Source organism: Pleurodeles waltl, chromosome 10 (assembly GCF_031143425.1).
Source record: "Pleurodeles waltl isolate 20211129_DDA chromosome 10, aPleWal1.hap1.20221129, whole genome shotgun sequence".
Lineage (NCBI taxonomy): Eukaryota > Metazoa > Chordata > Amphibia > Caudata > Salamandridae > Pleurodeles > Pleurodeles waltl.
In genome coordinates, this window is record NC_090449.1 from 1,070,647,515 (window position 1) to 1,070,719,603 (window position 72,089).

At 46.6% G+C, this 72,089-nt stretch overlaps 1 protein-coding gene across 1 annotated transcript; it reads right to left on the reverse strand.

Annotated features, from left to right (window-relative positions):
• Positions 1 to 8,738: 8,738 nt before the first annotated feature.
• LOC138260857 (uncharacterized) lies at positions 8,739 to 40,688 on the reverse strand. Its single transcript, XM_069209278.1, has 7 exons — positions 38,890 to 40,688; positions 36,380 to 36,479; positions 31,424 to 31,572; positions 29,975 to 30,087; positions 25,389 to 25,475; positions 18,449 to 18,571; positions 8,739 to 9,689 (listed from the first exon to the last, which is right to left on the reverse strand). Exons 1-7 carry the CDS (start codon positions 40,604 to 40,606, stop codon positions 9,504 to 9,506), a joined length of 2,475 nt encoding a protein of 824 aa, XP_069065379.1. The 5' UTR covers positions 40,607 to 40,688; the 3' UTR covers positions 8,739 to 9,503.
• Positions 40,689 to 72,089: the final 31,401 nt, after the last annotated feature.

Below are 72,089 nucleotides of genomic sequence, written 5' to 3' on the forward strand. Positions count from 1 at the left end.
TGTCTAACCTTTACCTGGTAAAGGTTAGGTGCAAAGTTACTTAGTGTGTGGGCACCCTGGCACTAGCCAAGGTGCCTCCACATTGTTATGGGCAAATTCCCCGGACTTTGTGAGTGCGGGGACACCATTACACGCGTGCACTACACATAGGTCAATACCTATGTGTAGCTTCACAATGGTAACTCCGAATATGGCCATGTAACATGTCTATGATCATGGAATTGCCCCCTCCATGCCATCCTGGCATTGTTGGCACAATCCCATGATCCCACGGGTCTGTAGCTCAGACCTGGGTACTGCCAAACTACCTTTCCTGGGGTTTCACTGCAGCTGCTGCTGCTGCCAACCCCTCAGACAGGTTTCTGCCCTCCTGGGGTCCAGCCAGGCTTGGCCCAGGATGGCAGAACAAAGGACTTCCTCAGAGAGAGGGGGTTACACCCTCTCCCTTTGGAAAAAGGTGTTAAGGCAGGGGAGGAGTAGCCTCCCCCAGCCTCTGGAAATGCTTTCATGGGCACAGATGGTGCCCATTTCTGCATAAGCCAGTCTACACCGGTTCAGGGACCCCTCAGCCCTGCTCTGGCGCGAAACTGGACAAAGGAAAGGGGAGTGACCACTCCCCTGACCTGCACCTCCCCTGGGAGGTGCCCAGAGCTCCTCCAGTGTGCTCCAGACCTCTGCCATCTTGGAAACAGAGGTGCTGCTGGCACACTGGACTGCTCTGAGTGGCCAGGGCCAGCATGTGACGTCAGAGACTCCTTCTGATAGGCTCCTTCAGGTGTTGCTAGCCTATCCTCTCTCCTAAGTAGCCAAACCCTCTTTTCTGGCTATTTAGGATCTCTGCTTTGGGGAATTCCTTAGATAACGAATGCAAGAGCTCATCAGAGTTCCTCTGCATCTCTCTCTTCACCTTCTGCCAAGGAATCGACTGCTGACCGCGCTGGAAGCCTGCAAAACTGCAACAAAGTAGCGAAGACGACTACTGCAAATCTGTAACGCTGATCCTGCCGCCTTCTCGACTGTTTTCCTGGCGGTGCATGCTGTGGGGTTAGTCTGCCTCCTCTCTGCACTAGAAGCTCCGAAGAAATCTCCCGTGGGTCGACGGAATCTTCCCCCTGCTACCGCAGGCACCAAAGAACTGCATCACCGGTCCCCTGGGTCTCCTCTCAGCACGACGAGCGAGGTCCCTTGAATCCAGCAACTCAGTCCAAGTGACTCCCACAGTCCAGTGACTCTTCAGTCCAAGTTTGGTGGAGGTAAGTCCTTGCCTCCCCACGCCAGACTGCATTGCTGGGAACCGTGACTTTTGCAGCTACTCCGGCCTCTGTGCACTTCCGGCGGAAATCCTTTGTGCACAGCCAAGCCTGGGTCCACGGCACTCTAACCTGCATTGCACGACTTTCTAAGTTGTCCTCCGGCGGCGTGGGACTCCTTTGTGCAACTTCGGGTGAGCACTGTTTCACTCCTCTTTGTAGTGCCTGTTCTGGCACTTCTGCGGGTGCTGCCTGCTTCTGCGAGGGCTCCTTGTCTTGCTGGGTGCCCCCTCTGTCCCCTGACGCAATTGGCGACATCCTGGTCCCTCCTGGGCCACAGCAGCATCCAAAAACAATAACCGCACGACTTGCAGCTAGCAAGGCTTGTTGGCAGTCTTTCTTCAGGAAAACAATTCTGCACGACTCTCCACGGCGTGGGGGATCCATCCTCCAAAGGGGAAGTCTCTAGCCCTTGTTGTTCCTGCAGAATCCTCAGCTTCTTTGCACCCACAGCTGGCATTTCCTGGGCATCTGCCCATCTCCGACTTGCTTGTGACTTTTGGACTTGGTCCCCTTGTTCCACAGGTACCCTCGACTGGAAATCCATCGTTGTTGCATTGCTGGTTTGTGTCTTTCCTGCAGAATTCCCCTATCACGACTTCTGTGCTCTTTGGGGAACTTTAGTGCACTTTGCACTCACTTTTCAGGGTCTTGGGGTGGGCTATTTTTCTAACCCTCACTGTTTGCTTACAGTCCCAGCGACCCTCTACAAGGTCACATAGGTTTGGGGTCCATTCGTGGTTCGCATTCCACTTTTGGAGTATATGGTTTGTGTTGCCCCTATCCCTATGTGTCCCCATTGCATCCTATTGTAACTATACATTGTTTGCACTGTTTTCTAACACTATACTGCATATTTTTGGTATTGTGTACATATATCTTGTGTATATTTGCTATCCTCATACTGAGGGTACTCACTGAGATACTTTTGGCATATTGTCATAAAAATAAAGTACCTTTATTTTTAGTATATCTGTGTATTGTGTTTTCTTATGATATTGTGCATATGACACTTGTGGTACTGTAGGAGCTTCACTCGTCTACTAGTTCAGCCTAAGCTGCTCTGCTAAGCTACCATTATCTATCAGCCTAAGCTGCTAGACACCCTATACACTAATAAGGGATACCTGGGCCTGGTGCAAGGTGTAAGTACCCCTTGGTACTCACTACAAGCCAGTCCAGCCTCCTACATTGGTTGTGCAGTGGTGGAATAAGTGCTTTGTAACTACTTACCACTTTTGTCATTGTACTTTTCATAAGAGAAAAATATACAAAACAAGTTCAGTGTATGTACACCTAACCAAAAAGTTTTGCTTTTCTTCTCTCACTTCTTTTCTAAGTGCTGAAAAGTACCTCTAAACTTTCTAAAAAGTTCTTAAAAAGTTAAAAAAGTTTTTTTCCCTGTTCTTTAAAAAGTTCTACAAACTTTTTCTCACTTTTTCTATCACTTAAACACTTTCTAAAATGTCTGGCACAGGCCAAACTGTTGATCTGTCCAAACTTGCTTATGGTCACCTTAGCTGGAAAGGAGCAAGGAGTCTCTGCATAGAAAGAGGTTTAAGTGTGGGGAAGAATCCCCCCAGAGAACTGTTGGTTAACATGCTTGTAGAACAGGATAAGGCAAGAGGTGCCCCTTCTGTTGAAAAAGTAGCTAATGGTTCACAATCTGACCCAGGGACACCCCTAGAAAAAGATTGAGAAAAGAAACTTCCTAGCCTGCCCATTTCCAGACAACCTAGCATAGTTGGTACTGATGTAGAGTCACACCATACTGATAGTGTTGTCTTACATCATAGCAAGAGTATTCCTTCACATCATAGTAGAAGTGATGTTTCTGTTAACCAAGCTGTTAGGATGCCTTCTGTTAGGGACTGGTCCCCTTCTGTTCATTCTCACCATACTTCTGTTTCAAGGCATGTCCCATCCACCCACCCTGATGACAGAATGTTAGAAAGGGAACTCAATAGATTGAGAGTGGAACAAACCAGACTGAAGCTCAAGAAGCAACAGCTGGATTTGGATAGACAGTCCTTAGAAGTGGAAAGAGAAAGACAGAAATTGGGTTTAGAAACCCATGGTGGCAGCAGCAGTATTACCCATAGTCATCCTGCAAAAGAGCATGATTCCAGGAATCTGCACAAGATAGTTCCCCCTTATAAGGAGGGGGATGACATCAACAAGTGGTTTGCTGCACTTGGGAGGGCCTGTGTTGTACAGGATGTCCCTCAAAGGCAGTGGGCTGCTATCCTATGGCTATCATTTAGTGGAAAGGGTAGGGATAGGCTCCTTACTGTAAAAGAAAGTCATGCCAATGATTTCAAAGTTCTTAAGAATGCACTCCTAGATGGTTATGGCTTAACCACTGAACAGTACAGGATGAAGTTCAGAGAAACCAAAAAGGAGTCTTCACAAGACTGGGTAGACTTTGTTGACCATTCAGTGAAGGCCTTGGAGGGGTGGTTACATGGCAGTAAAGTTACTGATTATGAAAGCCTGTATAACTTAATCTTGAGAGAGCATATTCTTAATAATTGTGTGTCTGATTTGTTGCACCAGTATCTAGTGGACTCAGATCTGACCTCTCCCCAAGAATTGGGAAAGAAGGCAGGCAAATGGGTCAGAACAAGAGTGAACAGAAAAGTTCATACAGGTGGTGACAAGGATGGCAAGAAGAAAGATGGTGAAAAATCTCAAGATAAGCATGGGGATAAGGGTAAAACCAAATATCCCATTTCAAATCTTAAACACTCTTCAGGGGGTGGGGATAAAACAAATTCTTCCTCTTCTTCTCAACCTACACAATTTAAAAAGCCTTGGTGCTTTGTGTGTAAAAACAGAGGCCATAGGCCAGGGGATAAGTCCTGTCCAGGTAGATCCCCTGAGCCTACCACCACTAATACATCAAGCTCTAGTGCCCCTAGCAGTAGTGGTACTAGTGGTGGGACTGCTGGCAACAGTCAAGCAAAGGGTGTAGTTGGGTTCACTTATGGGTCCATCATAGAAACTGGGGCAGTCAGTCCCAAGACAGTTTCTGTCACACCTAGTGGCATTGGCCTTGCCACACTGGCTGCTTGTCCCCTTACAATGGATAAGTACAGGCAGACAGTTTCAATAAATGGTGTTGAGGCCTTGGTCTACAGGGACACAGGTGCCAGTATCACTTTGGTGACTGAAAACCTAGTGGCTCCTGAACAACACATCATTGGACAACAGTATAAAATTATTGATGTCCATAACTCCACTAAGTTTCTTCCCTTAGCTATAATTCAGTTTAGTTGGGGTGGAGTTACTGGCCCTAAGCAGGTGGTGGTATCACCTAGCTTACCTGTAGACTGTCTCTTAGGTAATGACCTAGAGGCCTGAGGTTGGGCTGATGTAGAGTTTTATGCCCATGCAGCCATGCTGGGCATCCCAGAGGAATTGTTCCCTCTCATTTCTAATGAATTGAAAAAGCAAAGGAGAGAAGGCCTGAAAACTCAGGATCCCTTTCCATCAACAGGTAAAAAGGGTATCACAGTATCCCCTAACCACCCTGCCAATCAGGATATCATTCCTGTGGTGGGAGAAACCTCTCCTGGGGTGGCACCTGTTCCAAGGGAATCATCAGCTGGCAAAGCTGTACTCCCTGAGGTGGAAGTATCTCTCTGTGGGATAACTAACATTGGTGAGAAAAAGAGCACCATTTTAGTTAACATGGAGCATCCCTCCAACCCTCCCAGAGAAACTTTAGTGCAGAAACCCTGCACTGCCTCACAACACTTAGGACAGCATCCCTGCCCTAGTGTGGAGCTCATAGGACAGCATCCCTGCCCTGCTCTACCTAAAGAGAAACAGCATCCCTGTTCTCTCTTCCAGCCATATGGACAAACGTTTTGCCCAGCTATGGCTTTACTGAGACAGCATCCCTGTCTGGCATTTCCATCATTACAAATAGGTTCAATGGATAATTCCCACTGCTCTAAACTAAAACTTACTGATAGAAACTATGAAAATACATCTTCACATTGTTGCTTAGCTAAAAAACTTCAAACAGGGTGGTTTACATCCCCACAGGGAAGTAACCATATAGTGGATGATAAAGGGAGTAACCAGTCTATTGCAGAGCTACTCTCTACTTATCACCACTTAGACACTAAAGTCTCAACTGGCCAAGGTTAGCCTTATTGTCCTTTGTTTGGGGGGGGGGGGGTTGTATGAGAAAGTAGCCTCTTTCTAGCCTTGTTACCCCCACTTTTGGCCTGTCTTTGAGTGTATGTCAGGGTGTTTTCACTGTCTCACTGGGATCCTGCCAGCCAGGACCCAGTGCTCATAGTGAAAACCCTATGTTTTCAGTGTGTTTATGTGTCACTGGGACCCTGCTAGTCAGGACCCTAGTGCTCATAAGTTTGTGACCTATAGGTATGTGTTCCCTGTGTGATGCCTAACTGTCTCACTGAGGCTCTGCTATCCAGAACCTCAGTGGTTATGCTCTCTCATTTCTTTCCAAATTGTCACTAACAGGCTAGTGACCAATTTCACCAATTTACATTGGCATACTGGAACACCCTTATAATTCCCTAGTATATGGTACTGAGGTACCCAGGGTATTGGGGTTCCAGGAGATCCCTATGGGCTGCAGCATTTCTTTTACCACGCATAGGGAGCTCTGACAATTCTTACACAGGCCTGCCACTGCAGCCTGAGTGAAATAACGTCCACGTTATTTCACAGCCATTTTACACTGCACTTAAGTAACTTATAAGTCACCTATATGTCTAACCTTTACCTGGTAAAGGTTAGGTGCAAAGTTACTTAGTGTGTGGGCACCCTGGCACTAGCCAAGGTGCCCCCACATTGTTCAGGGCAGAGATGTAGTCTTTTTGGCCCTGAGACTTCAGGAAACAGGAGGCAAGCTCAATCCAAGTCCTTGGAGAGCACTTCTCAGCAGAGCCAGAGGCCAGCAAGGCAGCAGGGCAACAGCAAGGCAGCAGTTCTTTACAGCAAAGCAGTCCAGGTGAGTCCTTAGGGCAGCCAGGCAGCTTCTCTTGGTAGGTTGCAGGTTCTGATGCAGGGTGTCTGTCCCAAGAAGTGTTTGAGTGGGAAGGGTCAGTGACCCAGTTTATATACCCAAAAGTGCCTTTTTAAGTGGGGGAGACTTCAAAGAGTGGTTTTGAAGTGCACAAGGCCCCCTTTCAGTACAACTCTGTCTGCCAGGGTCCCAGTAGGGGGTTTGTCAGTCCATTGGGTGAGGGCAGGCCACTAGCCTTTGAAATGTAAGTGTCAGGCCCTCCACCCTTTTAACCCAGGAAGACCCATTCAGTATGCAGATGTGTGCAGGTGTGACTGAGCCTTCTGTGTTTGTGGTTGTCTGGGTGAAATGCACAAGGGAGCTGTCGCCCAGCCCAGCCATTGATTGGAGACATGCTGCAAGGCACAGATGGTTTTTAAGTGTGGAGAAATGCTCACTTTCTAAAAGTGAGTATTTCTAAAATAGTAATATAGATCCAACATCACCAATAAGCATGATTTTCTATTACCATTCTGTCCATACTAAATATGACCTGGTTACCCCTTTCAGATCAGAATCTACCACTCACAAAGTAGATGAAGGCAGACCTAATGCTAGACTGTTAAAGGAGCAGGCCTCACTAGGACATATAAAACACACATGTACATGTCCTGCCTTTTACCTACCCTGCCCTATGGGTTACCTAGGGCCCACCTTAGGGTTGACTTATATGTAGAAAACGTGGAGTTTAAGGCTTGGCAAGTACTCTTAAATGCCAAGTCGAAGTGGCAGTGAAACAGCACGCACAGGCCTTGCAGTGGCAGGACTGAGACATGGTTAAGGGGCTACTAGGGTGGGTGGCACAATCAGTGTTGCAGGCCCACTAGTAGTAAATGCAAATTTTTGGTCAAGAAGGGGGAAGTATATACCTAGGCTCCCACGGTAAACAGTGATTCTGTTCACAGTCGTGTTTTTAAGTTGCTGTGCATTTTATTTCTTTGCAACAACATTGAGTATGACCTTTTTTTGTAAATACGCTTAAAATGAATTCTCAATCATTAATTTCTAGGTGCTCTTAAAATAACAACACAGTGAAAGTGAATATTGTGATACATAAAGTGCCAGTGTTATGTGCAATGTATACAATAATGTGGTTAAAAACAACAAACAGTGAACTTCCATAAGATTCCTGCAATCCAGGAGCCTTATATTCACTACATTATTTCTACAGTAATCCACATTGATCATTTTTGTTGGCGTTTGGACCCTTATTAAGACATAAATCAGAAATGGGTCATGATCAGGACTGGGGATTTCTCTGAATTAGTAGCACCCATTTCACCCAAGGTCATCTAATGTAATACTCCCAGTATATTTCTTATTGGAGGTTATCAGCAGTATTTTTCCTTTTCATAGATCCAAGATTTGAAAAATGATCTTCTTAAGGATGCCAATGTCTCAACCCTGAAAGTGCGGGGGATGCTTTAGTAGCATCAATCTATTTGTCTTAGATTTTGCTGTTGTGGACAAAGTTTGACCCTGAGACTAACTGACTAATGGGAATTTGGGAAATAGTTTTAGTAGTTTTGATTTAACAACACTGCACTGGGAGAAGAAAGTTTCATTGCCCATTTTCTTGCTGGCCGAAAGGTCAATATTTCTTGTGCGTCTTGATAAGAGACATGCCTAACTTTAATGCTTAAAGACTGCGTTTTCTCAGCTTTGATGCTGAATCCTGATGTCTTGCTGATCGACGGATGTCCTGAGGACGAAGACTGACTCTGCTTGCTGATCCACATTGAGGATAGGTATTATGAATTAGACCGTTGAGTATTATGCATATTTGCTTTTCCTTTCTAGGTACCAACTGCACTGTTTTGATAGAGCCATAGTTAGATGTATTTCCAGATTTGTGTTACTAAATTATTTTGCATGAAGCCCAACATGCTGATGCTAATCTGAGGTTAGTTAAGGACCCTCACTAATTAAATTGTGCTAAGAGGGAATAATGCTTGATAAATTTCTCTGCTGAATGCTAATGTACGTAATTACTTTGATGCAGTTGACTTTGATATTAATTTGCAATGTAACCTTGGAATGTGTTGTAGCTCAAGCTTTGATTAGATTAAGTTTCTTCTGCCGCTTTGGACAGCCAGTATTGTTTCTGTATGTGTTTCATCTGATATTGAGATTAATCTACATGCCCTTAGCATTGTTAATATAGGGAAATAAATACTCTTAACTTCTACTAAATGGTGTGGTTATTCATGACTGAAAGGTCATGGTGTGTGACAGTTACTGACGCCATTGATTATTGATGTTATTGATTGTTGGTGATTATTGATATTGTGTATTGGTTATTAATTATGTACTGGAGCTATGGTAAGAACATCTTAATTGCGAGTCAAAAGGTTAATCGACCTATTCGTGTCCCCTTGTAAGTTTACTTTTTAAGGTCAGACGCACAACACACACAAACACATTTCCTGACTATACTAACCTTAAGACATCAGTGCACACATAAGCCAAACACACACAAACTTTCAAATTAAGGCTTTTGTCCAAAGTTGACTGTGATTCCAGAGATCTTGGTGGGATCTGCATTCTCAGTCTTACTACCTTCTTTCCACTAAGAGTATGAATGTTCTATATCCAAAAAATAAGTCCCCTGTAACTGGTCCTTGAGTTCTACCTTTGTCTTAGTGCCTTCCTGTTAAGCATCCTTCACAGGAAATGCTGAAGATCCCAGAAGATGAGTGGAGTGCTTGATGGGCACTCCATGTGCTTTATAACCTATGTGCTCAGAATGTTTTCATTGAAGCTGGGTGGCTGGGAGGTCACTTCCTCTTTGGTTGTCAGAGTCAACGATCAGAGTGGAGTTCCCATTTCCAGAGTCTGGGTAATGATTTGTTTAACATATTGGTCTTTATTGGCTACAGAGATGTTAAGCATTAATGGGATGATAAGGCGTGTACAAATAAATCTGATGCCACTGATGGATATTCCTGCCTGATACCTCAAGCTGTGCCATGAAAACGTTTGCTTTGTAATGCCAGTTTTCCTGTGGTCTTCACTAAAGAAATCTTCTGTTCTGAGACTTTAATTGCAGTGGGGAGGAGGATGGAATGTGCTTGCTGGGAACTGTCCGTGGATGACCACATCTTAAATCTTAGCTGTTGAGTATCTGAGTTTGTGCCACAAGCCCTTCAGTCTTCACTGCTGGTGAAACCTTCGTTGGAGTACTCAACTAGCAGGTTGCTGGGGAATGTTCGGCATGTGGCAGAGCTGGAATGTTGCTGGCAAACTCTCTGTCCAGTAAGATCCCTTGTAGAAGTGGTTGTCACTGAGAAGGTCGTCTTCCTTCTCTGTATCTCCCCTAATACTTGCTGCACCTGCCCATGAAATGAGAAATAAAACAAGGCTGATGGTCATTACTTAAAGATGGAAACCATGTCAAAGGTCCAGCAGGTCATGGCAAGAGAGATAAAGGCAAGAGAGAAAAAGGTAACAGAGCTACCCAAGTCCACATAGGAAGTCAGGAGATGATAGGGATCCATGGAAAAGCTATAGAGAAGGTAGCAAAGAAAGACGAAGCATTTAGGAACAGAAACTCAAGAAACTTCAGCATTGCTGAAGAATGTTCAGGAACATTTCTATACTTCTCTAATATTTGTGGCACAACAACTTTAGTCTGTTTTGTTGCTCCCCACGTCTGCGAATTCCTTTTAAATCTTCAAACATTGTTCAAGAAGAGACATAGGCACTCATTTTGTCATTGGCGGTAAAAGCCACCTACCGCCACGGTGACGGCCACCAAAATACCGATACCACCGCTACCATCCGTCCAACATATTATGATCACTTCTGGACTTCCGGCACAAGAAGGGCGGAAATCTGGCAGAGATCATACTGGCGGACGGTGGTAAGCTGGCGCTGCTACCACCAGCTCCGCCACGCCAGTTGAACGCTGCCAGCCGTATCATGACCTGTGGTATGGCCTGGTGTTCTGCTGGCGGGCGCTGCTGGCGGTAGCAGCGCCCCTTCCCGTTCCCTGCCGGAAGACTGCCTAGAACAAGGTAAGCCGGGCTTCTGACAGGGGAGGGGGGTGTTGCGTGTGTGTCTGGTTGTGTGTATGAATGTGTGAATGTGTGTGTGAATGCGTCTGTGTGTGTTGTGAGTGTATGTGTGAGAGTGAATGTGTGTAACAATGGTGAATTGAGTGTGTGTCTGCTTGTCAGTGTGATTGTGTTTAAGAATGTGTACGAGCATGTCTGGAAGTATGCATGTATGAATGCATGTTTGCCAGTGTGAGTGAATGGGTGTATGCATGGTGCATGTCTGCGGGTGTGTCTGTATTGGAGTTGGGGGGCGTTGAGAGGATCGGAAGGGGTTGGGGGGAATTTGGATGGTGGGAGGGGCAGAGGTGTCAGGGGGGTTGGGTGGGGAGCCGCCTACCAGTGACAAGTAAGAAATTCCTTGTCAACGGTAGGGTCTACCTCCATGGTTTTCGTGGCATTGCTAACGCCACGAAAACCATGGTGGTGGATAGGCTCAAAGTGGCGCCGGTGGTACTATGCTGGCTGCCGGGCTGGGGTTTGACATCTCCGGCCCGGCGGCTGATACTGCCATGGCGGTATGAGTGGAGAAGTGGCAGGTTGGCTATATATATATATATATATATATTTATATATATATATATATACGCACACACCTTTCCACCCAAAAACCCTACCTACCCTAAAAATGACCTTACCACCCCAAAACCCATACCCAACCTAAACACCCCTTACCACCCCAAAACACATGCTCACCCTGAAACCTAAAAATGCCCTTACCACCCCAAATCCCATACCACGTGGGCCAAAGGTTGGCCATGCTCTTGACAGCCTCCCTGTAGTCGTCTCTTCCAAGCTGTCTTGCCATATGAACTATAAAGGTCATTAGAATTATCTGTTTTAGCTTGAGGAATCTGGGCAATGAGAACGGGGGTAATGATGGCTGAGGTAGTGTCTTAGCCCGGGGTTGCAGCGTTCACCCCATAAACTGCTAAACTCTCGTCTACTGCATCCCAACGATCTTAAAGCAGTTGAAGATTTGCATTCATGATCTGACCTTGTCACACACTAAATTGGACAACGAATAAACGGGCTCGGGAGCAGTCTGATGATTTGGATATAGTTCCCTTCCACTGGAGGCTTCATCTTAAGTAGCTACCTTCGGCACTTTGCAGCTGGGCCCAGGTCTGGTGTTGAGGTATTAAAGGGCAGTGAACGAGAATGCCAGACAGGAACTTGGCTATCCCAGGGTAAAGGGTCAGAAACGGGTCAGGGGTCAGAGACAATGGAGCAAGTGTTAGGCTATACTAAACAGGGTGGCCCTATATAAAGTATATTAGGTGGAGAGGAAAGGCACAGCTCATCCAGTTCAATTTCCTTTGTAATGACCCCCGCAATCCTTTGAAGGAAGCCATCAATGCATTGGCACATTCTTTATTGAATTAGTCTCCACTGACTGTAGAGCCCCTTCTTGCACTGCCCCATAATTTGTATGAAATACACTACTAACTCCTCTGGCAATATAAAGGCGCTAGCAAATTAAGCTGTTCGATCACATTTTATTTAAGCAACTCCAAAAGAAGTAACAAATGTCTTCTACACATAAAGTACTGTACCTGCGTGAAGATGGGACCAAAGGAGTGGGCCCAGCCTGGCTTCATCTGGCGGATGACAGGCAAAAACAGGCCTGCCCTTGATCCGGGCTTTGCTCAGGCACTTCCCACACAGCAGGATCTCAAAGTGCACTTAATAACGCTGGTGAAGTCTCTCCACCCCTCCTGCCAAGATTCTGGGACCTATAGCCACCAAGTCAACAAGGCACAGCAGGTTTCTCCAGGTGTTGGTCTCCCCCAATTAATAAATACACAATAACAGCCCACAAAACATTTGGCAGGTTGAGGGGACAAATGACTACATTACATCCTTGACCCTCATGTGATGCAGAAGGTGAACCTTTAGCAGATTCAGTCCGGACATTTACATTGCAAATCAGACAGATTCTTATGAATGGTAGGCAGTCTAAATTACTCTTACGCCTTCATTGTTTTCAAACTGTGGATGGCAGTATATTAGTAGATCGTGAGAGCCTTCCACTTCATCTCCTTATGTATTATTAGTATATATTTCATTACAATTTCACTCTAAACTGTATAATAAAACCCTTAAACCTAAAAATGACCTTACCACCCAAAACCCATATCCACCCTAAAATCTAAAAAGATCCTTACCACCCAAAAACCCATACCTACCCTAAAACCTTAAAATGCCCTTAGCACCCCAAGACTGATACCTGCCCTAAAATCTAAAAAGGTCCTTACCACCCCAAAACCCATACCCACCCTAAAACCTAAAAATGCCCTTACCACCCCAAAACCCATACCCACCATAAAACCTAAAAATGCCCTTACCACCCAAAAACCCCATACCCATCCTAATACCTAAAAATGCCATACCACCCAAAACCCATACCCCCCTAAATCTAAAAATGCCCTTACTGCCCCAAACCCACACCGACCCTAAAAAGGCCCTTACCACCCCAAAACCCATACCCACCCTAAATCCTAAAATACCGTTACCACCCCAAACCCCATACCCACCATAAAACCTAAAAATGCCTTTTCCACCAATAACCATTACCCACCCTAAACACCATATATATATATATATATATATATATATATAGGTTGATATACATCACACAGCCCACTTAATACTTACCTTTAACACCTTTACCACGCATACACCTTTACTGTTCATGCCTTTACAATAAAATTAATTGTAAAGGCATGCGTGGCAAAGGTATATTCTTTGTAAAGGCATGCATGGTAAATGCATATGCGTGCTAAACGCATATGCATGGTAAAGGCATGCATGGTAAATGGTCCCTAAGGGCTGCAGCACAAATTGTGCCATCCTAAAGTACCCCTCACCAAGCACATGCCAGGCTGCGTGTCTTGGTGCAGACAAAAGTGAAAACACGACATGTCACATATCCCTGTGTGACGTCCCCTACCACTGCATGTAATATTTATAAGACACCCCTAGAGCAGGCCTGACGGCCCTAAGGCAGGTGCTTAATATTACACGTGAGACCATGCCTGCATGAGCAGATATGCCCCTGTGCGGGTCGGTTCCATTACTGCCAGTGCAAGTGAGCAGAGAAGTCATTTTAAATCATGTACTGGACACCTGTGAAAACAAGTTCCCGAGCTCCATGATGGCTTCACTGAAAACAGGGATGTTTGGTATCAAACATCTCGTATTGATAAACTCACACTGATTCCAGTGATGGATTTATCAATACATGCACCCAGACGGCACCTTAGGGTGTCCCCTGAAAACCTACTGGCCTCTAGCGTGCTTGCTGACTGGTTTCTGGCAGCCTTCCATCCGAGATACTGTCCTGACTCCTAGGGTGAGAGCCTTCTGCCCTGTGGAGGCCCAGAACAAAAGCCTGTCCAGGAAGAGGGTGTAGCAGCCCCTCCCACAGGATGGCCTGCTGATCAGCCTTCCCAAGGCAGCAAGTCTCAAAGGGCTGCCACCTTTGAAATGTGAATCTGTTCTTCCTCCCATAGGATAACATTGCAGAACTCATAAATTGCACTAAGTGCCTGCTTATTAAAGTGAAAAGAATTCCTATTTAAAAACAAATTTACCTGAATAATTTTTCTCTGATGCCTAAACATATTTAAAGATACTTGTTATTTCTAAAAATTGGTGTGGATCTCCTTCTTGAGTCGTGCATCTCATTTATTGACTATTGTGTGTATTTGTAGATGTCTTGCGCTCCTCTGTGTTAAGCCTGAGGTTGCTCAATCAGGCTACCTCCTAATAGAGCACGTTGGGATTGCATAGAAAGCCCCTGTCCACTCGTGAGGGATCCCCTGGACTCTTTACACAGTATTCCTAGTTACTGGCATATCACATAAAGAGCCAGTTTCCTACAGCCTTGCAGTGTCTAGCGATCACAATGATCTCATTATTTCACTAGCTAGGCCCTTAGTATGGCACAGTGCATCAGTGGTGTATATATGAAGGCTAATCTGGAGGCACGCGTACATAGGAAGTATACTTTGCCAGTTAGTTACAGGCCATTTGGAGCTGTTGAATGGTTGTCTCTTCAATGATTCTTGTCCTTTCACAACTGCAGAGTGCCTTGTCTTCCTGAGTGGCAAGTGGAAGGCTCTCACAATATACTAACCTCCCCCCTCCCCCAAGGCTGTTAACTAAGTTTTGTAAAATGAAAATATAAGCAATATTCATACTACTGCTTCTACCAATAAAGGTCCCCACATTGTTAGAAGACCCCCAACAAGTGCTCCAGTACATTACACAGCCTGTGAGCCAAAAGATGCATAAATAAACTAGTGCCCCTTCGGTCTCTGTGCTGGCCCAGCATCTTGCCCCTAATGTACCTTAAAGTGATTACATTCCTTAAAGACATAAGTATTTCCTAATTTTGTGCTAAAGTTAGCAGCTATCCACCGTTTTGCTTCTGCTGCCCTCTTTACATACATTTTATTGGTCTCGTCAAAAATTTCAAAAAAATTAGAATAGTTCAAATTATCCTTAACACTAATAGCATCATGATAAAAATTAATTAAAACCCTTCTAAAATTATGAGGCCAAACAAGACGAAAGGCCTGAAAGCACCCCATGTCAACCTGTAATGGTTCAATAAGATAATTTAAAGTGATCTTAAACCAGGCCTTTAACCTTGCCCACCTGACAAACATGTCACGGGAAAAGAATGACAGAAAGCCATTGCAAAAAACATCATTAGTTACCCAAGTTTCATGGAGAAACACAATGTCATAGAGTCCAATGTTGTTCACCCAGTTCTCCAGCTTCAGTTTAGGTGTGACACCTGCTATGTTTCAACTAATTAGTTTAATATCTTGGATCAAGACAGAACAAGCTGAGGTTACAGGAGTCCTCACATGGCCGGAAAGCTCTGGGATGGGATCAGGAGGGTGAGAATCTCACAGTAGGGAAAGCATGAGGGCAGCACGATTATCACCATTCACCAGTTCAGATGGCGTAGGGTGGCTTCAACGCGGGTAGACCACTGCCCATCAAGTCAGTCAGTAGGATCAAGATCCTATAGATCAGAAAAGTGACTGGAAATCATTAGGTTAAAGAAGTCCGGCAAAGTAGGGGAACCTGAGGTGTTTTGGACAAAAGTACAGAGGGCTATTGCTAAATGCAGATAGAAATAACTCTGAGTAAAAAGTATCACCTGCCCAAGACGAGCCAGACCATTCTGTGCAAACCGCAAAAGACTCAGTGCAATCAAAGTGTATCTGAAATTAACAATGATACAATCGCCCTGGACATTTTTGGGCTGCGAGACTGTCCAGCCTACTTGACCCTCAAGTAGAATGCCATCAAAATGATGACTTTCACTATATACATACTCATAAATCCAGTGAATAACTTTTTTCAGTTGCTCCATGGTCTCAGAAACCCACGGACCTAGGTGGGAGGAACTTAATCTACCAACAGGAGCCACCCCATATGATGTTGTGTTGCCTAAGTACAAAAGAGTGACCGCTCTGGTGCATACAGCTGTTATGCTTCAAGATGACTGGCACTTGGGCTGTAGGTTGGCCATGCTCTTGACAGCACCCCTCTAGCAATCTCTTCCATACTGTCTTGCCATATGAACTACACAGGTCCTTGTATTTATTTGGCCCCACTTGAGGAATCTGGGAAATGAGAAAGGGGGTAACGATGGTTGAGGTAGTGTCCTCATGAGGGGTTGCAGCGTCTGCCCCATAAACTGCGAAACCCTTGTCTTTGGTGTCCAAACGATCAAAGTGGTTGAAGGTTTGCATTCACAAGCTGACAGAACTTGTCACAAACTAAATTGGACCGATATGGTCCAAATTCATCCGAATAAACGGACTCGGGAGCAGTCTTCCAATTTGGATATAGTCCCTTTCAGTGGAGGCCTCAACTTAAGTAGCCACCTACGGCACTTTACAGCTGGGCCCAGGTCTGGTGACGAGGGATTAGAGGGCAATGAACATAAATTCAAGACAGGAACTTGGCTATCCCGGGGTAATAGATCATAAACAGGCCCGTGGTCAGAGACCATGGAGTAAGTGTTAGGCTGTACTAAACAGGGTGGTGCTATGTCAAGTATGTTGAGTGGAGAGGATAGGCACAGCTCAGCCAGTTCAATTTCCTTCTTGATGACCCCCATAGCCCTCTGAAAGCAGTCACCAATGGGTTGACACATTTTACATAGGTTTAGTCTCCACTGACTGTAGGGCCCCTTCTTGCACTGCCCCATAATTTGTATGAGATACACTACTAACTCCTCTGGCAATATAACGGATTCGCAAATTAAACAGTTAGATCACATTTTATTAAAGAAACTCCAAGAGAAATAGCAAATGTCTTCTACACATGAAGTACTGTACCTGCGGGAAGATGAGACCAAAGGAGTGGGCCCAGCCTTGCTTCACCTGGCCGATGACAGGCAAAGACAGGCCTGCCCTTGACCCGGGCTTTCCCCAGGTGCTTCCCGCACAGCGGGATCTCAAAGTGCACTTAACACTGGTGAACACAGCAACACCCATTGCACACCCCCTCCACGCAAAGGGCTGCGTGTGAAGGGGCCGTATTTACAAGGTGGCGTTAAGCTTAACGCCACCTTGTAAATACGGTGCAGTGCATAGCGCCACCGGAGCGTCACGTAAAGTGCTGCTCCAGTGGCGCTAGGGGCTCTTCGATATGCCCCTAAGTATGCCGCCAAATTTATAGCCATGGCTTACGCTTTGGTTAAGCGGAGGGTTGCCATGGCCTGGAAGTCACCCACCAGGATCCCCACGGTGGCAAAGGTGGCTCAACGATCTCCTTATGCGGGGGACGGCGGAGACGGATGTGTGGGATAAATTACACGCGCCAGGTCTTAGAGGCCCTTCCCCAGACACATGGGGGGATTACCCGACAGCACTGACATCTAAAAGAGATTATACACCACCCTAAATGAAAAGCAGACAACAACCAGAATTTTCATAAAAGGTTGGTTAAAAAGGCATGACCTGGGGCTCACCACTACCAGCCTACGTTGAGCATCAGCAGACATTGGCACGAAGGATACCCTATGGATAGTGCGCACTGAAGAGATAACACATACAACAGGCACCCATATTATGAGAGCTTGGTACCCTGCACGGTGGGATCTGGCGGGCGACAGCATCCGGAATCGCGAGGAAAGGATGATCTTCCAGTAGGCAGCAGTGACTCAAAAGCGGCTTTATAATTTAGTTTCCTGGTTGAGGGAGAGTAGTAATGGTTCTCTGTTCTCGTTCTGTTTTTTTATATGGGCCTCGGCCATTCTGTGTCCCCCAACTGCAAATGATCACATGAACGTAACCTTATGTCTACATGTTTATTCTTGAGGATGGGGGGGTCACATACCTCAATCATTGCCAACATGAGAGGGAAGTTTGTAATCTGCTGTGTATATACCTGAACTGTCAGTTGTTATGCCTGGATGCTGCTGCAAACTGTACACGATTGCTTTGACCGTATTGAAACTTAATAAAGAGATACTGAAACATTTTTTATGTAGCTCTTGCTACAGAAAAGGTTGGAGACCCTGCTTTAGTTACATTAAAAAATTGCCTGCCTCATGTCCTCTGAAGAGTGGGTCGCCAATGTTTGTTCTAAAAAGTGGGTTGTGGTTCTAAAAAGTTTGGGAAGCACTGATCTAGGAAGATTTGTGTCTTTTTTTTTATCTAAGAGACACATCTAAATAGACCTATGATTGGGGATGAAATCCTAGAATGCCAACCAGTTTGTTACATTTCAAATGCTTAGCATCATCCTGGAACTAGTACTCTAGTACTCAGCTCTTTGGCATCAGGCAGAATGAGGGTGCCTCGGGCCGCAGTAAGGTCTGCCAGGCTCCGCCTAGGCTGTGCAGGTGTCAGGCATGGGAAAGGGACTGAATATAGCAGCATGAACGGAATGCCTTGAATGAGTGTTGACACTACTATGGTTTTGAGAAGATTCTCTCTACCTGTTTCCGCCTGCCCCGGTCTCACTTTCCTTTGCAGAGAATGGTATGTGGAGATGGTTACCTGAGATGACTGAACTGTCCCTCTCTCAGAGATCCAAATGTTCCCGGTCTGGATCTCAGTGTAGTCCACGATGGTAGCAGAGACGCCGTCCAGGGAAGGTCCATCACACAGAATGGCATCTGCCTAAAAAAATAGTGACAGAGGGTGTAATTAACTGAAAGCCAACAGGGCACATTCAGTGAACTGGATGGAGTGAGTGTTGATCTAGTCTGTGTCCAGCACCGCAGAGGCGCATAACTACCAGATACCAGTGAGAGACAAGGGAGGGAAAGGCATTTAAGGAAGAACACTAGAAATGTATGTAACAGAAAGTGCCCAGGGAGATGGGGTTGCGATACAGTGGAGATTAAATGTCCTTTTAGCAAATACAGAATAGAAAGTTGGCTGTGGGGAGATAAGTGCCAGCAGGTGGAATGTTGCATATTTTGGATGCATTTTGTAAAAGTCTGGATTAATTGTAAACGAGTGGAAGTATGTTGGGATAGAGATATCTCCTGGTGTAGGCATATGTGCCCCTGCCCTAAATGCCTGATAGAGTTTGTATCTGGTATCATGACCTTTATTTTTGCCATTGATATGCTAATCTAGCATGTGCGTAGAGGCCTTGCTCAATCCCCGACAATGTGATGTCCAGGACCTCTATCGTGACCTGAACAGGTGGACCAGCCATTCCCGTATAGTGGACAGAGGACTACTGCCACTGTCCTGGGTTTAGCACATAAGGCGCGTTGCCACCATACCATGTTTTGTGAACAGAGTTAAACACAAGACTTTTTTTTAACTGTAAGTGAGAGTTGGCCCTTCTCATGTAAAGTTCCACTGTTATTTCAAGGCCAAAACCTTGTACTGACATTGTGTGGGTATATTGAGTGGGTGGGCTTCTTTACTATGTGTGGAACATATGTGTAGAATTAGTACTCCTATGTATGAGACTGAGAATTTAAAGAAGTGTGATCCACTTTGGATGCACCTGGTTTAACATGACAAAAGATGGAGGATGATGACCGCTCCCCACACAATGGAAGTGTATTGCCTGCATCCCTGTAGCTGGAGGGTGGAGCTCTCGATACTGAAGTCACAAGACTGGAGACAGGGATACCTTTAGAAATTCCATGAATACTTTGTTAGCAAGGGACCGCTGATTAGTTCTTCTTGAGACTGCCATTTGGTACATGTTTGAGTGAGGATTGGGACTGCAGTTCCTGTTGTTCAAGGTGAGGAAGTTTCTAGGTCAGGTCTGCCCTTTTGTTTATCCCCGATATCCTTCAGAGAGGTTGATGATAGGCAGGTGAAAAAACCTCACACTTCACTGTGCTCATGTTCTGTGTGTCCCAGTGTGGAGACAACACTAGCGCTGCCTGCTGTGGCAAGCACCACCTTACAATCCTGTCCCTCTTGATTGGAAAATATGTCAAAGGCCGAGGGGCGTCACTACAAATACCCTTCATGGACCCCTCCTGTGCTTTTGACTTGGTGAACAGGGAGAAGCCATGGAATATTATGAGTAAAATGGGCATCAACGACTCCCTGTTGGATTTTATCAAAGTCTGCAGTGGGGGATGATCGTGAAGGTCGGCTATGGGCAGGACGGGGAATGTATTTCTCAAATCAGATCAATTTGAGGTCTTAGGCAAGGATGTATTTTAACCCATTTGTTATTCCTATTTTATATAAATGGTTTGGACAATGAATTAATACAAAGGTTGAAAGATATGCCCAAGATAGGGATTCACCCTGCACATGTTCTTTTATATGTGGATGATGCTGCTCTTATTGCATGCCTGGCAAGGGACCTTCAAATTGTATTGAGTTTTTGTTCTAACTTTATGAATAATAATGTGCTAGATGGGTCATCTTTCATCAAAGTTAATCATTTTAATTACTTAAGCATTTTATTTTATTCCACTCTAAAAAAGGGGGATCTTGTAAATCACAGAGCACAAAAATTTTCAGGGGCACTTGAAGCCATTTTTACATTTACGGAAAATTTAGGTCTTAAGCATATAAAGGAAATGATTGAACTCTATAAAAGTAAATGTCTTTCATTCGCCTCCTATGGGGTGGGAGTATAGGGCTATATAAATTCCAGGAAAATACACATTCTGATGGATACAAATACCTGTGGATCCTCACCTTATGAATTCTCCCAATGCGCCAGCATTCAACGGAAACTTTCTTCCCAGCTCTTCACGTCGACGAGGACGTCACAATTGCACGGCTCCGCACGCGACTCCGTCTGACGCCACCGTGGCAATAAGAAGTCCTCACCGGCGTGCTGACTTCAGTTCCCTTTTTTCCGTACCTTTGACACTAACAGTTTTATCCTAGCGCTCGAGAAGCTACTGTTTCAAAGGTGTCTTATTGTACCTGTTACAATATCTCCTAAAAAGTCAGGGTTTAAACCTTGTTGTGAGTGCGGGGGTCGTATGTCTGTCACGGACTCTCATGATGACTGTTTATGGTGTCTCAGTGCGTGTCCTGCCAAAGGATGAATCCAAAGGCGCTGAAAGAAAGAGAAGCTAAGCTCTTTTTAGCTAAAGCGAAGAAAGGACACAGAATTCACCGAAGGTCCAAGACAAGGGACTCGTCATCCCCTAGTTTATTGAGGTCACACAAAAAGCAGCACCAGCACGACTCTCAACGTCGTTCTTCTAGAGATCGGTCTCGATCTCAGTCTCCATCTACTGCGTCGTACAGCGTGGGAAGTTAGTCATACTGTAACTCCCCGGCCTCAAAGTCCTCAGGCTTCTCCGGTGCCATCACTCATCAAGGTGGTCGAGTCCCCGGCGAGTCCTCCAGCTCACTTTTCGCCTGGGGTTCAGGAGTCAGTGGCACAGGTTCCAGATCCGACCCAAGCGCCGCATGAAGAACAAAGGTTTCCTGCCTTCTGGTCCCACGGATCCTTTAGCGTTCTCCTTGGGCTCTCCAGCTCCATACAAGTCGGCTCCGTTTGTGCCTTTCTATCAGGCTGAGGGTGCCGATCGGCGCCGATGACATCGCCTCATATAACGACGGCGCCACTGGCGTCACCTCATATGCCAATGGCGCCGATGGAGTCAACTCCGGCACCCGATGGGTCCCAGTCAGGATGGAATGCATCTCCTTCTTCTCCCTTACCGTGCTCATCTGTTTTGAAGACGGCGTCGTTGACGTCCGCTAACTCTCTGGCGACGCCAAGGTTGGAGGCCAGGTTGAGGTCAAGGAGGAGAGCGTTGAGGCTCTTGGAAGAGCAAGAGTACCAGAGACAACTATTGGAGGAAGGAGAGACTGCTGAGCCCTTGGGTGAGTTTCAGGGCCTGGACTCAGCAAGTTGGCTGCACACCTCCCGAGTGGGAACTTTCATCCCCGAGGGGAATTTACAGAAGAGGCGGCTTCCTATCATTCTGTCATTAAGAAGGGTGCAGACTATTTGGAGCTTCCATTGCCATCTGCTGAAGTTAAAAGAAATATTTTGACGGAAGTTTTACAGTAGGCCCTGCTCCCTTTCAATTATGCACTTACGGAGCCTATTTTAGAGGTTTGGAGAAAGCCTGTTACCATCGCTAGCTGTGTCCAGAACTGTAGCAAGGAGGTACTGGGTTGCTCCTGGGGATTCAGGATTTTTGTCCCAGCATCCGACTCCTGAGAGCTTGGTGGTCCAGGCTTCTTGTTCGGCTCGTTCTGCACCTGGTTCCTTTCCTGTTACTCCATCGGACAGGGAGTCCAAGAGGATGGAGCAAGCGGCTAAAAAGACTTTCTTATCTTGCAGTATGGCCCTAAAGTCGGTCAATGCTACCTGTGTGTTGGGTAGATATGTGCATGCCCTGATGGACACGGCTAGAGCTGTAGTGCCTAACTTGCTGCAGGATATGCAGGGGCAGTTCGATGAGCTCCTGTTGGACACCTAAGCTGTGGCCAAACAGATCATCCATGTTTGGTTGTTTGGTCTGGTCTGGATACTGCCGACTCAGTGGCAAGGGCAATGGGTACTACAGTGGCCACCAGGAGACATGCGTGGCTAAGGTCTTCTGGGTGTTCAACAGATTTCCAGACAACATTATCTGGACCTCCATTTTGACTGTGAAAGGTGTTTGGGGCCAAAGCGGACTCTGCCTTAGAGCGCTTCAACGATAGCAGGGCCACGGCGAAGACTTTGGGACCTGCAAGCTTCTACATCTACTCCCTTCAGATCCTTTCGGAGGTTTAGGGGGTTTGGTCGTGGAGCGGCTTATCGTTGAAGACCTCAATCCAAACTCAACATCCTGCCAACCTTCCATTTAGATCTTTTAGAGGGGAGGGTTAGGACAAGAGGAGCCACCCAGCAGCATCCTGCCTCATCCTCTTCCTCTGGGGGAGCACAACAGGGAAAGCAGCCCTAGTTTTCCCTCCATTTTAAGTCATGCTTCTCTCGTAGGTGGAAGGTTATTTCATTTCCTCCACGAGTGGGAGTTAGTCACATCAGACTCCTGGGTACTAAATATTGTGGGAAAGGGTATGCCCTTCCTTTTCATAAGTTTCCCTCTCCCATCCCTCCCCGTTCTTCGTTTTGTTCAGAAGATCATCTCCTATTGTTGCAGCAGGAGGTTCAAATCCTTTTATCAAAAGGCGCAGTGGAGATGGTTCCAGAGCAGGAAAGGGGTCAGGGTTGCTATTCGAGATATCTCCTGATTTCCAAGAAAGATGGTCGGTTGAGGCCTATCCTGGATCTGGGGATTTTTAAATGGTTCCTCAAGCAGGAGAAATTAAAAATGCTGACTCTAGCGCAGGTGCTTCTGGCGTTGAACAAAGAGGATTGGATGGTGTCGGTCTGCTTATTTTCATATCCCCATTCTCAAGTCACACAGGAAGTATCTCCGGTTTGTGGTGGGGTTGCAACACTACCAGTTTGCGGTCCTATCTTTCGGTCTTACTTCCGCACCTCGCAGCTTTACAAAGGTGACGGCGGTGGTTGCAGCAAATCTCAGAAGGAAGGGAATATTGGTATCCATCAGAAGAACAAGTTACTTACCTTCCGTAACGCTTTTTCTAGTGGATTCAGTAGCTACCTGTGGATTCCCCACAGTCGCACCAGCCTCCCCATTGCCTGTCTTATTATTATTATAAATGTATATACGTTTTTGATTATTTTTTTTAATGAATAAATGTTGTTTATATTGTATTTGGATTGCAATATATATGTGTATATATATATATATATATATATATATATATATGTGTGCTTTCGTGAGTTCGTTTTTCACCTGTTTGCCTCAAAGGCACAAAAAAGGGGTGAAACTGACGTCAGCACGCCGGCGAGCACTTCTTATTGCCACAGTGACGTCAGACGAAGTCGCGTGCAGAACCGTGCAATTTCGACATCCTCGTCAAAGTGAAGAGCTGGGAAGAAAGTTTCCGTCGAATGCTGGTGCATTGAGAGAATTCATAAGGTGAGGATTCACAGGTAGCTACTGTATCCACCAGAAAAAGCGTTACCGAAGGTAAGTAACTTGTTCTTTTAGAAAATACAATTTTATGGTGAGTATTTTCTATTCCTCAGAGTACAGCAAGTTGTTTTGCACATTAAGAACTAGGACTATCCTATATTGAGGACCTATTCACAATCCCACCTTTACTTTTTTGGTTAAAGATTCAGGACATTCCCGAAGCAACGTTCTCCCACCTGATGCTTGTGGATTGTGTCAAAGATCCATTGGTTCGCATATTTTAAACACATTTCTAGATTGGGCTCAAAATATTTTCTGTTCACTTGAAATTATTGACAATTCTAAAATTCTTATTAAAGATCTGTTTATTTTTAATCACAAATGTGACTTATGGGTAGCAGGAGTCCAAGATATGATTATAGTGATTAAACACTAAACAGTCTTAACAACATACTTACAACCATATTTAAATTGGATAGCTAATATTGAATATAGATTTTACCTCATTCATTTTAGATTATTCACTGTGCACTTTTTAGTAGCTTTCTTCCAGCAAGGATCATGGTTTCCGTCTTTACCCTGCTGCTCTTGTGACAATCCATTGTCCCAGTCCACAGCACGTTATGTTATTTTGTAAGCTCTATAGTTCTCCCAGGGCACAATTCTTGATCCCAATACTGCATACGGAATACATTAGGTCTTATAAGTCATGGCTGAAATTTTTATAGTGCTTAGGAACCTATCCAACTAGAATAGGTGCTATATAGAGGTAACATTATTGTGGTGTGAATATGACCATTTTATAAAATGTAATGGACAAATTATTATAATGTGCATGGTTTTAGGAGTATTGTATTTTAAAAAAACTGCTTATCTTATTGTATATTATAATAGATGATTTGTAGTTTTGAGGCAATAGTGAAATAAAGAATTTTGACTGAGTTACTAACCAGTGGTAAGGTGCCTGCGCTTTCTCTTTAGTTGAATTGGCGTATTCTAATTGGCAAATGTAACTTGTCTATAAATACCCAGTATATGGTGTAGAACGTGCACCCATGGCGTGGATGTTAAATGCAACTAGTGGACTGCAGCACCTATTGTGCCATCCAGCGCAGCGACAGGGAATACATAACTAAATTTAACTATAACTGGTCCCCGGGCCTTTTTAAGGTATTGATGTCTAAAGCAATGCAAAGCTGTCAAGTAATGCCATGTTCCACAAGTTCTTCACCAAGTCCTGTGAAAAGAAGTAGGCAGCTGGCTCAAGGAAGGGGAAATTCAAATGGAAGACCTGGATCACCAGAATTAGCCGTATGAGAACTGGACCCAAGCTGTCTTCTTTAAGACCAATCATGTTACACAAAGGCAGATGAGGTTTAAAGTGTCAGAAAACCACTTTGCACAAAGTAACAATGTCAGAGACAGTCACTTATATACCACATTTTGCCCCTGGCACATGAACCTGAATTATTTTCTAAACACATAATTCAGTCATGTGTTCATATATGGTCTTAAGGCTGTATGGCTTGTGCATTTACCTGGTCTTCCAGCTGGGTGCAGAGTGGGCTGCGGTGAGTCGTGTCCATTTGTCTCTGACGAGCCTCCATAGCTACAATGGGACCCACCTGAGAGAGGAGAGAGGGGGACATTCGGGTCACTAGCAAGTGTGAGATTGTTTGGCGTTATCTTCACGTGGAACAAGTGATAGAACCTCCCCTCTTCACCTTTTTACTTCTATCCCTCGCTATCCACACATTCCATCTGAAACACCAGTGCTCCTCTCATCTCAACATCCAGTAGGAGGCTGGCTCTCTGTAGTGCATGAAAATGACGTGCACTGTGGAGGGATTCCAAGCAATCCCACCTTGGTATCCAGAGGTAAAAATAGACCACCTAATGTTCTATTTTTGTGGTAGTGTGGTCGAGCAATTAGCCTAATCCAGGAGATGTGCTAAGCATTTTTTGAACTCCAACCATCAATAAATGAATACACACAGTTGGAAGAATAACTCAAGACCAATTTACAAAAATACTTCAGATTTTTATGCAATTTTTAAGACCAAGATCATCAATATATGGTAAGTTTGTCTTACGATTTTTCAAAGTTTCGAAAATGTTCAGTTTTTGTGCGTAATTACCCATCTTAAGAATTAATGGGATAAACTTTAAAATGCATATAAAATCAGGCAATTCTCTCACAAGTGTTACCTTTTATTTTTAGGTCGAGATCGTTGAGATGTCCCTTGGTCCAGCTGGAGAAGTTAGGGCGGCTCCTGGTTCAGGTGGGAGAACAGTGGCTGAAGTTCTTGGAGCTGGTGCCCAAAGGGTAAGAGAGCCACTTGGAAACACAATGCACAGAGGCACTTAAAGGCCGGATGCAGTGCAGATTGGTCAGTCAGGCGTTGTGCATCTTGGCGCCCTCACGGTCAGGGGCAGATGTCTTTGAGGGTGGATTGTAGATCAGCAGAGCCACTCAGGGGGTGGATCTCTGGTGTCCTGAAGTCCCTCGACTGGTGCTTGCTCCTGTGCTTTTGGGAGTCCGGAGTGGACTCTTCTTCTGGCTGTCCGATGTTTGAGGTCCCATACCCCGGGCAGCTCTTCCGCCCTGGAAAGCCCTATGCCCACTAAACTTGGCACAGTGGCAGGCCTTGTCTTCTGGACCTGGTGTGGGGATTTTGGCTTGGCTGCTGGGGCTGGTTCATTGGCCAGCAGCTGGTCATTTGCTATGGCTTCCCTGTATACTTACTATGTCTATGAATTGGCAAAGACACAGAAGGGGCATATTTGCTCATGCACATGTATGCCATCACATGCATTATAGTGCACCCTGCTAGGGGCTGCAAGGCCTGCCCGAGGGATGACTTACCTATACTGAATGCAGCTTTAGTGAGCATGGCACCCTTGGTGAGAGCTATGTCAGGTTTGCAACTTTGGATACACCTTGTCTTGCACTTGTAATGGCAGTCTGCATGAGGCTGGTGTGGAGCCTTTCAGAGGGGCACACTTGATGCTGTAGCTCTGGGGGGGGGGGCTCTTCAGTACCCATGCCCTAGGTACCAAGGGTACAATTATTTGGGACTTACAAGGGTGGCTGAAGTGCCAATACATAGTGCAGTTTTTGGAAAGAAATCTGGCCCTTGCAACCTGTTTCATAGGGGCCCAAGGCACTTACAGTTTGAAGCCACATCATGTTCCAGACAAAAAGGGGGTCTGTGGGGGGGGGGGGGGGACAATACTGTACCCAGAAGCCAGCTCCCTACACATTCCACCAACCTCTTCCATCAACTAGATGCCTTTACCACACTCACCGCTCCCACTTGAACACAGCCATCATTCCATATGGTCTCAGCAGCCGAGGATGAACAGATGGGCAACAAACTATAATATACATCACTGACCACCTCCCTCCCTTACAGACATTGTAAAGCTGTGGTGAAACGGTAAAAAATAGGCACCAGTTCAAAGCGAATGGTCATACCACATGGTAATATGTTCAACTCAATTGAACTGAAAGACCACAAAAGAAACCAGTCCCAGACTTTAGTCAGATGAAAAAGAAACATACCTGGGCACAGGTACCAAGCCCCACCCTAATGATATGGCAACACATCAAGACACATGCCCCACGCCCCATCCACCATCCAGATGAAATGGAAACATATCCAAACTAAGGTATCAAACCACCTTTTAACTGTAGGAAATCTGCACAGTCACCCCAGATTTTCCACCTTTTGCTGGCTCCTATATTTTTGCTGGCTTTAGAACTTTGCACACTTTACCCTGCAAACCAATAGTGAAGTTCATGTGCTCCCAATTTGAACATAGTCACGTTGGTTAATATTTAACTTGCCTATAAGTCCCTAGTAAATGGTACAAAAGAGCAGTTCCCAACCTTTGGTCCTTGGACCCCCAGCGGTCCATGACACATTCCCAGGGGGTCTGCAGGCATATCAAGGCCTGGGCGGGAAGGAAGGCACTTCTCCAGTGGGGACCTCTTAACAGAAACAAAAGCACATGAGTGTTTTATATTTGTTACTTTATTTGTGGAGCAGTTTTACAAGCACTGCAAAGTTCCTTGTATAGCCAGCAAAAATAAAAGCGCCAAGATAACTCTGGTAATTAATGCACCCACTGGAGAGAGATAAGAATTTTGTTTAGTGGCAGTTTTACCTCTTCTAAGGTAGTGCAGATGGTACTTTGCCTGCTGCATAAATGTGTACCATGCATATCACAGAACAGTATTTTATGTGCATTGCACAGTGAGCTACTGCTTTTGTCACAGAGAACCTTTTGTTACTGTGCAGTTCATAAGTTACAATCATAATCTAGCACAGTGACCTATAAACTGCCATCAAAAAGCTGCCTGCAGACTGGATGGTACAATTTAGAAGGTTTTGTTTTTCCCAGTGTTTGATTATCCTGATAAAAAAGGTTTGTTTGCCTAGAAATAAATTCTCATGATTAAAGTCAAAGCTGACCACTGTGTAATGTTCTGAATCTTGAGTTTGTGCTTCCCCAGAGCAAGCGCTCTTGGAGAATGGTTAATAGTATGGATGGTGTGAATCCTACACCTTGTAGTCCCCTTTCCCTTATGTAACATTTCCTATACACTGATTTACACATATACGATTCATCGTCGCATGTCTCGTGTGTGTGAAGTTAAGTGCACCAACACCCTACACTGATCTGAGAGGTGCTATAAGAGGCACTTAAGGTTTTATTTCCTTTCCCTATCATATATTTATGTGAAAAAGCTTTCACAGATCTTATGTACCGAAAAGATAAATGCAGAAATCGCATGAGCAATGCAAAATCTGACTCGAGGATTCAACATTCTGAAATAAAACCAAACATAGAAAAGTTAGTCTCCGAGATGCAGCACCAACCTTCTCATTGAAGTTTTTCAAGTTGTGCATTTTTTTCAACACAAAATAATTATATCTTTAGTAATTTGAGTATTTGTTTGGTGTGTACTTGTTAGTGTACTTAGCGTGAGGATTGGTCTGAGAGGCTTGGACTTGCGCTCAGACACTGCCCTGGGGTCTGTGCAGTTTCTCCAGCCCGGCTGGAGAAACCTAAGTGCGCTAGTGTGTTTGGCCGCACTCTCTCCCCTTTCCCTCTCCCCCATCCCATGGTCCAGACCCCCCACCCCTCCCTTCACATGCTGCTGGCTGAGTATGAAGCTTAAAGATAAAATGATAAAGAAATATAGTTTCATTTTTCAGCTCCTGGCTTAGGCAGGGGAGCGATGCTCCTTCTTGATTGTGAAGGAGCTGCCCCTGTCAAGAGCTCAATGCATCCCATGTTCCACAAGGTATCTGCAAACCAGTATTTTTATTCACTTATATATGAAGAACACATAATTCAAAACGCACAAAGCCTTTCTGAAGTCCCTCAGAGATGCTGGTCTTCAAAGTTGAACTGCTCCTTAACATTCATCTCTCCATCCGATTAAGCACCTGCCCCAATTATCCAACCATACATGCACACCAGTGCTTAATTTGTAAAAAAATAAGTGCCGGGCCTCTTCAGAATCCTGCTAGTGGTGCCATCGAAGGCCGGGGTGCTGAATACCAAGTCTGCGTAGTCCTGTTTCCACCACATGACGCTTTAATTAATCACCAGAAACCACTTGACTTTTTAGCTCACTCTTGCAGGTTCTTTTTCATACAAGTTTCTCCTTGTGTCATTGATTTTCTGTTGTTGCCATCCCCAAAAATTAGTGTCAGTGAGCTCCACCTGCAATCACCAGCTCAAATTAGGTACTGTGCACCCCCATCGAGCAATCAGTTTATCCTGGTGTTCACCCATACTCATGCATTTATTAATCTTTAGCCAACTGTTCCTCTGTTCTGTTTATTCATCCATAGATATAGGCACCACCCCCAGACTTGCATCCATTATTGAGTCCAGCCCCAGTGTATGAATCTAATGAGACACACACACACACTCCCTCCCCATACCCATTCCGCCACCTGAAATTGGATGATGGCTGTTTGTGCATGTGAATGCTTCCCTTTAGTAATACTTAGCTCACCAGTAGGATACTCCCAGATTTACACTCTCAGAACTCTTGGTGCCTGAGGTCTTGGAGCAGAGCAGGCATCTTTGTGCGGTTACTCACCAGGTCTATCAGGTATGTGGTGATGGCACAATCTGGGACCCTGATGGTGACTCTCTTATCAGTGCCAAGATACTGTGCCGATTCCTTCAACCCAAGACAGTTCAGCCACTCCCCTGCAAGTGAGAGAGGCAACACGATGAGCAATACTTGTATGTAATATGTATGTGCAAAGCATGCTGGCAGAGAAAGATGAGGTGGTCTGCAGGTGACCCCATAGCTGGACGTCTATCAGAGGCCCTACCCTTTCGTCTCTCGCCTTCAGGGATGAGTGTGTAGGATGGGAGGTTTGCATTAGGGCCCAAAGATGGGGTTCATCAGAGAACCTCCCTTTCCTTCACCTCTGTTGATGACGGTGCTGGCCGAGGAAGGAGGTCTGCATGAAGTCCCACAGCTGGGGGGCAGGAAGAAGCCCTACCCTCCCTTCTTTCATCTCTGGGGAGGATGATGCTGGCAGAGGAAGGAAGTCTGCATGAGTTCCCACAGCTGGGGATCTGTAAGAAGCCCTACCCTTGCCTCTATGGTTGACCGTGCTGGCGTTGTCTGCTTGAGGTCCTACAGCAGGGGGTCTGTAAGAGGCCCTTCCCTTCCTTCCCTCACCTCTGTTGATGATGATGCTGGCAGAGGAAGGACAGGTGGTCTGTATGAGTTCCCACAGCAGGAGGTCTTTTAGAGACCCTACCCTTCCTTTCCACACTTCTGGGGTTGAACATGGTGGCAGAAGGAAAGGTGGTCTGCATGAGGTCCCACAGCAGGAGGTATTTTAGAAGCCCTACCCTTCCTTTCCTCACCTCTGGGGTTGAACATGGTGGCAGAAGGACAGGTGGTCTTCATGAGGTCCCACAGCTGGGGTCCATCAGAGGACCTACCCTTCCTTTTTTCACCTCTGTTGATGATGATGCCAGCAGAGGGAGGACAGGTGGTCTGCATGAGGTCTCACAGCTGGAGGTCTTTTAGAGGCCCTACCCTTCCTTTCCACACTTCTGGGGTTGAACATGGTGGCAGGAGGACAGGTAATCTGCCTGAGGTCCCACAGCAGGGGGTCCATCAGAGGCCCTACCCTTCCTTCCCTCACCTCTGTTGATTATGCCAGCAGAGGAAGGACAGGTGGTCTGCATGAGGTCCCACAGCTGGGGGTCTCAGGAGGCCCTACCCTTCCTTCCCTCACCTCTGGGGATGGCTGTGTTGGCAGAGGAGGAACAGGTGGTCCTGAGGTCCCACAGCTGGGGGTCTGTAAGAGGCCCTACTCTTCCTTTCCTCACCTCTGGGGATGATGATGCTGGCAGAGGAAGGACAGGTGGTCTGCATGAGGTCCCACAGCAGGGGGTCTGTAAGAGACCCTTCCCTTCCTTCCCTCACCTCTGTTGATGACGATGCTGGCAGAGGAAGGACAGGTGGTCCTGAGGTCCCACAGCTGGGGTCTGTAAGAGGCCCTACTCTTCCTTCACTCACCACTGAGGATGATGATGCTGGCAGAAGAAGGACAGGTGGTCTGCATGATGTCCCACAGCTGGGGGTCTATCAGAGGCTTTGCAGGCTCCAGCTGCCTCATGCTTGAGATCCACAGTGCCATCTGGCTTGTTTGGGGCTGTGACTTGGATCTAGAAATACAAAGTGAAACTTGGTCAGATAGAGTACCTTTAAAGTCCCACAGTCTCTGTGCTCTAGAACTGCAAGTGGCAGAAGGCAGGCACGGCTGCATACCCTCTATACTGGCTCAGCAATTATAACGTTATTTGCTGTGACGGACAAATACCCAGTTTAAACCCCCTAAACCCCTTCCTCACCCCTCAGAACAAGTTACAATTGGAACAAAGATGGCATTATCTCTGATCTGAGGAGACTTTAAGGCACAAAGAAGGCCTCGCCCATCCTTGCACGCAGGGGGGAAGAGGCTATTATACATGTCCTTCTGAAAGTGCTATAGACATATGGAGAACAGTGCCCACTATTTCCTTACAGCTGCCACTCCCTCCCTTTTAGGGCACCAACCAATATGTGCCCATTTTAGAGACTTCTATGCACTAGAGCAACATTGCCCGTATCTGCTTTATAGCATCCCATGGGGCTACTGGAGAGAACTGCACAGGTAGAAGGGTACCACTGCCCACTGGTATGTTACATGAACCTTGGCATGTGCATACAAAGGAAGATTATTCAGTGCAAAGGTGACTTCTGTGGCTTACTGCAGAGAGGGGGCCTTCACATACATGTGAGGGTGAGACCTGTACAGGTACAAAAAGACTACTGCTTGCCTGTGTCGTACTTCACATAGGAGGCCTCACTGACTGAATATAAACATGACAGCCATCTTGGAATGAGAATACCGGGTTGTAATCTGCCTCACTGGTCGTGGCAGCCCTGGGGATCAACTGACCTAAAAAACGTCTGAAATGCAAGCTACAGAAAATAAGTCAGCCCTTTCCTGTAGCAACAGTTCATCAGACGCTTTTGTCAGCGGTCACTCTTTAGTCTAGAGCTACTAGGTCACTCACTGTCCATCTTTCAAACAGACTCTCATGCTTTCCAGTGGAGGTGGAAAGACACACAGAAACATCCAATAGCAAATCAGTGACACCAAAATAATTCTATTGACTTAATACATTTTCAGCCAAAGATCTTGAACTTTGGACATTTGGCTATTGAATGAGAATATTAGATGCGCATAGCTGCTAAGGTTTCACATTGCTATGTGTGACACTTTCATAATGTCAGTGTAATTATGAGTGATATTTCAATGACTATGATTGACACTTTCTCACAAGTGAAATCAAGCGATGAAGATGAGGGAACCATAGAGATATTGTGATATATCGAGAATCCTATACCTCCCTTTGTACACCAGCGCCACCTTGTGGCCTTTGATAAACATTACTTGGAGCTTACCCAGTAAAGTGAGAAACTGGAACAAGAAGGTTTTACCACACTTTAGGACAAATTTTTTTGTGTGACAATCTCAGTCATTGCAGTAATGAAGGAAAATGACCTGGTATGCGTTATTCTAAAGCGAGATGTGTGACACTTGGCAGGGCCGGGTGTGGCCCATGAGCTAGGCTTGTTCTTCTGCTGCAGACAAGTTAACCTCAGGGCACATGTAAGGAAATGCCTCCTTGGCATGGTTACCCCCTGACTTTTTGCCTTTGCTGATCCCAAGTTATGATTTGAAAGTGTGCTGAGGCCTGCAAACCAGGCCTCAGCACCAGTGTTCTTTCCCTAACCTGTACTTTTGTTTCCACAATTGGCACACCCTGGTATCCAAGTAAGTCCCTTGTAACTGGTACCAAGGGCCCTGATGCCAGGGAAGGTCTCTAAGGGCTGCAGCATATCTTATGCCACCCTGGGGACCCCTTACTCCGCACAGACACACTGCTTGCCAGCTTGTGTGTGCTAGTGGGGATAAAAAGACTAAGTCGACATGGCACTCCCCTCAGGGTGCCATGCCAACCTCACACTGCCTACATAAGTCACCCCTCTAGCAGGCCTCACAGCCCTAAGGCAGGGTGCACTATACCATAGGTGAGGGCATAAGTGCATGAGCACTATGCCCCTACAGTGTCTAAGCAAAACCTTAGACATTGTAAGTGCAGGGTAGCCATAAGAGTATATGGTCTGGGAGTCTGTCATGCACGAACTTCACAGCACCATAATGGCTGCACTGAAAACTGGGAAGTTTGGTATCAAACTTCTCAGCACAATAAATGCACACTGATGCCAGTGTACATTTTATTGTAACATACACCCCAGAGGGCACCTTAGAGGTGCCCCCTGAAACCTTAACCGACTACCAGTGTAGGCTGACTAGTTTTAGCAGCCTGCCACAAACCAGACATGTTGCTGGCCACATGGGGAGAGTGCCTTTGTCACTCTGTAGCTAGTAACAAAGCCTGTACTGGGTGGAGGTGCTTCTCACCTCCCCCTGCAGGAACTGTAACACCTGGCGGTGAGCCTCAAAGGCTCACCCCCTTTGTTACAGCGCCCCAGGGCACTCCAGCTAGTGGAGTTGCCCGCCCCCTCCGGCCACGGCCCCACTTTTGGCGGCAAGGCCGGAGGAGATAATGAGAAAAACAAGGAGGAGTCACTGGCCAGTCAGGACAGCCCCTATGGTGTCCTGAGCTGAGGTGACTCTGACTTTTAGAAATCGTCCATCTTGCAGATCGAGGATTCCCCCAATAGGGATAGGAATGTGCCCCCCCTCCCCTCAGGGAGGAGGCAGAAAGAGGGTGTAGCCACCCTCAGGGCTAGTAGGCTTTGGCTACTAACCCCCCAGACCTAAACACACCCCTAAATCGAGTATTTAGGGGCTCCCAGAACACAGCAAGATAGATTCCTGCAACCTAAGACGAAGAAGGACTGCTGAGCTTAAAACCTTCAGAGAAGACGGAGACACCAACTGCTTTGGCCCCAGCCCTACCGGCCTGTCTCCCCACTTCTAAAGACACTGCTCCAGCGACGCGTTCCACAGGGACCAGCGACCTCTGAAGCCTCAGAGGACTGCCCTGCATCTAAAAGGACCAAGAACTCCCGAGGACAGCGGCTCTGCTCCACAAAGACTGCAACTTTGCAACAAAGAAGCAACTTTGAAACAACACACGTTTCCCGCCGGAAGCGTGAGACTTTGCACTCTGCACCCGACGCCCCCGGCTCGACTTGTGGAGAACAAACACCACAGGGAGGACTCCCCGCCGACTACGGGACCGTGAGTAGCCAGAGTTGACCCCCCTGAGCCCCCACAGCGCCGCCTGCAGAGGGAATCCCGAGGCTCCCCCTGACCGCGACTGCCTGCTTCAAAGACCCGACACCTGGTAAAGACTCTGCATCCGCAGCCCCCAGGACCTGAAGGATCCGACCTCCAGTGCAGGAACGACCCCCAGGTGGCCCTCTCCCTTGCCCAGGTGGTGGCTACCCCGAGGAGCCCCCCGCCTGCGTACATCACCCCTGGTCTGCCCTCCGAAGACGCGGGTAGTTACCTGCTGGCAGACTGGAACCGGTGCACCCCCTTCTCCATTGAAGCCTATGTGTTTTGGGCACCACTTTGACCTCTGCACCTGACCGGCCCTGAGCTGCTGGTGTGGTAACTTTGGGGTTGCCCTGAACCCCCAATGGTGGGCTACCTTGGACCCAACTTTGAACCCCGTAGGTGGTTTACTTACCTGCAAAACTAACAAACACTTACCTCCCCCAGGAACTGTTGAAAATTGCACAGTGTCTAGTTTTAAAATAGCTATATGTCATTTATGTGAAAACTGTACATGCTATTTTGCTAATTCAAAGTTCCTAAAGTTCCTAAGTGAAATACCTTTCATTTAAAGTATTACTTGTAAATCTTGAACCTGTGGTTCTTAAAATAAACTAAGAAAATATAATTTTCTATACATAAACCTATTGGCCTGGAATTGTCTCTTAGTGTGTGTTCCTCATTTATTGCCTGTGTGTGTACAACAAATGCTTAATGCTTAACACTAACCTCTGATAAGCCTACTGCTCGACCACACTACCACAAAATAGAGCATTAGAATTATCTCTTTTTGCCACTATCTTACCTCTAAGGGGAACCCTTGGACTCTGTGCATACTATTCCTTACTTTGAAATAGTGCATACAGAGCCAACTTCCTACGGCACATGACAAATATTCCATCCCTTGTGGAATTCCTTGGTGGAAATTGTCCCACTTATAAAGTCTGTTATTCACCTAACCTTCTTTTGTCATAGGCACTGTCATGAAGCAGCGCATTAAGAATCAAAAGACATTTTGAACCCCAGATCGTAGAAAAATTACTAGGGACCTTTGAAGACTGTGAAAAAGAAAGCCCTGCTAAAGGAAGCATTACAGGTCAGGTTACCACTTCACAGGGTGGAACGCCGTAGAGATTTCTCCTAAAAGGCAGAAAAATGCAGAAGCCTGTAGACATAACAAATTGACTATAGGGGTGCTAAGTATATCCTCATATAGCTGGAATAATTTTTAACCATGTGAGGGAGGGGTGAGAAATAAAATGTAATATTGACAAAACCACCCGTTCACAGACTTTTAATCTATGTCCCTGTTTTCCTTTCAAGATTGGTATGTTCCATGTATTTAAAATGAAGTTGAAATAACACTACCTTCAACCAGTTGGCACCTAAAACAAATTCTGCCTTAAGAGCTCATTTGGAGCCCATCACTGACCATTCCACCAACAGCCATGGCAAGGAGGGACCCACTGACGAAGCATGCCACATATCATGGGAGAGGGTCATCACCCTTTTAGTGAAATCCATAGGTAGTGGTTCTTAACCTTTGGACTTCTGAGGACCCCCCCCCCCACCAATTACTACTGGAAGCCAGAGACCCTCACGTTTTTTTTTGCACATCAATCGAAAATCCTGCTTATGAATCCCCTTTCTAAAGGTGCAGCCATTAAACCTACCTGTACAATCTCTGTACTGCATCAGGCCGACAACAGGATGCTGCTAGCACATACCCAGCATCTGAGGGGATACCGCAGACCCCTCCAGTCTTCAGCATCTCTTTAAAAGAAAAGAACATTTCTGTAAATATGGAAAACCTTTGGTGATCCACCAGTTTGTATTACAACTGCCAGCCTCACCAATCTCCGAGAAAAGCAAGCATGCACCAGATATTGATTCATGTAGCACACTAATCACCCAAGAGGGAATCCAGGTGCTTGGACAGGAGTGTAGGTGTGTGGTCCCCAAGGTGCTTATATAAAAAGCCAGGTCTTCATCTTCTTGCGGAACTCAAGAAGTGAGGTGGAGGCTCTGTTTTGTTGATGGAGGTCGTTTCATTTCTTGGGTGCAATGTAGGAGAATAAGCAACCTCCAGTTTTGCTTTTGCGGACTTGAAAAATGTGTGCAAGTGAGAGTGAGGCAGAGTGTAAATCACATCTTGAAAAAGAGGAGTATTGCTGAGTGTGCTGGAAACAGGAACAGTTTACAGTCAGATGTTGTAAACTGTGTCCAACAAAAAGAGGAAAGAGCCATGAGGGGTGCTGTCATGATATTGCAAGGATGGAAGCCAATGACAGTCATCCTTTCTGCTATATTTGACAGTATCCTCCCCACCCAAAACAAATGGCCACTGGGAAAATTGTGATAGTATAAGTACTAGTGATACCTAGTGATAGTACTAGGTGACTTAATTGGTCACAACCAGATCACATTTAAAAAGTGACAGGGGATTAAGAAGTGTTGTATGAGAGCTGAAAATAAGGGGTCTTTAAAGTAGCTGCGACCTGAGAAGTGTAATTAAGAGAGGTTAGAATCACACTGGCCTCCTCCTCCTAGCCCTCCTGCCTCATCCTTCTGGCCTGTCCCCTGGTTCTCCTTCCTCCATGTCCTCCTCATTATCATCCTTCTGGCCTGTCCCCTGGTTCTCCTTTCTCCATTTCCTCCTCATTATCATCCTCTTGGCCTCCCTCTCCCTTCTTCTCCTCATTCTGATATTCTGGTCTCGCTCCCCCTTCTCCTCTTGGCTTTCATCCTGGTGCTTTTCATGGCGCTACCTCTAGTCCTGTTATGGTCCTCCTTGTCGGTTCACCTTGGTCTTGGTTTTTCTGGCCCTGAACCACTTTCTTTATCCTCATAATCCTGGTCTTTTTTAACCTTCTGGTAATCGTCCACAGGATTTGGGTTGTCATTGTCCTGGTTACAAATGCTCTAGATCCTCCTGTGTTGGTCCTGTTTGCTCTCCTGGTCTTCTTGGTATTAGTCATCCTCATCCCTGTGGTCCTGGTCATAGGTCTCCTGGTCTCAATCTTCTTGGTCATGGTTCTCCATGGTTCTCCAGTTCCTTGGCTTGTTCAGAATCCTCTAATTCCTAGTCCCACTCCTCTTCCTCCTTCTGGTCCTTCTAGTACTAATCGTCTGATGATACTACTGATGGTGCTTGTCGCAGGGCCTTGCTCTCCCTGATCCTGGTCTTCATTGTCCTTGTGGTCCTTGTCCATCTAGTCCTTTTGGTCTTACTGGTTTTGGTACTCTTAGCTGTGATCCTTTTGATCATCCTGTTTGTGGTACTCCTCTCCCGTTTTCTACCCGTAAGCCTCTTGGTCCTACTCCTGGTTCTGAACTTGTCATCCCATGCCTAGATCATGATCCTTCTGTTCCTGACTATCCAACGCCTAGTCCTCCTGGTCTTCTTGGTGCATGAGGTTCATCTGGTAGTGGATGAGGAACAACTAGTTTAAGCTGAACATTGATAAAACAGAAATTGTGGTGGTGATTAGCAGAGCTACTGGCCAAGTGAAATAGGCACTGTTTGGCTGTGGGTGGACGCTGCTGGGAGTTTAGACATAAAGACCGATGCTGGACTGAATCTCTCATCGCAGTTATCAACCTTAATGTCTTCCTACATATTCTATCTGATAGGCCTAAGGAAACATCTAACACTCGTCAAAAGTCCATCGAGGATAGAGAAATAAACAGTTCGCACAGCCCAAACCTTCATCACTATCAATCAACAACAACAGGTGGCCTAGAAATTTCACCTGTTTGATGATGTCACCTGAGGTTTGGGATCTATTGTGACATCATTTAAAGTATATCCCCTTTAATAAAGCTGGTGAAAGATGGGCCATATTCACAGTTTCTTGTGGAAAACATGAAAAGACACTTGTTTAACTTTACATTCAGATAGAGTAAAATTTGAAAATTTAACAAAAGGATTTGTTTAATCCTTTACCAGGTTTGTCAGTAGGACACTACACTTGTAATATCAGTAAACACATAATATTTTGCAGCTTTCTCTTAATATATCGCTGGCCCAAAAAAATACAAGAAATTTCCAAAATTGATCTTTTCCCAAAAATCTGTTCTGGCTTACGGATTTGTTTTTAAAGATACCCTGACTTTCTTGCTGTTGCAATCATCAAAGGAACCAAAACACTAAAATAAAACGTTTCCACAAGAGTCTTCTTACCTGAAACCTGCTTGACGGATGTGGCCCTCCTGGCAGGAAGATGGGTGCACTTTGAGGACCCTCCATGATAACCCTGGAGCTTTACGATGGGGTGACCCATGGGCAGCTGAGGCTCCTCAAACATACTGTTCACCAGTCCAGAGAGAAAGCAGTAGAAACTGACCAGGCCAAAGATGATTGTGACTGCAACGTCATAGCCAGCTGGTAGGACTCCAAGAGCATCCAAAAGGAAGCTTATGAGGATGAGTTCAAAGGTAAGACAGTAAACGAACCAGGCCTTGCTCAGGAAGAGACTACCTATGACAATAATGCCATTCAGGAGGATGAAGCAGATGATGCCCACTGCCAAGTGGAAGCCTCTGGTTGAGCCGTACAAGCCACCATACCTGGTGGTACCCCAGATGATCCACATCACGCCATAGAGTATGAAGGCGATGCTCTCCAGGGTCTTGCCACGTGAGAAGGCCACAGAGCCACATACAAGCTTTAGGAATCCACCTGTGACAAGAATGCATGGTAGGATCATAGGGACATAAGAGTCTGTTGGGTCCACAACCGGTGTGATGGCAAAGGACGTGAGAACGCTGCATGCATGGCCCAGCACCTCACCACTGGTGTATTTAGAGAAGCCATGGAAGGGTATATGCACCTCTTTTTCTTGTTGCAGCTTGAAAAATCTGGTGTGTATGAACAAGTTCTTAATGGTCCACTTCTCCATTGGGATCTTGATGTTTGCTTTCATGTTGTAAAGTTTAGCTAATGCCATCAGACCCGAGGCCACATAAAGAGCCACGTTCACCCCTTGGTACCCACCGTGGAAGAAACCACTGGGATGACAGGCCACTGAGATGCAATACGCCACAAACAACAGTATGTATAGGCCTTCCACCAGGCTTCTCGCTGCCATGAAAACCGCTAAGACCAAAAACAGGAGAGCAAAAACCGCAAAGAGTGGGACAGGGAACAGGGGTTCAGTTGGCTTCCAGACTTGGTACAGGAGGGAATAACCCTCTGCGAACTTCAGGATGGAGGTGAAACCAAACAGCGTAGCAGTCAGGGAGTCAAAGGAGCGGTATGACAAAATACAGACCCCAACCTGAAAGAATCCAGCCATCCAGAGCCAGGGCACCTGTCCCACACAGAAACCGGTGGTTAGCCCAAGGATCTTGCAGCCAAAGACGCTAGCCGAGGCGCAGTTCACGATCAGTCCGATCACCACCACATCATTTCTGCTGGAGTTTATGAGCAGGGAAGCCATCTTGGCTTTAGCATTTGGCAATTCTGCACCTGGGAGGGCGATTCTCTTCCGGCTGAAGAAATGAAGGGATCTTGCTCCCACCAGGTAGAGGCTGACAATGGTGACAATTAGGTAGTTACAAGCAACAGCGGAGGAGCTGAACGTGCTGTCACAGTACATGGCAATCCCATGCATGCTGGCATAGGAAATGGCAAATGCCATCAAAGCAATAGGAACCCCGTCATGAAGGACTCCGACAACTCCAATGACAAAAAAGCCCATAGTGAAGGCAGCAAACCCAGGCACCATGGCATTGCGTAGATCGTCAGCACCTTTTAAGACCCCCTGGCCAACCAAAACTTGGACCATTCCGACACCCCACCACAGCGCAGAGACAGATAGGCTGAAGGACACAACCAATGGGGTGTTATGTAGGCTTTTCCTGTATCCTGTGGCAAGATAAAAAAATAAAAAAAACATTTACTAAAGAAATATTGGTATTAGCAGGCCCATAAGATCACTATAGAACCTCTTGTATTCTTCTCTCAATTTGTAATGAAAGCCTCAACAAGTCCCCGCTTTGTAATTGACATCAACCTAGGAAGCAGGGGTTCAGGAAACCTTCTGAGAAAAGGTGAGACCATAAACCTCTAGTGTTCATGGCTGAAAATTGTGTTTCAAGAGGGGTTCAGGAAACCTGAGAACAGGTGAGACCATCAATCAATCAGTAATTTGTTAACATTTAGTGTTCATGGATGAAAATTGTGTCACAAGAGGGGTTCAGGAAACCTTCTGAAATCAGGTGAGACCATAAACCTCTAGTGTTCATGACTGAAAATTGTGTTTCAAGAGGGGTTCAGGAAACCTGAGAACAGGTGAGACCATCAATCAATCAGTAATTTGTTAACCTCTAGTGTTCATGGCTGAAAATTGTGTTTCAAGAGGGGTTCAGGAAACCTGAGAACAGGTGAGACCATCGATCAATCAGTAATTTGTTAACATTTAGTGTTCATGGATGAAAATTGTGTCACAAGAGGGGTTCAGGAAACCTTCTGAAATCAGGTGAGACCATAAACCTCTAGTGTTCATGACTGAAAATTGTGTTTCAAGAGGGGTTCAGGAAACCTGAGAACAGGTGAGACCATCAATCAATCAGTAATTTGTTAACCTTTAGTGTTCATGGATGAAAATGTGTCACAAGAGGGGTTCAGGAAACCTTCTGAAATCAGGTGAGACCATAAACCTCTAGTGTTCATGACTGAAAATTGTGTTTCAAGAGGGGTTCAGGAAACCTGAGAACAGGTGAGACCATCAATCAGTCAGTAATTTGTTAACCTCTAGTGTTCATGGATGAAAATTGTGTCACAAGAGGGGTTCAGAAAACCTTATGAAATCAGGTGAGACCATAAACCTTTAGTGTTCATGGCTGAAAACTGTGTCACAAGATACCAACTTGTTTGACCTTTCATTTATTCCTGTTTATTTTTTTAGGCTTGACAGAGTGAAAAGTAAAGATCTGGTCATGAAAGCCTCATTGTTGTTTTTACTGATTTTATACTGCTGTGGTCGGGGTTGACTTTTTCTTTTTTTTAGAAAAGGTAAAACATGTTTTATCATATGTGGGGAAGGAAGCAAAGAATGTGTTTCTGCAAACTTAGGAATATCAGAAGTCATAAAAAAGCAATTTCACCCAATATTGTCCTTTCAGCAATTTATTGGCTGGCCTGAGGGAATGTAAAGCATCCCATTTATATATGTAATTATCTACTCTTTCTCCATTAGCAGCATTTATAATCCTACAGGAGATCTGTTGCAATGAAACAGGCTCACTTAGGGCCTGATTTAGATATTGGGGGATGGGTTACTCTGTCACATCGATGACGGATATTCTGTAGGCAGAAATGTAAATCCCATAGGAAATAATGGAATTTTGATTCCGGTGAATGGGATATTCCTCACTGTTGTGGCAGAGTATAACCTGTCCACTGAAATCTAAATCAGGCCCTTATTGACCAGCTCACTTGGATATTCCCAGTATGCAAAGAGAGAAGTTTCCCCAAACTTTAAAGATGCTCGAGTCTCCCACTGCAGAGGAGCTCACTGGTATATGCATTGTGTGAGCGTCGTTTGGTGAGAGACTTTACAGATGCAATCCTTGCACTGCGCGGACTACAGAAGTGGATTCAAGACAAACTACACTTCTTAGAGTGCCACGTGACTCACTCAAGACATGCCATGATGGTGACCATCTATGATTCATTAGGTTCAAGTGCATCGTGTTTCAGAGTGTTCCTTGATAGGCATTCACTAGTCTTAGTTGCTTTAGCGAGAACATTATCTCCAGGAGTATAGAATTCATTGCATTTTCACTTACAATTATCGAGGGTGGTGGTCTTACACACTTTTTCTTGATAAATATTAAAGACCGATGAGTTACACTTTGATTTCCTCTTAGTTTTGGATTCATCCTTCCAAGAATTACAAACACTATTCACAAGAGGTGTCCTTTCTAAACATGTTGCACCTTTTCATGAGAGGATCTATTGAATCTTCTATTTGTACAGAATTTGTTTATATCGCTTGAATTATCTAAGTTATATGGTATTGCCAGCAGTGGGAAGTGAATGCACATTATCAGCAGTGAAAGCACAACACTAATGAGTATTCATTATGTCCCACCTGATGAACTGTGTGTACTGTAACACATTCAGATCACAGACTTTAGCTCTGTTGGCTTCTGGCTCTAGGAAACAAGAGGATCCGGGACTGCTGAAAGGCAGTGGACTTTGAGATTGACCCTCTCCCTTTCTTTCATGCTTTGAGAGTACACGGTCACTGTGAGCCCAGCCTGCACGTGTTTACCTTCTGACCTCACGTTTCTACCCTCCATCCTTAAGCATCTGGAGATCCGCAACACAACAACATCCATGCCTAGCATGAAGAACCCTGATGACCATCCTCTGATGAAGCCCAGTTGACCTACCTTCCATCTACGACAGACAACCAACCTCATGCCTAATGTGCCCTGTCCTGTGGCGACCCAAGTTATCCACTTTGCTCTTCAATTCTGGTGTGTTTGTCCCCAAGCCTCTTCTGATTGAACCATCATCTGTATTCGTAATTTAGGTTCATTTGATTCTTCTTGCCTGACCTTTCAGTCCACCTTGAGCGAAGTCTCATTAATTTTAACCAACTTAGCTGCTGTTCTAGTTGTGTTCTTCTTAATTGTCTGTAGCATATAAAAATTTATGTTTTTGACAGGGAGAGAGCCCTAGAGGGGCCCTCCATGTCGGAGACCTTATTTGCCAAGGGCTTCTAGGGGGTAAAATCTTTGTTTTATTTGATTGGTTCTTGATTCGTCCTATAGATGTCACCATTGGCTTTGCTGCTGTGGTTCATTTTCTGGCAATCACGGGTACACAAATAAAATCCAACCTACTCTGTATCGTCTGCACCTTCAACCAATCCAAGATGGCTGCTGTCTGCAGACTCTCATGCTAATATGAATTGTCTCTTCACTACTGCCCACCCTCCCTGCAGCTTCTAACTTGTGTAACTTCAAGATGGCTACTGCTATAAAGGGGGCAAGATGCCTGCCCCGTAGGCATTGGAAGAGGATGCTGGAGGTGCCTTAGCACCCCCAAAATAACTATGCTGAAGTTCAGAAGGTGAATGAGCAAAAAAGATGCCTTTACATTCTTTTCTATTCTGAAACATTTGCTGTGCTTCAAAGACATAGGTCAAATGTCTGGCAATAACTTATGGCAAATAAATGTTTATTCTTTTAATATGGAGATTATTTTTTTACTTTTTCTAACTGCCAAGCAAGATGATTTTGTAAAGGGAACTATGTTGCCATCTTGGAGGGGTACTGTAGACATCACGGCCCGTATTTATACTTTTTTTAGCGCCGCATTTGCACCGCTTTTTGACGCAAAAGCAACGCAAACTTACAAAATCCAATTGTATTTTGTTAGTTTGCACCGCTTTTGCGTCAAAAAGCGGCACAAACGCGACGCTAAAAAAGTATAAATACGGGCCCACATGTCTAACACACAATACAATTTAAATACCTAAAAATTAACTGTACAAATGTTTCAGACAATAAGACAATATCAGAGGTTTAGAAAGCACGAGTGAATCACACTATTTTGTAATTCTGGTGTGTGATGGAAACAAAGATTTTAATAGAATTGCAATAAATCAAGACAAACTAATATCTTGAAGATCGATTTCCACAAGTTATCGTTTGTTCACTTTTTTTTATCAGAAAATACGGTTTGTCTGAGCAAATTTAGTTGCCATTTCAATGGAAAATGTGCTGTCTGTAGATGATACCGTGCTACCATGCTTCAGTAATATGTTTGCAGCACCAGCTACTTACTACATACTTACCAGTGCCCGCTGACTGCATTTTCTACACCTGCTCTGTGTGAGGCTTGGACGTTTCACAATCCCTATGCTTTCAGTGATGTCACATTGATTTTGATGTGATTTTAGAGTTGTAAAGCCATCAAATGCCCGGATGCATCTTGGCACTGCTTCAGTCTAAGGATAAGGCTGATAATGCTTTGGCTGAAAAGCCAGGTTTTGAGGGATTTCCTGACCGACAGGAGGCTCAGTCTTTCCTTCAGCTGCAGCAGGAGTGAATTCTACAATTTAGCAGTTCCCATAGTGGTGCTTCTTCCACCCCAAGAGGCCCGTTTGAACTTGGGAAGAACCATATATTTGGCTGTGGAGGATCTTAGCTTTCTGGGTGGGGAGTACCAGGTGAATTTGTTCCTCAAATATTCACAGCCAGAGTTGTGTAAGTCCTTGAAGGAAGTGCAAAGGGCCTTGAATTCTATCCATTGTTTTATGGAAAGCAAATGGAGCTTAACCTAAGCCTGAGATGCAGGTTGATGTTTAGGAATTCCTGGTAGAAAAAGTGCTGATGCATTCTGCAGCACCTGTAGTTTGTGAAGAAATCTGTGTTGAACATTCAGAAAAAGAGCATTACAGTAGTCCAGTTTGGATACGGCAACTGCAGTTACTATGGTTTTCTGAAGGTCCATGGGAATGAAAGGACATAGCTTCCTGATGATTTTCAGAATAAAGAAAACTGAGGAGGCTGGGTTATTGACCCGATCTCCGAAGGTCAGTCTATTGTCAAATACGATCCCCAGATTTCAAACTTTCTACACGGGCATTGGCAGTGAGCCCTGTTCTTGTGGCCACCAGCTGGGTGTCCAGAAGGAGGTGCCATTACCTAAGAGAAGGACCTCTGTTTTCCCAGAGTTTAATATAAGACACTTAATTTTCAACCAATTGTCTGTCTCATGCAGTTATTAAATGGACTCACTATATCCTCAGGGTTACTGGATACCAATACCACTATTTGTGTACTGTCAGCGTATGAAACAACAGAAAATCTGAATGAGATGAGCCTGGCCAGTGGTGTGACAAGAGTGGATCTCAAGGAGGAGCCTTGGGGCACCCCAAACAGCAGATGGAACACCTCAGAAGCAAATTTGCTCATGGCTACAAATTGTTCCCTCTCCCTGAGGAAGGATTTCAGGAGGGGGAGAGCAGATCCTCTATTGCCAAGATGGAAAAGCAGGTCAATCAATAGGTCATGACTGACCGAGTCGAATGCCGCTATGAGATCCAACAGGACAAGAGTGGCCTTGCTGCCCTTATAAAGTGTGGATCTCAACTCTTCTGAAAAGATAATCAGAGCTGACTCGGTGCTGTGAGCACCTCTAAAACCAAATTGTGTGTAATCCAAAAGCTTGTTGGCATCAATAAAAGTTCAAGATTGAATGCCTTTTCTGAGAGTTTAGCTGCAAAGGGTAGCCGAGAAATAGGCCCATAGCTACTGGGCTCTTGTGGATGAAGGCTGGGGTTCTTGAGGAGAGGAAGAATGCAGGCTTTCTTACAATCTACAGGAAAATGTCTGTAGGAAAGTACCATCTTTTTGGCATGTTGCCCCCATTTTCTGCCTGATGTCAGAGTGTTTGGCAGTTTTCACTGGGATCCTGCTAACTAGGACCCCAGTGATTATGCTCTCTCTCTCTCCTCTAAATGTTGTCACTGCATACTGGTAACCCAGTATTTCACCAAACTTGGCATACTTGTGCCCCCTTATAAGTCCCTAATATATGGTACCTAGGTACCCAGGGCATTGGGGTCCCAGGGGATCACTATGGGCTGCAGCATTTATTTTGCCACCCATAGGGAGCCCATGCAAAGGCTTGACATTGCAGTCTGTGTGAAATGGTGCACACACCCTTTCAATGCCATTACACTGCACCAGGTCACTTATAAATTACCGATGTTGCAGGCCTTCTAAACCTGAAGGCTGGGTTCAGAGTATCGGTGTGTGAGGGCACCCCTGCACTAGCAGAGGTAGCCCCCAACCTCCAGGACCATTTTCCCTGGACTTCGTGAGTGCGAGGATGCCATTTTACGCGTGCACCGGAACATAGGACACGCTGGTCCAGCTTCACAATGGTAACTCCGAATATGGCCATGTTTGGTATCAAACATGTTGGAATCATACCCCAAGGCTTTTTCAAGCATTGGTTGTATGATTCCGTGCACTCTGGGGGCTCCTTAGAGGATCCCCAGTACTGCCATTACAGCCTTCTAGGTTTTCCAGGCAGCCCCAGCTGCTGCCACCTCACAGAAAGGTTTCTGCCCTCCTGTTGCTTGATCCCAGGAAGGCAGCACAAAGGATTTCCTTTGGGAGAGGGATGTTACACCCTCTCCCCTTGGACAAAGGTGACACAGGCATGAGAGGGGTAGCCTCCAGAGCCTCTGGAAATACTTTGAAGGGCACAGATGGTGCCCTCCTTACATAATCCAGTCTACACAGGTTCAGGGACCCCCATTCCCTGCTCTGGCGTGAAACTGGACAAAGGAAAGGGGAGTAACCACTCCCCTGTCCATCACCACCCCAGAGGTGGTACTCGGAGCTCCTCCAGAGGGTCCCTCGGTTTTGCCATTTTGGATTCTGAGTTGGCAGGGCACTCTGGGAGCATCTGAGTGGCCAGTGCCAGCAGGTGACATTAGAGCCCTCCCCTGATAGGTGCTTACCTGTTAGCTGACCAATCCCCCTTTCAGAGCTATTTAGGGTCTCTCTCTTGGGTGGTTCTTCAGATTCAGATTGCAAGACGCCAGCAGGAATCCTCTGCATCCTTTACTTCACCTTTGTATCAAGGAAACTGAATCTGAACCCTCCAGGAACTCTACAATTGCAACAAAGAAGCAAAGATGACTTCTGCAACATTGTATCTTCAGCTCCTCCTGGCAACTGTAACTGTTTCCTAGTTGTGCATCCTCAGAGGATAGCCAGTCTTCAGCCTGCACCAGAAGAACAAAGGAATCTCCCTTTAAGTGAAGGAGTCCCTTCCCTGCTTCAGCAGGCACCCCTCTGCAGTGACGACCGATGGCTTGGAACCCTGCTCCTGACAAAGTACATTGATCCAGCATTACGGGTGGTAGACGGAAGTGGTCCTGATGGTCCTGACGCCCAACTGCCCAACTTTGGTGGAGGTAAGAGCTTGCCTCAACACGCAAAACAGTTCCCCTGTGCACACCTTGTTTTGCAGCTGCCAAGGCTTGTTGGCATCTTTCCACAAACTTCTTCATGCACCGTGCAGCTCCAGCCCCAGCACTCCTTCCTGTAATGCACAGCCTCTTGCGTGGTTCTCCGGCGGCGTGGGATCCATTTGTGTAGTGCTGCATGGGCCTCCTTTTGCACCTTATTTTTCCCCGTGCTGTGGGACTCCTGTGCATGCTGCCTGGTCTTCTGAGGGCTCTCTGAGATGCTGAGAGCCCCCTCTGTCTCCCACTCTAGGTAGAGTCCACAAGGTCCCTCCTGGTCCCAGGCAGCGTCATTTTCTGCTAACTGCGAGCTTTGAGTGTGCCAAGGCTTGTTGGCGGAATCCAGCAACACAAACCAGACTGCAATCATCCATCCGATGTGGGACATTTTCTGCACCAACCACTAACCTGCATCTGTCTTCTTGGGTGCAGTAATGACTGTTGTTCTTCACCGGTGGTTACTCTTTTGCACCTTCATCCGGGTTAGCAGGGGCTCCTGTTCTCCCTGGACTCTTAAATGCTTCTGGACGAGGTCCTCTTCTTCCACAGGTCTTCAGGTCCAGGAATCCATCGTTGGTGTCTTGCAGTCTCTTTTGGTTCTTGCATAATCTTCTTTCTCATGTTCTTGTGTGTTCCAGGAAAGTTACTATGATTTACTCCTGCTTTCCTGGGCTCTGGGGTGGGTTCTATTACTTACCTTTGGTGTTTTCTAACACTCCCAGCGCCCCTCTACACACTACACTTCCACTTTCTTAGTATATGGTTTATATTCCCCCAGGCCCATTTCCAACTATTGTGTTTTTCACTATTTGCACTGTTTTCTGTTTTTCAGCTATTTCTGCATACTAGTGTATATAATCTGTGTATTACATACCTTCTAAGGGAGTATAGTCTCTATGGTATTTTTGGCATTTGTGTCACCAAATAAAGTACCTTTATTTTTGTAACCCTGTGTATTATCTTTCATGTGTGTGAGTAGTGTGTGACTACAGTGGTATTGCAAGAACTTTGCATGTCTCCTAGTTCAGCCTCAGCTGCTCTGCTACAGCTACCCCTAGACAGCCTGGCTTCTAGACACTGTCTACGTTTCACTAATAAGGGATAACTGGACCTGTTATAAGGTGTAAGTACCTTAGGTATCCACTACAAACCAGGCCAGCCTCCTACAATGTCCCATATTAATTATCCCATTAAAGATTTGGGCCAGATGAGTGCTTGTAATTTCAGGGGCAAGATGTATGATTTTAGGTGGACATGGGTCCAGGGGGGATCCTGACTTAATGGACTTAGTTAGGCTTAATACTTTAAAATTACTGTGCAACAGAGTTTCTATCCTGCTCACTATTTTCCAGAGTCTGTGGTCTGATTGCTTCTCTCGCTGGCGCATATGAAAAGGGTTTCGAGCGCCTCCAGGGATGTTCGTTTCTAGAAGACAAGTGGCCACGTTTCTTGGCTTCGCATTCATACTCTTGATACATTAGATCGCGCAGTGGTATAAGGGATGGTTCTATCTTTCTATTTGAGTTATTTATCCCTGATCCTCATTCTTTGATTCTTGATAACCTATTTCTGAATTCAGTTGGGGAACCAACCCATGTATTGACCTTGAAGGAATGCGCCTTTCTAATTCAATATGGCGGGAATTTAATTCCTGCTTTCTTTTACTTCCTGTTCCAGGTCACTAGACTCTTCATCATACAAAAGGACACTCTCACATCTGCTTGTTGCTTGCTCCAGAAGGTCTCAGTCTTGCTTGTGGTTGAGCCAATCGGCAATTCCAATCTCCATCCGTTGCACGCTACTATCTGCCTGTTTTTCCTTAGAAAGTTTTTTGCTACATCAGAATTTTTTCCTGAGGAAACTGAAGTATTTTTCAGTCTGCTTCTCTTATACCTTCTTACTCTCCTGTTTCAACTCTGGATTCAGAGGCGGAAGGGAAGCAACAAGGCTTATCCCTGCGTCAAGGAGCAGCAGTCAATGGTGTCACAAGACCTGCTATTGGCATAGATTGCCTGCTATGACAGTGTGAACCAGGCTCCAGGGCTGGGAGGAAGTACCATTAACCCCATGGGCTGCCATGAAGCAGATAGAAAGGGTCTGGCGGCTGAGACTGAAACCTGTCTCGGCTTCAGGCGAGTGTCTCATGCAGGTGGGACCCCCTTTATGCAGTTTCTGCTCCAGAGCACCATTGCCTCAGGTCTGGGAGCCCCAGTGAAGCCATCTTGGACAGATGCCCACTGATTACTCCTCACTTAGCCTAATCAAGTCATCACAAAATGGTAGTTTCTCCCTCAATTAACACAACCTTTACTCGCACTTACGTTTTATTTGAAAGTTTGGGGACATTTGTGAAATAGGTGTCTACACAGGTGCCAACAGCGTGACCTCATCGCTGTTGGCAGGTGAACCTCAGGCAGGTTCACAGCTGGCTTGTGCCAATAATAGGGAGGTTTCTGCTGCCAATGTTCTGCAAAAGATAAGCATCACTCTCTTGGAGTGTTTTATCTTTTTATTGAGTCCCAAATGAATTCAACTCGCTTTATCCTAACATGAATCTTTATTTTCATCTTTTATTGTTCGTTTTGTTTCTTCCTCTTAAAAATGAAATCTACAAACTGACCCTACAATCTAGGACGCTAAAGTAAACTGCAGGGATAACACAGATGATATCTTATTTTTCTGCTCTGTCTAACCAGTTCTGAGCTACCGCCCTGGCTCTTTTTGTGTGAATGACTAAGTAAAGGGAGTCCTAGTTGTGAGAAAACTGGGCTTCATGCAGATGTCTCCTCACTTTTTGTTCCCATTCTTGACTGATACTGGTGGTTTCTGACTCTGATTGTGCCCTGGGCTCTGGCAACCAGGCCCAGGACCAGGGGCCTGTTTAAAAAGATATATGGTAATTAGATGTAATTACAATTGGTACTGACAATCTACCTGTAAGTGCCTAGTATATGGTAGGGCATGTAGGTTAAGATGCCCAGCAGATTTAATGCACTTAAGTAAACGCTGCTGTGGTGCCTGCTAATATTTTAAAAGACAGCCCATCCTTACAGGCTGCTTTTAAATTAAAACTACGCCTAAATTTGACTTTGCAATTAAAAGTACTTCCAAAGTCTTAAACTACCTTATTTTTATACATAAGTCACCCTTAAGGTCTACCCTAGGTGCCCCAAGGGTAGGGTACAGTGTAATCAGAAGCAGAGAAATTTTTAAAGTTGTTTTATATGCCCTGGTGAGGGGAAAACTACCAATTTCATGTTCCCCATTGTCATGCATTAGCTCCATGGGCTAACATGGAAAGCTTTGTTTAACATTACTAAAGTCCATTTTTTGAAAGGGGTGAGCTAAAATATCATTCAAGGTGTCAAATTCATAGTTAGAATAAATACAGCAACTTGCTAGCCAAGGTTAGATTTATTACAACTATTACAGGGAAATAGTTTTAGAACTGCTCTTCTAAAGTTACTGAAACTCAGCCCTGTAGTAGCCTCTCTTGATTGGTCAGCCGTTGACCAGCTGAGCGAAGCTGCGTTAATGAGATGTGCTGTGGCCTGGGCTGAAACAAAGGAACATCTTGTGGGAGGAGCTCTGCTGTAGCAGATGCCAGATCAGGAAGGGGACTGGGTAGCCAAACTGGTCATCAGGCCCATCCCCACTTCCTGCACCTGCAGTCAGGTGGGAGCCTCTTGGAATCATTTAGGGAGAGGCTGGAAGGGGAGTGTAGTGGAAAGTTAGCTACACCTGTGGGTGGGCTTAGCCAGACCTGAACCTCCAGGAGACATTTCTCCATCTTAGATTTAAAGAAACCGTGCTTTCTGGAACAAAAATGTACCACGGTTCTAATGAAGTGGTCATCAGAGAAGGCGGCACCCTGCACCCCATTGGTAAGAGGTCCCCTCCTGCTTGCCAGCCCAGAAACTTGGATAAAAGTGGGAGAGCTGCCAAGCAACTCAGATCTCTGCCTGGAAACAAGAAGAAGAACTGCCCTGCCAAAGCCTGGGCTGCACCAAGAAGGATTGCACTCACAAGGACTGCACCTGCTCCACAGTCTGGGCCTCACAAAAAGAGGACTTTGCCTTTCTCTAAAAGTTTGAGGAGTGGACTCCCTGAAAGCAACAAGCACAAAAGAACTTATAGAAGGAACCTGCATCAACTCCACCAAGAACAGCCCAGCTGAACAGCATCCAGTGGACTTTTAAGGATTTATCCAGGTGCACTGTGGGAATTGTAGTCTAAATCTCCAAGAGGCACATCAGAGCTTCTGGGCTGTTGGCTGGTGTTGTGGACCCTCAAAGACCCAAAATAAACATCTGGAGAAGAAGGGCTGCCCTGCTGGACCCTTGGACAGCACAAGAGAGGATTGCACCTGTTGCACTCACACCGCTTCACAAAAAAAGGACTTTGCCTGTCTTAAAGGATAAGGACTCCCTGATCAGCAACAGGTAGAAAAATGCTGAAAGAGCTACCTGCAACATCAACAACAGGGAAAACTCCATCTGACAAGCTTGACCTGATTTTACTTGGATTGACCAGGTGCATTGTGAAAGTTTTAGTCCCAGTCCCCAAAAGGCACACCACAGCTTCTGAACTCTCGGCTGGTGCTGTGTATCAGTTTCCTTCGTCAAGAAACACTTCTGGAAGTAAGTTTAAAAGTGTTACATTGCGGGCGGCCAGAACTCTTGACTTTGTCCCAGTCCAGCGTGACCTTTTTTCAACCCTTTTTTGCGCTATTTGCTTCTAAGCACTCGTTTTTATTAATCTTTAAAAATTCATGTCTTCTGTTCCCTTCATTGAATCTTTGTTTTGGTTTAATTTTAATCATAACAATATTTCCTAGTTTAAGAATTGGTGTTGGATTTTTATTATGTGTTGTGTCTTAGTTATCTACTGTTTTGGTGATATTAAATGCTTTACACACCTGTCTCCTAAGTTGAACCTGCCTGCTCTGGGGCCCGGCTACCAAGGTTTGAGCAAGGGCCAATTTATTGAGACCTTGAATGGACCTTCTGTGTGGTTGGGGCCTTAGTACTAGCTCTAGGTACCTACCCTCGTATACCAATAATCCACTTCCAAACACTGATAAATTGATACAGAATGAACACACAATGAGGTGCTGTTGATGAAGCAAAACACTGCTATAAGTAATTAAAAGGCACAGGTGTGTGAAAGTGGGTAATTTCCGCTTCTGGTAGAAGTGAGGTGTCCAGTGCAGGGCCGGCTTTTGGGCAGTGCGAGCGGTGCGGCCGCACCGGGTGCTGACCTCAGGGGGACGCTGTGATTTAAAAGCACCTGCTGAAAGGTTTCTCATGCGCCCAGCCTTCAGGAAACAATTACAATGTCAACATACCCCTTGTGATTAATGTTCCTGCTAGGGAGAGAGACTTTTCTTGTACCCTTTAGCACCCCCTTAATGCCGTCATGTGTGCATCATATTTAAAATACGGCGCACCGTGCTGGCAGTTAGGGGACTAGCGTCAGACTTTTTTACGCTAGTCCAGCGCTTTGCAGGATTAGCGTAAAACATGTTGACGCTAATCCTGCAAAGCACCCAGAGGCCCATTGAAACCAATGGAAGCCTCCTTTTAATGCCTGCCAAGCTGCACTCTCCACCACTGAACTCTCCAGCACTCTGCTTTGCACTACTGCACTCTACACCAATGCACTCTACACCACTGCACTCAGCAGCACTCCACTCTATGCCACTATATTCTACTCTGCACCACTCTACGCCTCTGCCCTCTACACCACTCTACTCTGCGCCACTGCACTCTATGCCACTCTACTCTACACCACTCAACTCTACTCTGCGCCACTGCACTCTATGCCACCCTACTCTAACCCGCTCAACTCTACTCTGCACCACTGCACTTTATGCCACTGTATTCTATACCACAGCACTCTCCACCACTGAACTCTCCAGCACTCTGTTTTGCACTCCTGCACTCTACACCACTGCACTCTGCAGCACTCCACTCTATGCCACTATATTCTACTCTGCACCACTCTACGCCTCTGCCCTCTACACCACTCTACTCTGCGCCACTGCACTCTATGCCACTCTACTCTACACCACGCAACTCTACTCTGCACCACTGCACTTTATGCCACTGTATTCTATACCACAGCACTCTGCACCGCCCTAGTCTGGATCATTGTACTCTACTATGCACCACTCTAATCCACACCACTGCATTCTACAACCCTGCATTGTACTTCACTGAATTCAATGCTGCTGCACTGTACACCACTATAGTCTGCAACGCTCTACACCAATGCACTCTACACCAGTCCTCTCTACGCTGTGCGATTCCACGCCAAAGTAGTCCACGCCACTGCCTTCTATGCCACTGCAGTCTACTCTGCACCACTGTACTCAACGCTACTGCACTCTACGCCACTCTACATCACTCTATTCTGACACTGCACTCAGCACCAAAGTACTCTATGCCACTCTACACCACTGCGCTTTATGACACTCTTGTCTGCAACACTGCACTCTACGCCACTGAATTCTTCGCCACTCTACTCTGAACTACTACGTTCTATGCCAATGCACTCTATGACACTCTATAGTGCATCACTCCACGCCATGCCACTGCACTCTGCAGCAGTCCACACCAGTGTGTTCTATGCCACTCTACTCATGCCACTCTTCTCCACTCTACTCTGCACCACTCTACGCCACTGCACTCTATGCCCCTCTACTCTACACCAGCGCACTCTCCGCCACTGTACTCTACACCCCTGTACTCTGCACCACTCCACTCTGCGCCACTGCACTCTACGCAATGCACTCTGCACTAGTCCACTCTACTCAACTTCACTCTACACCACTCTCCTCTGCGCCACTGACCTTAGCCATGCTGCACAGCAGCACACTGATGTACAACATGGCTAAAACAAATTGGCAAAGCCAATAGCTCTTGCATAGATGTGACCTATTGGCTTTGCCAATGCTTGTTTTTTTAGGGCATTTTAATACACTTGAAAGAAGTTCTCATTTTGTGACGTGTCCCGCTTCATTGGGGTGACCTAGGCCCCTGAAAAGTGTTTGAGGAGCTGTTCAACTGTACACTTTCGGGTTAGGAGTGCTAAAGGTGGGGGACATTGTAGGGGTTCTTGCATTACAGGGGATAGAGAGATGCTAAGGCCTGCACTGTAGAAGGAAGTAGCAATCGCATGAGAAGTAGGCCTGAGTAGTGGCACAGCGATGCTACCACGCGTAGTTCGAGGAGGTGAGATTTATGAAAAGTGGTGAACAGCAGCACGGGGCACAGCCCACTTCATGACATTGGAAGCCATGTACTGAGGTGGAATCTCCCACCTGAGACAAGGTTCTTCCAAGTCAGGAGCAGAGGGGAGGAGCCAGGACTGGGCGGGGATATGAATGCTTTAAGGGGACTGGGTCCAAAGTGTTAGTAAGGGTACAAGTCTCCAAGGGATAGAGGCGGTCTCTCTTTCCACACAACCACTGTCTGGTATGGAGCCTTCCCTCCACTGTCAAACTGTTAAGTCTGCTGTCTCATTGCATGAGTCAAGGTGCACAACCTCAGCAGCAGCGTCGGATTGGGAGGGAGGCATTCAGCTGGTGCCAGAGGTCCACTCTCTGAAGCCAGATGTCAGCCGTTTTAAGGTCGAGCGCACAGGCGCTTTGACCTGTTGTGAGTATTGTGGGCTTTTAACCACGCCCACCTCACGCCCATCACTACCACTCGTTCGCGGGCTTGCCTTTCAAAAATCCTTTGTCATCATTGGTAATGCTTTACGTTTGTCCCTCCTTGGGCGGTTTTGTTACCGCCTTGCAGGCTGACCTTGTTACATGGATAATTGCACGATTGCCCATATGTTTGACTGCGAGCAAACTTCTTTTGCCTTTTGTATCTCTCCTTTGTGCTCATGGCGGCCAAAGCACTTTAAATCCGCTTACTTATGTCAACTAATGTTTTACTTTTACTTTTCAATTTATGAGGCAAGAAAAGTCCAGTTAGGAATTTACAACGCCAATAACTCTAACTGGAGCAAATGCAATACCCCTTGCACTGCAAATGGTTGTTTTTCTTTCTGAACTGCAGCAGCCCCTCCCCATCCCACACAGACTGACAAGGGGTCTGCCCCAGCAGGCACAGCATGTGCTGCACCTCCTCTTGTCCTGGCTTTAGAGCACGACAGGGAGGCTTCGCCTTAGGAGATGCTGCCTCTGAGCAGGAAAGTCCACACTCACCTCGCAAGTGGAATTGGCGGGGGTCATTGAGGGCGTTCTGCCAGGAGAGCAGGGGCCATTGCTGCAGCCTGTGCAGTGCACCAGGGCCTGAGGGACTAGCCTTCCCATCTCTCCTGCAGCGGCTGTTCCTTACTTCTTTAGCGCGGTGTAACCCCCTTTAAACCGACCTTTTACATCAATGGTTGAAGGATGAATGCATGTGGCAGTACTGCAGAAGCTGGTCATGTGAGCATTGGGAGGAAGGCACAGCCTATGAGCATAGGGTTTTCATTGTATTGTTATATGAGGTTTAGCAAGGGCAAAGGGAGGTCCATGGACTTAGAGATGAGCATCAGTTGACCAGTGGATGAGATGCAGCGAAATAATGGAGTTTATATCCCCATCCAATGTTACTGGCCCTACAGGCTACAACATCCTTTGTTTACCACAATGTTCTCACTTAATTAGACACCTGATACTGACCAATTGATGCTTCACTTTTTTGTGGTGCGCGGGCCTATTTCTCAATCCGAACCTGCCCAAGCAGGGATGCTCATGGTCAAAGTGGGACAGACGTTTACAGGGGACCAAAACAGGTCCACGGATAAGATGTTATCTTAGGCTACAAAAGGTAATCTTTGATAAATATCCACTTTTGAGGTGTCAGAGCTGGACACCCCCACACTTTATTGTGTTTTCAATGGACCTCCACTGGTCCCAGTGGCCATTCCGGGCTCTTTGGCCATCACCCGAGGACCCACTTTGGAAATAGCATCAGTAACATTGCCCAGAGTACCTGTACCATTGGAGAAGCCAAGGCTCTTACCTGTGTAGGCCAAGATGGATGCAAAGATGAGAAGCAAGGCCCCCAGGGCTGTGCTCGGGATAAGGGGGGTGACCCGGGTGGAGCTGTAGGTGGTCACTGCCAGCAGGAAGGAGCCTGAAAACACGAGAGAAGAGTCAGGGGTTTCACATGTCCGAGTAAGTGAGAGGAAGGGGGACAAGTGTGGAGAGATGGTTAGACAGAAGGTGATGCCTTCTGAATCTCAGACACAGTGATCACACATAATAAAGGTCACTGCCCAGTAAGAGCTATGTTTTCTCAAGATGTGCACCTCCTAGGTGTTAACATGTCTTGGCTGGGATGCCTATGTGCACCTGCCCCAGTGCCTTTGACTTCCGGTCCAGGGACTGAGCCTGCCTGCCTAACGTCAGTATATGTGTCTCACTGTCCAAGCATCAGTTTGGACATCTCCCTGCCACAGTGTCAATGCTCATGCCCTTTGTTCAATGTCTTGTTGTCCCAGTGAATGAGTGTTTTATCTCCTCCATTCCTTATGTCTTCCTCTCAATGTTCTTGCCAACTTCACCCTGCCACAGTGTCAATGTTCATGCCCTTTGTTCAATGTCTTGTGGTCCCAGTGAATGAGTGTGCGTCTCCTCCATCCCATATGTCCTCCTCGCAATGTTCTTGCCAACTGCACACAGTGTCAGTGTCTCTCGTTCCAGCTGTCAGTGTCTCCCGGTTATTATTTCAGTGTCCCTGTCACACTGTCAGTTTTTGTCTTTCCTGTCAGTATCAGTGATTGTGTCCCTGTCCAAGTGCCAACAGTTGCCCTTCCCTGTCATGGGCCAGTGTCTCCTTGCCTCAGCATCTGAACACTCCTCTGTGACCAAAGTCTCACAATGACATGGACTGTCTCTCAATGCCCCAGTTCTAGTGTCTCAGATCACTAGTTTGTGTTTCTTTTCTAGTGCCAGTGTCTGTATTTCCTTGTCTGTAACTGTCAACAGTTTATAATCCGTCCCATTAAGGATACCTTAACAAATGTTGACATCATTATAGTGGAAACAGATGGTTGTAGGCCTCCATCCTGTGTCCACAGCCATTCATAGAAGGCCATGATATGCGATCTGCACCATTAATATTCATGAGACAGGAGCTTTTGCAACCCTTATGAATATGCATTTTCAGTGTTTCTCATTAGTATATTAGTTGCAATGCAAAATGCTGAACACGTTTCATAATAAAATGGTTGTGTGCAGTTTGCGCCCACCATTTGCAACCTGCCCAACATACATCAGGTCCATTCATCACAACTGAGAGCAAGTTAGGAGGGGTTCTTGTGTGGCACGATTACAGATGAGAAAGAATCGTTAATCAGTTACACTGGTACCAAGGGTCTGAAATGTACCTCACTGTGAAGGGAGAGTTGATATCCTTTCCCATGTACAAGTTACAGCATCACATTTGTGCACAGCACACAGACAAAAGGCTGATGGTTAATATTCTACTATCTCAGAGGCCCAGTGAGGGGTTACATCATTATCCCTGTTCCCGTGCCAGTGATTCCTTCTCCCTTTCTCTGTCTTTGCCTCTTTGTCCCAAGGCCCCTATGTCACTGCCCCAGTGTTTTTAATATCTTTCTTTGGCCCAGTGTCTTCTCAGGTCAGTGTTTAATTCTGCATGTCCCGGGGTCAGTGTTTGTAGCTCCCTGTCCCAGTCAGTGATTGTTTACCAGGGTCCCTGCGTCTTTGCACTAAGGGTGGGCAGAACTTGTGAAGTTTCACTCTGTGGAATTCCATGGAGTTACATAAAGACTCCACGAGATACCGGAGAGTTCCGCGAGAGGGCAGAAATGAGTAAGTCATGCTGTCCGCTCTGACTTTTAGCACCAGGCGCTTGTTCTGCGCTGAGGAATCAGCGCGAAGGGCACCACAGGGTGCACCAGAGGGCGCTGCTGCTTGAGTTGCTTTTGCTGCTGCTTGAATAAATGTTCTACTTGAGAAGCAGCTTTTCCAACGCTAACGACTGCGACCACCTGTAAGGAAATGCCTCCTTGGCATGGTTGCCCCCTGACTTTTTGCCTTTGCTGATGCTATGTTTACAATTGAAAGTGTGCTGAGGCCTGCTAACCAGGCCCCAGCACCAGTGTTCTTTCCCTAACCTGTACTTTGTATCCACAATTGGCAGACCCTGGCATCCAGATAAGTCCCTTGTAACTGGTACTTCTAGTACCAAGGGCCCTGATACCAAGGAAGGTCTCTAAGGGCTGCAGCATGTCTTATGCCACCCTGGAGACCTCTCACTCAGCACAGACACACTGCTTGCCAGCTTGTGTGTGCTAGTGAGGACAAAACGAGTAAGTCGACATGGCACTCCCCTCAGGGTGCCATGCCAGCCTCTCACTGCCTATGCAGTATAGGTAAGACACCCCTCTAGCAGGCCTTACAGCCCTAAGGCAGGGTGCACTATACCATAGGTGAGGGTACCAGTGCATGAGCATGGTACCCCTACAGTGTCTAAACAAAACCTTAGACATTGTAAGTGCAGGGTAGCCATAAGAGTATATGGTCTGGGAGTCTGTCAAACACGAACTCCACAGCACCATAATGGCTACACTGAAAACTGGGAAGTTTGGTATCAAACTTCTCAGCACAATAAATGCACACTGATGCCAGTGTACATTTTATTGTAAAATACACCCCAGAGGGCACCTTAGGGGTGCCCCCTGAAACCTATCCGACTATCTGTGTAGGCTGACTGGTTCCAGCAGCCTGCCACACTAGAGACATGTTGCTGGCCCCATGGGGAGAGTGCCTTTGTCACTCTGAGGCCAGTAACAAAGCCTGCACTGGGTGGAGATGCTAACACCTCCCCCAGGCAGGAGCTGTAACACCTGGCGGTGAGCCTCAAAGGCTCACCCCTTTGTCACAGCCCAGCAGGGCACTCCAGCTTAGTGGAGTTGCCCGCCCCCTCCGGCCACGGCCCCCACTTTTGGCGGCAAGGCTGGAGGGAACAAAGAAAGCAACAAGGAGGAGTCACTGGCCAGTCAGGACAGCCCCTAAGGTGTCCTGAGCTGAGGTGACTCTGACTTTTAGAAATCCTCCATCTTGCAGATGGAGGATTCCCCCAATAGGGTTAGGATTGTGACCCCCTCCCCTTGGGAGGGGGCACAAAGAGGGTGTACCCACCCTCAGGGCTAGTAGCCATTGGCTACTAACCCCCCAGACCTAAACACGCCCTTAAATTTAGTATTTAAGGGCTACCCTGAACCCTAGAAAATTAGATTCCTGCAACTACAAGAAGAAGGACTGCCTAGCTGAAAAACCCCTGCAGAGGAAGACCAGAAGACGACAACTGCCTTGGCTCCAGAAACTCACCGGCCTGTCTCCTGCCTTCCAAAGATCCTGCTCCAGCGACGCCTTCCAAAGGGACCAGCGACCTCGACATCCTCTGAGGACTGCCCCTGCTTCGAAAAGACAAGAAACTCCCGAGGACAGCGGACCTGCTCCAAAGAAAAGCTGCAACTTTGTTTCCAGCAGCTTTAAAGAACCCTGCAAGCTCCCCGCAAAAGGCGTGAGACTTGCAACACTGCACCCGGCGACCCCGACTCGGTTGGTGGCGATCCAACACCTCAGGAGGGACCCCAGGACTACTCTAAGACTGTGAGTACAAAAACCTGTCCCCCCTGAGCCCCCACAGCGCCGCCTGCAGAGGGAATCCCGAGGCTTCCCCTGACCGCGACTCTTTGAAACCAAAGTCCCGACACCTGGGAGAGACCCTGCACCCGCAGCCCCCAGGACCTGAAGGACCGGACTTTCACTGGAGGAGTGACCCCCAGGAGTCCCTCTCCCTTGCCCAAGTGGAGGTTTCCCCGAGGAACCCCCCCCTTGCCTGCCTGCAGCGCTGAAGAGATCCCTAGATCTCCCATTGACTTCCATTACAAACCCGACGCTTGTTTCTACACTGCACCCGGCCGCCCCCGCGCTGCTGAGGGTGAAATTTCTGTGTGGACTTGTGTCCCCCCCGGTGCCCTACAAAACCCCCCTGGTCTGCCCTCCGAAGACGCGGGTACTCACCTGCAAGCAGACCGGAACCGGGGCACCCCCTTCTCTCCATTCTAGCCTATGTGTTTTGGGCACCACTTTGAACTCTGCACCTGACCGGCCCTGAGCTGCTGGTGTGGTGACTTTGGGGTTGCTCTGAACCCCCAACGGTGGGCTACCTTGGACCAAGAACTAAGCCCTGTAAGTGCCTTACTTACCTGGTAAAACTAACAAATACTTACCTCCCCTAGGAACTGTGAAAATTGCACTGTGTCCACTTTTAAAACAGCTATTTGTGAATAACTTGAAAAGTATACAGGCAATTTTGATGATTTGAAGTTCCTAAAGTACTTACCTGCAATACCTTTCAAATGAGATATTACATGTAGAATTTGAACCTGTGGTTCTTAAAATAAACTAAGAAAAGATATTTTTCTATATAAAAACCTATTGGCTGGATTTGTCTCTGAGTGTGTGTACCTCATTTATTGTCTATGTGTATGTACAACAAATGCTTAACACTACTCCTCGGATAAGCCTACTGCTCGACCACACTACCACAAAATAGAGCATTAGTATTATCTATTTTTACCACTATTTTACCTCTAAGGGGAACCCTTGGACTCTGTGCATGCTATTCCTTACTTTGAAATAGCACATACAGAGCCAACTTCCTACATTGGTGGATCAGCGGTGGGGTACAAGACTTTGCATTTGCTGGACTACTCAGCCAATACCTGATCACACGACAAATTCCAAAATTGTCATTAGAAATTGATTTTTGCAATTTGAAAAGTTTTCAAAATTCTTAAAAGACCTGCTAGGGCCTTGTGTTAGATCCTGTTTAGCATTTCTTTTAGAGTTTAAAAGTTTGTAAAAGTTTGAATTAGATTCTAGAACCAGTTGTAGATTCTTAAAAAGTATTCCAACTTTTAGAAGCAAAATGTCTAGCACAGATGTGACGGTGGTGGAACTCGACACCACACCTTACCTCCATCTTAAGATGAGGGAGCTAAGGTCACTCTGTAAAATAAAGAAAATAACAATGGGCCCCAAACCTACCAAAATACAGCTCCAGGAGCTTTTGGCAGAGTTTGAAAAGGCCAACCCCTCTGAGGGTGGCAACTCAGAGGAAGAGGATAGTGACTTGGAGGACAATTCCCCCCTACCAGTCCTATCTAGGGAGAACAGGGTCCCTCAAACCCTGACTCCAAAAATAATAGTCAGAGATGCTGGTTCCCTCACAGGAGAGACCAACACCTCTGAAATCACTGAGGATAACCCCAGTGAAGAGGACATCCAGTTAGCCAGGATGGCCAAAAGATTGGCTTTGGAAAGACAGATCCTAGCCATAGAGAGGGAAAGACAAGAGATGGGCCTAGGACCCATCAATGGTGGCAGCAACATAAATAGGGTCAGAGATTCTCCTGACATGTTGAAAATCCCCAAAGGGATTGTAACTAAATATGAAGATGGTGATGACATCACCAAATGGTTCACAGCTTTTGAGAGGGCTTGTGTAACCAGAAAAGTGAACAGATCTCACTGGGGTGCTCTCCTTTGGGAAATGTTCACAGGAAAGTGTAGGGATAGACTCCTCACACTCTCTGGACAAGATGCAGAATCTTATGACCTCATGAAGGGTACCCTGATTGAGGGCTTTGGATTCTCCACTGAGGAGTACAGGATTAGGTTCAGGGGGGCTCAAAAATCCTCGAGCCAGACCTGGGTTGACTTTGTTGACTACTCAGTGAAAACACTAGATGGTTGGATTCAAGGCAGTGGTGTAAGTAATTATGATGGGCTGTACAATTTATTTGTGAAAGAACACCTGTTAAGTAATTGTTTCAATGATAAACTGCATCAGCATCTGGTAGACCTAGGACCAATTTCTCCCCAAGAATTGGGAAAGAAGGCGGACCATTGGGTCAAGACAAGGGTGTCCAAGACTTCAACAGGGGGTGACCAAAAGAAAGGGGTCACAAAGACTCCCCAGCAGAAGGGTGATGAGACAACCAAAACTAAAAATAGTAAAGAGTCTTCTACAGGCCCCCAAAAACCTGCACAGGAGGGTGGGCCCAGAGCCTCTTCACAAAACAATGGGTACAAGGGTAAAAACTTTGATCCCAAAAAGGCCTGGTGTCATAGCTGTAAACAGCATGGACACCAAACTGGAGACAAGGCCTGTCCCAAGAAAGGTTCCACTCCAAACTCCCATCCAGGTAACACTGGTATGGCTAGTCTCCAAGTGGGATCAACAGTGTGCCCAGAGCAAATCAGGGTCCACACTGAAGCTACTCTAGTTTCTGAGGGTGGGGTGGATTTAGCCACACTAGCTGTCTGGCCGCCTAACATGCAAAAATACAGACAGCAACTCTTAATTAATGGGACTAGAATAGAGGGCCTGAGGGATACAGGTGCCAGTGTCACCATGGTGACAGAGAAACTGGTTTCCCCTGGCCAATACCTGACTGGAAAAACTTACACAGTCACCAACGCTGACAATCAGAGAAAAGTACATCCCATGGCAATGGTTACTTTAGAATGGGGAGGGGTCAATGGCCTGAAACAGGTGGTGGTCTCCTCAAATATCCCAGTGGACTGTCTGCTTGGAAATGACCTGGAGTCCTCAGCATGGGCTGAGGTAGAGCTAAAAACCCATGCAGCAATGCTGGGTATCCCTGAACTGGTGTGTGTGAAAACAAGAGCACAATGCAAGGCACAGGGTGAAAAAGTAGAGCTGGAGTCTGGAAAAATGGCCCAGCCTACCAAGAGAACAGGAAAGTCAGTTGGGAAACCAACTGCAACACAGCAAAAGAAAGGGAACCTCTCTTCTCAGGAAGAAGTTTTGCCCTCTGAGGGAACTGAGCCTTTGGAGCTTGAACCTTATCAGGTTGAGCTCTTAGGCCCAGGGGGACCCTCAAGGGAAGAGCTGTGTAAGGGACAAGAAACCTGTCCCTCTCTTGAAGGCCTTAGGCAGCAAGCTGCTGAAGAGTCCAAAGGCAAGAAAAATGGAACACATAGGGTCTATTGGGAAGATGGGCTCCTGTACACTGAGGCCAGAGACCCCAAACCTGGTGCCACTAGGAGAGTGGTAGTGCCTCAGCTGTTCAGAGAGTTCATCCTAACATTGGCCCATGACATTCCCCTTGCTGGACATTTGGGACAAACCAAGACGTGGGAGAGGTTAGTCAACCACTTCTACTGGCCCAATATGTCCAACATGGTTAAGGAGTTTTGCCTCTCCTGCCCCACCTGTCAAGCCAGTGGTAAGACAGGTGGGCATCCAAAGGCCCCCCTCATTCCACTTCCAGTGGTGGGGGTGCCCTTTGAAAGAGTGGGTGTGGACATAGTTGGTCCACTGGAACCTCCCACAGCCTCAGGAAATATGTATATCCTGGTAGTAGTGGATCATGCTACCAGATATCCTGAAGCTATTCCCCTTAGGTCGACTACTGCCCCTGCAGTAGCCAAGGCCCTCATTGGTATCTTTACCAGAGTGGGTTTCCCTAAGGAGGTGGTGTCTGACAGAGGTACCAACTTCATGTCAGCATACCTAAAGCACATGTGGAATGAGTGTGGAGTGACTTATAAATTCACTACCCCTTACCATCCACAAACTAATGGCTTAGTTGAGAGATTCAACAAGACATTAAAGGGCATGATCATGGGGCTCCCAGAAAAACTCAAAAGGAGATGGGATGTCCTCCTGCCATGTCTGCTTTTCGCTTACAGGGAGGTACCACAGAAGGGAGTAGGGTTCTCACCCTTTGAACTTCTGTTTGGTCATCCTGTAAGGGGACCACTTGCCCTTGTTAAAGAAGGCTGGGAGAGACCTCTCCATGAGCCTAAACAGGACATAGTGGACTATGTACTTGGCCTTCGCTCTAGAATGGCAGAGTGCATGGAAAAGGCAACCAAAAACCTTGAGGCCAGCCAACAACTCCAGAAGTTTTGGTATGACCAAAAGGCTGCACTGGTTGAGTTCCAACCAGGGCAGAAAGTCTGGGTTCTGGAGCCTGTGGCTCCCAGGGCACTCCAGGACAAATGGAGTGGCCCTTACCCAGTACTAGAAAGGAAGAGTCAGGTCACCTACCTGGTGGACCTGGGCACAAGCAGGAGCCCCAAGAGGGTGATCCATGTGAACCGCCTTAAGCTCTTCCATGACAGAGCTGATGTGAATCTGTTGATGGTAACAGATGAGGATCAGGAGGCAGAGAGTGAACCTCTCCCTGATCTTCTGTCATCAGACCCAAAAGATGGCACAGTAGATGGAGTGATCTACTCAGACACCCTCTCTGGCCAACAGCAGGCTGATTGTAGGAGAGTCCTACAACAGTTTCCTGAGCTTTTCTCCCTAACCCCTGGTCAGACACACCTGTGTACCCATGATGTGGACACAGGAGACAGCATGCCTGTCAAGAACAAAATCTTCAGACAGTCTGACCATGTTAAGGAAAGCATCAAGATGGAAGTCCACAAGATGCTGGAATTGGGAGTGATTGAGCGCTCTGACAGCCCCTGGGCTAGCCCAGTGGTCTTAGTCCCCAAACCTCACACCAAAGATGGAAAGAAAGAGATGAGGTTTTGTGTGGACTACAGAGGGCTCAACTCTGTCACCAAGACAGATGCCCATCCAATTCCAAGAGCTGATGAGCTCATTGATAAGTTAGGTGCTGCCAAATTTCTAAGTACCTTTGACTTGACAGCAGGGTACTGGCAAATAAAAATGGCACCTGGAGCAAAAGAAAAGACAGCATTCTCCACACCTGATGGGCATTATCAGTTTACTGTTATGCCCTTTGGTTTAAAGAATGCCCCTGCCACCTTCCAAAGGTTGGTGAATCAAGTCCTTGCTGGCTTGGAGTCCTTTAGCACAGCTTATCTTGATGATATTGCTGTCTTTAGCTCCACCTGGCAGGATCACCTGGTCCACCTGAAGAAGGTTTTGAAGGCTCTGCAATCTGCAGGCCTCTCTATCAAGGCATCCAAATGCCAGATAGGGCAGGGAACTGTGGTTTACTTGGGCCACCTTGTAGGTGGAGGCCAAGTTCAGCCACTCCAACCCAAGATCCAGACCATTCTGGACTGGGTAGCTCCAAAAACCCAGACTCAAGTCAGGGCATTCCTTGGCTTGACTGGGTACTACAGGAGGTTTGTGAAGGGATATGGATCCATTGTGACAGCCCTCACTGAGCTCACCTCCAAGAAAATGCCCAAGAAAGTGAACTGGACTGTGGACTGCCAACAGGCCTTTGACACCCTGAAACAAGCAATGTGCTCAGCACCAGTTCTCAAAGCTCCAGATTATTCTAAGCAGTTCATTGTGCAGACTGATGCCTCTGAACATGGGATAGGGGCAGTTTTGTCCCAAACAAATGATGATGGCCTTGACCAGCCTGTTGCTTTCATTAGCAGGAGGTTACTCCCCAGGGAGCAGCGTTGGAGTGCCATTGAGAGGGAGGCCTTTGCTGTGGTTTGGTCCCTGAAGAAGCTGAGACCATACCTCTTTGGGACTCACTTCCTAGTTCAAACTGACCACAGACCTCTCAAATGGCTGATGCAAATGAAAGGTGAAAATCCTAAACTGTTGAGGTGGTCCATCTCCCTACAGGGAATGGACTTTATAGTGGAACACAGACCTGGGACTGCCCATGCCAATGCAGATGGCCTTTCCAGGTTCTTCCACTTAGAAAATGAAGACTCTCTTGGGAAAGGTTAGTCTCATCCTCTTTCGTTTGGGGGGGGGTTGTGTAAGGAAATGCCTCCTTGGCATGGTTGCCCCCTGACTTTTTGCCTTTGCTGATGCTATGTTTACAATTGAAAGTGTGCTGAGGCCTGCTAACCAGGCCCCAGCACCAGTGTTCTTTCCCTAACCTGTACTTTGTATCCACAATTGGCAGACCCTGGCATCCAGATAAGTCCCTTGTAACTGGTACTTCTAGTACCAAGGGCCCTGATACCAAGGAAGGTCTCTAAGGGCTGCAGCATGTCTTATGCCACCCTGGAGACCTCTCACTCAGCACAGACACACTGCTTGCCAGCTTGTGTGTGCTAGTGAGGACAAAACGAGTAAGTCGACATGGCACTCCCCTCAGGGTGCCATGCCAGCCTCTCACTGCCTATGCAGTATAGGTAAGACACCCCTCTAGCAGGCCTTACAGCCCTAAGGCAGGGTGCACTATACCATAGGTGAGGGTACCAGTGCATGAGCATGGTACCCCTACAGTGTCTAAACAAAACCTTAGACATTGTAAGTGCAGGGTAGCCATAAGAGTATATGGTCTGGGAGTCTGTCAAACACGAACTCCACAGCACCATAATGGCTACACTGAAAACTGGGAAGTTTGGTATCAAACTTCTCAGCACAATAAATGCACACTGATGCCAGTGTACATTTTATTGTAAAATACACCCCAGAGGGCACCTTAGGGGTGCCCCCTGAAACCTATCCGACTATCTGTGTAGGCTGACTGGTTCCAGCAGCCTGCCACACTAGAGACATGTTGCTGGCCCCATGGGGAGAGTGCCTTTGTCACTCTGAGGCCAGTAACAAAGCCTGCACTGGGTGGAGATGCTAACACCTCCCCCAGGCAGGAGCTGTAACACCTGGCGGTGAGCCTCAAAGGCTCACCCCTTTGTCACAGCCCAGCAGGGCACTCCAGCTTAGTGGAGTTGCCCGCCCCCTCCGGCCACGGCCCCCACTTTTGGCGGCAAGGCTGGAGGGAACAAAGAAAGCAACAAGGAGGAGTCACTGGCCAGTCAGGACAGCCCCTAAGGTGTCCTGAGCTGAGGTGACTCTGACTTTTAGAAATCCTCCATCTTGCAGATGGAGGATTCCCCCAATAGGGTTAGGATTGTGACCCCCTCCCCTTGGGAGGGGGCACAAAGAGGGTGTACCCACCCTCAGGGCTAGTAGCCATTGGCTACTAACCCCCCAGACCTAAACACGCCCTTAAATTTAGTATTTAAGGGCTACCCTGAACCCTAGAAAATTAGATTCCTGCAACTACAAGAAGAAGGACTGCCTAGCTGAAAAACCCCTGCAGAGGAAGACCAGAAGACGACAACTGCCTTGGCTCCAGAAACTCACCGGCCTGTCTCCTGCCTTCCAAAGATCCTGCTCCAGCGACGCCTTCCAAAGGGACCAGCGACCTCGACATCCTCTGAGGACTGCCCCTGCTTCGAAAAGACAAGAAACTCCCGAGGACAGCGGACCTGCTCCAAAGAAAAGCTGCAACTTTGTTTCCAGCAGCTTTAAAGAACCCTGCAAGCTCCCCGCAAAAGGCGTGAGACTTGCAACACTGCACCCGGCGACCCCGACTCGGTTGGTGGCGATCCAACACCTCAGGAGGGACCCCAGGACTACTCTAAGACTGTGAGTACAAAAACCTGTCCCCCCTGAGCCCCCACAGCGCCGCCTGCAGAGGGAATCCCGAGGCTTCCCCTGACCGCGACTCTTTGAAACCAAAGTCCCGACACCTGGGAGAGACCCTGCACCCGCAGCCCCCAGGACCTGAAGGACCGGACTTTCACTGGAGGAGTGACCCCCAGGAGTCCCTCTCCCTTGCCCAAGTGGAGGTTTCCCCGAGGAACCCCCCCCTTGCCTGCCTGCAGCGCTGAAGAGATCCCTAGATCTCCATTGACTTCCATTACAAACCCGACGCTTGTTTCTACACTGCACCCGGCCGCCCCCGCGCTGCTGAGGGTGAAATTTCTGTGTGGACTTGTGTCCCCCCCGGTGCCCTACAAAACCCCCCTGGTCTGCCCTCCGAAGACGCGGGTACTCACCTGCAAGCAGACCGGAACCGGGGCACCCCCTTCTCTCCATTCTAGCCTATGTGTTTTGGGCACCACTTTGAACTCTGCACCTGACCGGCCCTGAGCTGCTGGTGTGGTGACTTTGGGGTTGCTCTGAACCCCCAACGGTGGGCTACCTTGGACCAAGAACTAAGCCCTGTAAGTGCCTTACTTACCTGGTAAAACTAACAAATACTTACCTCCCCTAGGAACTGTGAAAATTGCACTAAGTGTCCACTTTTAAAACAGCTATTTGTGAATAACTTGAAAAGTATACAGGCAATTTTGATGATTTGAAGTTCCTAAAGTACTTACCTGCAATACCTTTCAAATGAGATATTACATGTAGAATTTGAACCTGTGGTTCTTAAAATAAACTAAGAAAAGATATTTTTCTATATAAAAACCTATTGGCTGGATTTGTCTCTGAGTGTGTGTACCTCATTTATTGTCTATGTGTATGTACAACAAATGCTTAACACTACTCCTCGGATAAGCCTACTGCTCGACCACACTACCACAAAATAGAGCATTAGTATTATCTATTTTTACCACTATTTTACCTCTAAGGGGAACCCTTGGACTCTGTGCATGCTATTCCTTACTTTGAAATAGCACATACAGAGCCAACTTCCTACACCACCCATGTTGGGGAAAAATACCACTGGGTGCTGTCCCAGTGCCCGAAAACTGCACACGAGAAAAAACTCCACCATGCGGCACAGTGTAGAATTTGGGTGGAACTCCTCGTTACATGGGTAACGCAGAGTGGCCAATACTCTGCGAACTCCGCCGGCTGAGGGGGATTCTTCACCCACCCCTGCCTTGCACCTTTGTGCCAAGGTCACTGACCTGGTGGTCAGTGTTTGTATCTCCCTGTCCCAGAGTAGGTGATTGTGTCCCTGTGCTCCAGTGCCAATGTTTGAGGCTCCTTGTCCGGTGCCAGTACCTCCTGTCCCAATGGCATTGTCTCTCTGCCCAGGTATCAGTCTTTGTGTCTCCCTGCCTCGTTGTCAGTGCCTCTTTGCGCCTGTGTGAGTGTCACCCGTAGCCTTATTTCAGTGTGCGCGCGTCTCTACTCCCCAATGACTCCTATGTCACTGCCATTAACTCTAACAATGTATGTGTCAGTATTTGTATTTGATTGTCAGGGTGTTTGTGGTTTTGTCAATGTCAGTGACTCACTTTCATATTGCCACCCCATCACGTGTCCGAGATGACTGTCCTACTAGATATCGGCACCAACAATATCATGCAATACTAATATCGAGGACAAAATATCGAGGGGCAAATTACTGAAAGGTAAGTGCACGTAGGGAAGTATAGAGTTACTACTCCTAGCTTCACACCTGTATACCTTAAAGATATATGTAGCACCTGAGAACAAATATGTGGAGTTAGGTACAGAAAATCTAGACTTACTTACCTCTCAGTTTTTTATTTTTGATATTTTGTCCTGAAAATTGTGTCCCATCAATATGGTTCTTACTTCCTTTCCCAGTGGCAGCGTTTCAATGTCTGCGTGTGCATCTTCCTGCCCTGTGTGTGTTAGTGTGCATGTATCTTGAAGGTCCATGACGCAACAGCTCTGTCTCATCCATTTCTCCATTTTATCATTCTGGCCAGTCCGTTCGTCAGTGCCAGGGCCATCGTCAGGCGGCCAGCAGGTTGCACCACTTATTGCCCTTGCCAGTGCTGCCAATGACTGTACCAACACAACCATGTCTGCTGTAATGAATATTTCTCAATCTGCCCGACAACAGTCAATATCCTGTCCTCGGAGTGTGGCGTGTCCTAGCAAATACTGTCAGGCTCATTCAATCATCCATGCCCAGACAGTACTTCAGTCCACAGTGCTTAATTTGAGCTGGTGGTGTCCGGTGCTCGGTGCTGACACTTAATTGCTAATTGTCAACACTGGCACTTATGACAGCTAGCCACATGGTGGCGCTGTTTGTCTAAGTTTGTGATTATGACAACATCAGTTGTTTAATAATTCTATATACTTAAAAATGACTAATACATACCACCAAAGCATAAAAGATTAGTTGGGCGACAGGTATTAGTCATTTTTAATGTATAAAATGTCTGAATTGTCATTGGTAGTGCTGACATGGGCAATGGGTGGTGCACACTGCAGTAGTCTACTGACAAGGGCCCTGGCATTTATTTAATCACAAATTAAGTACTGTCAGGCGATAAGTGTATGTGGTTGCACTTGTGCGGTACAACATCTACAAGTGATAGGTTCAAGTGTAAAGTAAAAATCACACGTCATCACAGCTGTAAAATCAAGTGTGTAAATGTGTGTATGACATGAAAATGGCAGCTGCAAACTGCAAATGAGGATGTGTGGGGTCGGCGTTAAGCTTGTCTGTGATGGTCCTTTAACTTTGATTTAAGAAGAGTCCGTCTTAGCCTTCTTGTAACCAGGATGTTAACGACCCTCCCCCATGTGTTTAAAATGATTTACTACCTTTCTGTCAATAATCCTTTGGGGGGAGAGGTCGGGTTCCCAAAGCCCCTTGTTGAGCAATCTTTCAATCCTACAATGTTTTGTCCAACAGCCTTAAGTGCCTAAAATAACCTATTTGCACTAAATTCGTTCTCCCATATTTCATGAGGGTTTGGGGATGAACTCCCACGCTCCCCTGTAAAATTGTCTTCAAATTATATCAGGTTTTGTCCAGTTTTGTTGCTCTAATGTGCTTGCCAAAGGGTCTTTCAGGGAGAAACCCCAAACACCCAAGCGCGATATATATTGCTTAAGAGCTCATGGTTCGGGTATTTGTTTTTGGGGGGGGGGGGGTTCCAAGGCTCGCTCCATCCAAGAAGAGAAGAGGTGAGTTGGGAAGGTGCTTGGACTTCCTCAGCCCCAAACAACCTCTAACCTCAGGCGTGGGGTAGCCAAGTCATATGTGAGGACAGCACAACAGGGGGCACTCTTGATTTTCTGGCTCTTTTGAAGCCTACCTGACTAGGTCGGTACTCAGGGGTCTGCTGAATCTTGGTAATACTACTGTAGTAACATTCCATGCATCAACTGTTTGCTTAGTCGCCTGGGTTAGTTAGGCATCAGATGCACAGACTGGAACCACTGGACCAAGCCATACCTGGCTGAAGAGCCCTAACTAGGGTGAAACCGGTCCTGGGTTGCTTGCGTTCCGGTCCAGGGAGATACTGTCCTGGCAGATCGGGCTGGACTCTTCCCATGGGGAGCTGGGTCAAGACTGACTTGGTTATGGCCGGGTCCAAACTGGGGTGGCGTGGTGGGCAAACACACGATGGCTTGCGGTGTGGCCCCCAGCGATTGCCAGTGGCTGAGATTAATTTAAGGTTCCCATCCATGCCCTTGTTCTTTCTGGGTTGGCTCGGCTGCAGTGAAGTGTCCGGGGCTCCAGAGGTTTTAGGGCCCAGTTCAGAGTTTGGCTGACATGGGGGGTCTATTGGAAACGCGAAACATCCTGAACAACTAGGTCTAAACCACTGCTTGACTAACCACTACTGCTAAACAACTAAAAAGTCTCTACAACTAAGTACTGAACA

Excerpts from the sequence above, each read along its gene's own strand:
- LOC138260857 (XM_069209278.1), bottom strand. The coding sequence starts at position 40,606 with ATGTTTTTTTTATTTTTTTATCTTGCCACAGGATACAGGAAAAGCCTA. Across the intron at positions 36,480-38,889 it reads ATCCGTCAAGCAGGTTTCAG|AGATGCTGAAGACTGGAGGG; the intron begins GTAAGAAGACTC and ends TTTCTTTTAAAG. Across the intron at positions 9,690-18,448 it reads GGACAGTTCAGTCATCTCAG|GTGCAGCAAGTATTAGGGGA; the intron begins GTAACCATCTCC and ends TTTCATGGGCAG.